Here is a 72089-nt window from a genome sequence, read left to right as displayed (position 1 = left end):
CGTAGTTTAACCAGAGGTATTGAGTTTCACCTAAAATTAGCCATCAGACTCAATTTATTACCTCAATTGAGAGGCTCGAAAAGTGCCTGTAACAGCGCCCCGGCTAACACGGACTAACCTTGGCCAAGCCATATAATGTTGCATTTTAATTCGGCTGCATGACTTGCCAGCGAGGACAAGCCCATTATGAGTTACACCTTTTTTCTACTCCAACCCGGAGTGACAGAGTGTGCTGGAATATTAAACGCGTACAAGAGTGTTGGACAAACATTAAAATCCAAGATAATTTTATTGAAGCAAGAAAACTGCTTTCCCCTGTCAGCCATATGACTGTTTAAACCTATTTTAGGGGGAGCCTGGTGTTGTGAAAGAGGGGACACAAGGCACACATGCACAGATGAACTGGAATCTTTACAACCACAAGCACACATACAGACTTGAAAACTGCAGTAACACTAAGCAGTGTGACAGTTTTCCAAGTTTTTGACACAACCCTCTGTAATGCAAGGATCAAATTAGTTTTTGAACATCCAGACAGACAGAAACACAGTAACTCAGGGAGAAGCCTGTTAAATGTCAACAGCTCCCCAATGGTATTGACCACAACAGCCTGACAGAGTGCCACAAATGTGTTACAACTATGTGTCTAGAGGAATGTAAGGAGTTCATCAAAGCTGCTGGATTGCGATGGAGCTTACACAGTCTGTGTGTACGCGTAAGTGTTCTGATAATCTGTGAATAGTTGGTCATAGATGTGTTTTCTTTTTTTGAATTTGAATTTGTTCTGCTTTTGAAATTAAAACTTTTACATAACACATTTGGAAACTGACAGATATGACTGAAAACTGATTTTTACCAAGTATGACGATAAGAGATGGGCTTTTGTTGCCACATGCAAAGAAAAAACAGCTGTTCTTACACAGAGATTCAAACTATTGAATGTGTGATTTTATGGTAAAGTAGCCAACAACAATAAAAACAATTGCAACAGCCAAAACATTTTCGAGTTGTATAAATGGAAAGTCATTTCTGAAACAATGCCAATTCCATGACAAAAGCAAAACTAAAAAGATAAAAGTAACTTAAATAAGCTGACAGTTAAACGTCTGAAAACCAAACAAGAGTCTGAAGCTCATGTTTGAGCAATCTCTGTTTGCCCCATGGGAGCAAGAACAGGTGCTACATTCAATGAATTTATTGTTTATCAGATCACAATGGATTCATGAAAAGCTTTGAAACAAGATAGATGCTAACAGATTTGAGTGTTCATAGTGCTGAGCCTCACCAACTGAAATACTGCTTTATAAGGAATAAGCATCCCTTATATATACCTGGGGAAATGTTTTTTGAGAATGTTCAGAAGGTTTTTTGATGGACGGAAAGCTTTACTAAAATGCTGCATTAAGCTACTAGCTCATTTGGTTGTGGAGCTAACTGTGCAAGAGCTGGTCATGGAGTGCTGAGCAGGGGAATGCTAGTAATGACACCTCAAAATATAACAGCGGTTAAGCACTACCACACAGTTATCAGGCCCTGTGCATGGGGACTGATAGCACTCAGCTATCAGAGAACATGAACAAAGGACCCTGGAATTATATTCTCCATACCACATTTTCCACCAGAATCCACTTTCAAAGACAGGATATGTTTCAGAGTGTCCTGTCCCACTTGTTTTCTTCATTTGTATGTTATACCTTTGCTACATTTATTTATTCACATTATATTAATCTTAATTTGTAGTATGCTTTATAACTGCTATAAAGTTGTATTTGTTTCATCATCATCATCATCATCATCATCATCATAGAAAATGTATCTTAAGGTGATGCTAGGGAAAAAGTCATAGATACCCCCTCCAGAGTCCCCTGGTGGCCTGCACTCACATTGCTCCACTACAAACCTGTGCATACAGCATCACATCTCGATACAACACATGCATGGCTTTAGGTCACCATGTTATGTCCTTAGTTTACAAAAGCAAAGTTTTGAGAAGAGAGCTCGTGTGGGTTTAGTCCAGCTGATTCTAAATACCATGTCTGCCCATACTTCAGATAATCACTCAACTTATACATCACACCAATCCACATTGCATAACCGTGCTTGTGCTTTTGCAGGAGCAACTGTAGCTTGCTTAAGCTTAAACTGTGCCAGGGCCAAGGAAGTGTACTATCCTTGGGCATGATATGTAGCACTCCTGCGATGCTTGGGCAAGGTAAGTGAAGAAATGTCATTAAAGACAAACACTTAGTTAAGAAACACCATATAGGGTCTCAGTATATACCTCGTCTAAAGTCTCTTTTTTACTGTAAATGTCCATGTTGGCTTTTAATGCAAACAGTTAGGCTTCATTATTTTCTGCATTTCATGCTTATACTTTACAATGTCAGCAACATTTGGAGTGCTCTCTCCCTGCTTCAACATGTCACACGGTGTCTGTGGAGTGATGCTGTTTCCACCTCAAGCAGCAGCTGCTGCAGCTAGAGTTGCAGTTCTAGTTAATTTTCCATGTTTGCTGCAGCACCTGTGCAGGACTGATGCATGATGGTGTATTTTTGATGACTTTCATTGTTTTTTCAGCTCATTTGTTTAAAAATTACATTTAGATTCAAAGTGATTTTAATATGGTCAGAGTATTCTCCCTGAAGAAGTAATGAGCCAGCTGTAAGTTATGTTTACTGAAGGTGTTGATTTTATTACCCTCACACATAGCTTTTCTCCTCTTCCCCTCCCTCACTTTCTTTTTCTTCTCTTCCTTTGACTCCAGACTCCCTCTACTTCTCCTATCTATATCCAAGGACTTCGCTCTCTCTCCAGCCTATTCTTAGCTTAAGCTGTGGCTGCTCCAGTAATATTTTTAAAGATTATTATAGTATTCACTAACCCTTTTTTCCCCCTAGGCGCCCTTCCAGAGTTTCTTTTTCTCCCTCCTTCCCCACCATCCCTGCCTCCTTTGCAACTCTTTCTTTTTCCTCCTCTTCTACCTTTCTCTCGACACCGATCTTTGGTTGTAAAATAATAGAGCATCAGCCAGCAATAATTTGCAGTCCAAACAGAGCCGACGCTGGATGACGTTTATTGAAACCTCATCCCCCCTCGAGCCGGTTTCCCTTTCCCTCCCCTCTCCGTCACTGCATGTTTGTACAGACAGGGCCTGAGTCGTGGCCACTGCTTTTAATAATGAGGTCTACGGCCGGCCTTTGCTTTGGCTGGGCAGGGGGAGAACTGGAGGGTAGTGGAGGAGGAGGGGGGCTGCTTTCATTGGCTCTCATTAATCCTGAATAGCAGGCAGTGGTGGAGGAGACACTGTCAGACAGTCACGTGGACCACAGACAGACAGACAGACAAGAACAGGTAATGTGGTTTTGAGCTGGATCTATCTGGAAAGAGGGAGATGTCTGGAGGGTTGTTTGGCTAACCCTCCAAACAGCCAATACAAATAGATGCTAACATTACAAAGTCAGACAACGCGGCCATGAGAGGAAACAATCAATTACACAGAGCACAATAACATAAAACACAATGAAAATACATGACGCTCATGTGGTTAAAATTGGAACTTTGGTATCAAATAATGATGAAGTCTGTGGTTGACAGAGAATTGCATGCTTCTAATATGAACCAATGATTTCTGTTCATTTAGAAAATCCTGATGTTAAACACAGAGCAGGCTGAGCATGTCCCAGCACCCAGAACTCAAACAATGAAGAGAGGAACCAAAGGCACAAAAATGAATACATGTCACTGAAATCAGGGCTTCTGACAGGTAGTGTATGCCTGCTAATAACATGAAATCTATGTCTGTCTTTATGTCTATATGTATCTATGTATATGTCTGTCTTTGGTTTGGAAAAATGCAAGTCAGTAGTTGTAAAGTGTACATGTTTAATTGTATCTAAGTTTAGTTGCAAGTTGTACTTTGTACCAGTGGCTCCTAAAGTGGGGGTGAGTTACACTGATGTGAGGTTATAAGATGCCTTACAAAGAAAAAAGCTAGAATTTGTAGTGATAAATCAAATATTTTATCTGTTTTGTAAAATGATATACAAAAGCAGTACTTACATTTTAAATAAATACATGCAAATTAAAAAAAAAATGTAAACAGTTTTCTGCTTTTCTTTGTTGCCACATGAGCCCTGAGGTGATCATGACAGATTAAAAAAAAGCATCTGTCACAGCAGATTAATTTGTACTTGTGCACGTTGGCTTTTGTGCCTTAATATGAAAAGGATAGGACAATGTATAGAGCAGGAAACTGGAGAGAGAATGGGAGTGACATCTGAGAAAGGGGGTGCAGGTTGGAGGCCTGCTTGATAACTATCGGCTCTGTATAATGGGGCATGTGACTTAGGCACTAGTCCAAGCTGGAGCCCCAATAAATTGCACTGTTGTTCAAGTGATGTTTGAATAAGTTTAGAATACAATAAGGGAAAAATGCAGGGGAAAATATCAGACTGAAAACTACCGAATCCCTCACTTCAAAGGGGGTGATGCTTTTGTTGTGTGGAAGTACTATGACATAGGGACCGATTATATCAGAGATAAAATTATTCTGGTTTCTCCCGTGCACATACAGGTGAAGTTACTGAGTTCTCTTCTGATTCTTGTGGATAAAAAGATCTCCAGACACAAATCATTAATATCAAATGTCAACAGCATCTGATTGTTAACTATGCAAGAAAATCCTGTTACAAAGCGCAAGAGTATAACCAGCTAGTTGTATTTAAGGCTCTGAAAGATCCCCAACTGTGAGACAGGTAGAGAAACAAGAGAAGGAAAAGTAAATGTTGGTAGACAGACAGGTGGTTCACTGTGAAATTAAACACTAATCTTCTCCTCAGAGTCTAAAGCCCCACTTACTGGAACTCCTGCAGATTCCTCTGGTCAGCGGTCAGCTAAGACAAACTAATCATCACTTTCTATGGACTGAGGTCTGACCACAATGCTGCCCAAGACAAGGCCTTGCAGACTGAAAACACAGAGCCACGGTTCATTTTCCACCTTCGTCACCATTGTTAACAGCGGCCAAAATCATCTGAAAGCATTATGATACACTAACAATAATTCATGTTGAGCAGAAATTTACATTTACTCTACTTGTCACAAAGCTGTTGCAACTGCATCCTTTAAGGTGTAGCTTTAATTAAATAAATGTTTGGCATTCTGAGCCGCTTTAACCGCAGACATGGAAATAAATCCATACATTTCAGCAGACACAAAGTGGTAGAGAGGTGGGCTTGTGTTTCCTTCTACAGGGCTTCTGTGGCCAAAAACAATCTTGAGGAGCACAGCTGAATGTTTTCATTGTGTTTTCTTCTGCTGAATTGGGCACACGTGTGGGTTTCTGCTGCTCAGCGCCGGCAGAGGTTGGTTCTCTAACTCACACCCACACACTTGATATATAAAAAGATGATACACATAACCAGGCCCCAACCTGCCCGGTGCTACATGCCAGTATAAATTGTTTTCAGTGGATAAATCAATAGTGGTCACCTGCCATACTGGCTACTGACTTTTTCAGTTGGAAAGATCTGCTCACTTTAAAGGCAGCAGTTTTACCTGGTCTCTGCACACTCAAATCAAAGAAAGACGGTATCTTGTATCTGCCGTGCCTGACAGTTTAATGCCACTGTTGTACAGCTGACCCATTTCTGAGTCTTCATGAATCGCTGTACATGGGCCGTACATTTCATTTTCTCTGACATCTCCTCTCTATTCTTTCATGTTATAATTGCTGCATGATAAACGGCAATATGTATCGGTTCCAAACACAACACACTCGGAATCTCTGTGAAAAAGCAAGCAGAGACCGTAGCAGGACCAGAAACAAGCAAACCAATGCTGACACATTTCAGTGAAGCACTGCCGAGTGACATGAACACATCAACTCACAAGTATGTAGTTTCTCAGGTCAGCATCAGCCACTGCTGCGTAGGGTCAACACAGAAGTATAAACCAGGCTATAATGTCTACCACTGGTGTGATTGCAAAGTACCAATAAATTATCCCTAGAAGCCTTAGGACATGTACTTGGTATGTGAACCCTCTTTTTTTGTTTTTCATATTGATTGCCAGTTCTCTCCAGGGGCATCACAGGGCAGCATGTCTGCTGCCACATTAAAGTGATCTTGGGATGTCCTCCTGTCCTTAGGATAAGACGGGATGGATGGAGAGGAACGATGAGAACAGAAAACAAGTGAGGAGCCTTTGACTGGTTATGAAACAGTCTGACATTAACAGAAATGTCTTTTCATGACCTACAAAAGCAAGTGAGACCATTAACAACGAGATTGAACATTTCAATATTTTCATTTTCAGTGGCTGTAGCTATAGTGGTTTAAAAGTGCATGCATTTGTTTGGGTAACCATTTTTTGTACAGGACTTGCATGATGCAGAAATTTAAATTCTAATTACATAACTAAAGGTACTTCAAATCCAAGGTCTTATTTCAGACTGGAAGATGGGAGCACACTACACACACACTTCATGCTTTGCTGGTCATATACTGAAACACTTGTTTACCTCCAAACATCCTTTTGAAAAGTTTACATTACAGTAAAGGTTGGTTTCAGTATCGATGAAACATCATCAGTACATCATCATGTGATATGGTCAAAGTGGAACCTCATGGCTCCACAAGGTCACAGACTGGTTAAAGCATGGGTATGTTTTCATTGATGTCAACCAAAAGGCATTCTGAAGCCCAACACTGGTAGTCCACATATTGGAAATGCTGACTGAACCTGGCTTTTGGTCAACCTAGACACTGGCGAAGAGTTGGAGCTGAGGCAGTCTGCAATGCAAGCACTTGTCAATCAACTCAGCTGTGCCCCTAATTATGCAAATGTATGTATGACTTCAAGCCTTTACAATATCTAAATGGATGCCTCATTAAACCATAATAGGAAAAAAGAAATGTGCTACACAGACCAACATAGTTTTCTGTGATTAAGTTTATTTCTACTGTCAACTTGTGAATTCTAACATTGGACTTAACAGGGAATTCTTAGTTTTGCAGCAAGCAGCAACCTCTCGTCTTCAGAAACAAAGTGCTTACAACTGCAGTTCTACAGATGCCCACTAACTGCTTGTTTTTATTTATTTCATCACGTTGTTTTATTTATTGTGTTTTAATCTGTCTGTAAAGTGACCTTGAGTGCTTTGAAAGGCGCTTCTAAATAAAATGTATTATTATTATTATTATTATTATTATTATTATTATTATTACTTGAGGCTGGCTGCAAAAACCCAAGGAGCTTCATAGACAGGCATTCTAAAAAGCTATTCGTACACCAAGATATTTGACATGATTAAATAGGGCCATGGCTTAATTGACTGGCAGATACACTGTAGTTGATAGCAAGCAGGTTTAAGGCCCGCCTCAGCTCCACCTCTTTGCCTCTTGGTTAAGTCAGCATTTCCAATATGGCGACCGCCATTGATATGCTTGAAAGGTCTGCTGCAAAAACCAATGGGTGACGACACTTAGGGCCCAATCTACTAAATGTTTGCGTGTATAAAAACACGTGCAAACTTGATAGCGCGCGCAAAGCTGATGTACTAACCGGGAGCACCGAGGATTGTGTCTGTCAAATGAGCAAAATAGCACTCGCTATCCATTTAGTGTGTTTGCCTTCATGAATATGCAGAATACATGTAGATCATCAGAACGCGCAAAATACTGGGAGGAGGAGATGCAAATGTAATCATTTAGCACACGCAATGTGATCTATGAAACCTGAAGCAGATAGCGTGCGCTGTATTTGCGTCTATTTTTTGCACATTTGAAAGGCAGGTGCAAACTGGCACAGCGTTACGCACACATGGCTGCGGCCACTGTAACGCTCATCATAACATCGCTTTACAACATGGCCGCAAAAGCTGGGCTTACAAGCATTACTACATTTTTTAGTCAATCAAACCAAGAGAACAAAATAATAATAATAATAATAATAATAATAATAATAATAATAATACAAAAACACAATTTCAAAGCAGTTCAGCACCACAGATAGCGACCGCATCATTCTGACACCCACTTTAACTTTTTCATATAATGAGAGCACCGTAGGTCACTGTATCAACAGCTATAAAGTTTAGAAAAATTGGCACAGTGGCCCACATGTTCACATACAAACAAAAAAACAATATGAAGGACTCGGCCTACTCACCACTATTTGGACGAGCCTTAAGCTCCATGGACTTGTCCACGATGCACTGTATGTCCATGTCCTATTGTGCTCATCAAGGGGTTTTTGGTTAGTTTTAACTTGGAGAATGAGCGCTCACTGAGCTGAGCTAGGCAGCTCTGCGTAACTCCTCATCTTGTGCTTGCAGCAGTGTGTTGGGGTGAATTGCCTTAAACATGTTCCCGGTTCCATTTAACCTGGTGAATCTCTGGGACAGTTGCTGGATGATGATATCAGGTATTAAAAACGTTCACCCGAAAGTTGCTCCCTGGGACAGTGAGGCGACTGTCTTCATCCAAGTGACGCCTAACTTTTCTAGAGCAAGAGTGGCAGACTAAGCCTCATCAAATCGCTCTCTAAACTCCATCAAAACACTGATTGCGTTTTGGAGTAGAGTAGATGCATTTATTTCATCGGCAGATCTTCTGTTTTTTCTCTCACATCATTCACCTTTTCACAGATGGCCTCCCAAATTGCGTTTCTAACGCTGAGATGTCTCTGCTGGAGTTCACCGATGTGTTTATTTCCCTCCTCCACAAACACCTTCAACTCCATGTCTTCAAACTTCATTTATCGCTTAAGGCCACTCTGTTCTCTCAAACTCTACATGGTGACAGCCGATAGCACACGCAAAATCCTTGTAAAATAGGGCGGTCCACACCACTTTTGCACTCGTTATCATTTGCGTACAGTCTTAGTAGATCACCCGCAACACGCCCAGAAATAACACGCAAATTAGCGCTCGTTATTTGGGTTCTTAGTAGATCAGGCCCTTAGACTATTGCCATGTTTTATACGGTCTATGGTTTGCAGACTGCCTCAAGTGGGCACTCAAGGAATTGCATAGTTTTTTACTATATCATGGCTTCAATTTCAACACTGGACTTTGCCGCTTCACCAGAAAAACACTGAAAAGCTTTAAGGTTTGTTTTTTCAGGTCGAATGTCAAAACTTGTTGTTGGCAGTTGAACCAGCAAATCATTTCCATTAGTGGTGTTGACACATGCCCTTTTCCTCTTAATGCTAAATAAATGGTTCAGATGGCAACATTGCAGTGAGAGGTGTAATTTGATTACAGTTTTTAAGTATCCCTTCACAATGTTATTGAAGCCTGCACTTGATTCACAAACAGTTATAAGCAAACAAGCTATATAATCATAACAGCAGTCACCAATTTTCTTAGCCATAAATAACGTTACCAAGAAATATGTAACAAGAATACCTGCTGCAGTCCAACTGGACTACTGCTTAAAGATTCTGAAGAATTGATTAAGCACACAAAAATGAGCTTATGGACATTTTCTTGATTTTCAAGATTACATAAATTGATTTGGTCAGAGTGACTGAAACAGAAGAAACAATATTGATTTAGCTGAAAGAGGGAACACTGACACAAAGTAAAGGGGGCTTTGAAACAGAAAAGGGAAGTTAAAGTGGGAGGGGGCTCAGACAGAGAGAAAGAGAGAGAGAGAGAGATGGATGAACCCAATTATCCCCCTATTTTCCTTCACGGCGCTGAGCCTCAGTCAAAGCAGAGAGCAAAGAGGAGAGAAAATAATAGAAATGTGTCGAATGATGGAGGGAGATAATTAAAAAGGCCTGCATTTCTACACCCGTCAATTGTGGTGTAATTAACCCATTACAGTTCCCCCTCTAATTTTTTCTCCCTGTAATGATTACAATAAGTGTGAGGGTGAGGGCTCTGGCAGGGGAGCGTTTACATGCACACTCCATTTGGTTCACTCAGACATGTCACAGCGATCATTAATCATGGGCTGTTTTTTAACTTCCACACCGTGGGCACTGCAGGGTGAGTTTTTGGCTTGTTAGCAGAAAGTAATAAAGAATGACCCAACATTTAATGGTCACTTTTTGTAGGAGACGTATAACAGTTTGAGAAATGTCTCTAACCCCTTGGGGTATCTTGCCATAAGAATAGCTTAGTACTGGTTTTAACTCCCCCCCACCAAGATTTCTTTTTCAATCAGAAATAATGTTACAAGTAGAAATGGGTTTATTAGACTCCAAAAAACAAACTAATAGTTTGAATTCATCAACATTTTCTTCTTTATAAGGTCTGAGTGACTCAGCTGAGTCTGAGTGAGACAACACCTGTGCAAATAAAAACACAACTAGCCGCAGAGTACATAAGACATTATGTTTGTAAATGAGGTAAACTGACTTAAGATGGAAGCTTAAAATGGAGATAACGTACAGTAAAGCTATCTGCTCATATCAAAGTGGTTTGTTATAAAGTCTTTATATTACCGTGCCAACCTGTGTGCACAGTCTGAAAATTGTCATGGTTTGCAAATTCACATGCATGGCTTAGAAATCTGTCCCCCAGATTGCACATAGGTAACCATGGATTTTTGTATCCATGCACATGAATTGCAAATCTATTCCCACAAATTATAAACTGTGCACATGTATTTCAAATCCAATCCTTGCACAAAGATTTGCACATCTCTTTCTTATTTCTTGACCTGGCACCCAAGGGGCCCTTGTACTACGTGAATGTTTGTTATTACAATTATTATTTAGCAAACTGTTTCACAAAAATATACATTTTGCATGATTCTTTAATCTTCAGAGAGGAAAAAGGAAAGCTTTGATTTATTTTTTTAAGCCAACACAATGAGACAGCACTGGGAATGAGGCTTTTTGGATTGAGTTCCAAACATTGATTATAGCTATTCAAACATAAACCATACACACCAGATGTACATCAAAAAGGGTTTATTTCCCACTCTGTTTATGTGCAGCACTTTTTTTTTACTGTAATATAATACGTATTGTTTATGAATATGCCACGTGGCCTATTCTTAATTACTGACAGAAGCTCTGAGCCAATCACACTGGTCTCATTTGTTTATTTCCATCAACTATAATTAGTAGGATTACTTGAATAAGTGTAATGAAATAACAATTTGACTACTTTTTGACTTTTAACTCCAGAAAATGAACGAAGTGTCATAGTGATCCAACAGGACAGGTCATGGCTTTGAAAGTGTGGACGTGAGTCATCAGCAGTGCATTGAATACTCAAGGCTGTAGCAGCAATAAGACCAGGGGTCTCATTTATAAAAGAATGCGTAGAATCCCTACTAAAAGAGTACGTACTCCGAAAACCCGGAAATTGTGTGCGGCAAAAAACAATTCTGATTTATAAAACCGTTCGCACACAAACTTTACGCAATGTGCCGTTTATAAATCACAAACCACCTTGAGATATGCGCACGTTGTTCAGACTCGTAATCCCCCCTCTTCACGCCCACATTCAACCATATACGGTCAACGCAAAGCACTTTATGAATGAACATGCATCCAAATGAGCCAGAAGATCAAAGGTTCTCATGGTGAACCACGGCAACAACAGGGATCAAGAAGGAGAGAATAAAGTTTCTGACAAACAAACTGTGGTCCTTGTGAATGAAGCGGAGGTCAGAGAGCACTTACTGTTGGTTTCTTACAGCAGAAGGGCCACAAAAGAAATACAAATAAAAATATTGAGTTACTCCATGTCGCGGCAGCATTCATGTATCCATCAGCAGTGCCAGAGCATCCATCATTTATCATTACGCACAGATCTCACTGCAGTGTTTCATGTTTACAGGACACAGACTTTTTATTTAAAATTACAGAGAGCTCACGTCAATCAGTGATCTCCCTCCCTGATATTATCTGACAGAGGTTAGATCCGTGAATTTAAGTTTGATGTGACTGACTATGATGATATGTAAGATAGTAACTGTGAGAACCGGGCATGGCTTTGCTCCACACTTTTCTCATTAACCCTGTAAATATCTGCAGGTGATAAAGATGTGATGAGTGTGAGGCAGTCATTAATGTGACTCTGCGCTCAGTGTGCTCTGTACAGCAATCTTTATTAAAAGTATAACTACACGTAGTGACTCTGCACAGCGTTAGAAACATTGAAAACATGACTATCACTTAGCTCCGCGGCTGATTCACGTCTTCTGATGTTACTTTGGTTTAACCTCCGGACGAACACGTTAGGACACGAACCGTTTTGTTCCTCTACACTTTGGAGAATGTGGCGGTGAGACAAAGCTGATTAAATATTTGATACACTTTAATACAAGCTTTTATTTTTTAATGACAGCTTATTGGAAACGACTCACCACAGACACACATTCAAATAGAATATGTAGATTATAGTGATGATGGTGACGCGGGTCTGTTAATGTTGTTATTCAATAAAATAAAATGTGTGAAATGCATTAAAATATAATCTGACTTCAGTTCTCCCTCTCACCAACTGCGTTGCCAGTTTCCCCCTGCCTCTAAAATGTACGTACGCATAGGTCAGAGTATGCTTACCGGTAGTCACATTTTCATGTCAAGTTTGTTTTTATAAATCACAAACTTGGCGTGAAAACTGGCATACGCCAGTTTCGGGCCCCAGTTGTGCGTAAGCAGCGTTTATAAATGAGACCCCAGTTCTTTAGCATTTAAAACACAATACAATCACTTTGAGGGTGGATAAGTGAATTATTTGAATAGTGCTTGGGGTTTGGTTGCACGGATAAAAAGTCAGTGTTTTGGTTAAAACCTCTAAAATGCCTTACTGGTTATTGAATGTGTTGTCACAAAAGTCATGTAAACATTTAGAATCCCAAGAAGACGACTCTAAATGACTGAATTTTCTTATTGCAATACACAAGTTTCATATTTGAGGTTTTTATTAAAATATCCCAACAACTATGAGATGTTAATGTCCAAGCATGCAATGATAAGATAGATGTGTACCTAAAACGTTCATTCTTCAAGGTTGTTGTAGTATTTTAAAGTAGAAAAGTTTAGACCATTGTTACAAAACCCAAGTTAGCTATATAGCATACATACAATAGTATTCATTTGAACCCTAAAAATCGGGGTTGCACTGTTACACATTAGGAAACATGCAAAAATGAGTATTCAAACAGCAAATTTCAATAAAGCGCACAACAAATCTAAACACTCTATAGCTCCATTAACTTTGACTGTTGGTAAAAACTGAGGAATGTGAGGTTTGTGTAACGGGTATTGCGTTGCATATTCTCCCACTTGCTTTAGTGTGTAATAGTTTGATACATGTACTTGTGGCTCTAGAGCACCGTGTACATTTATAATTAAGCTAACAAGCTAGTAGCTAACCTTGTCATTGTTCTTTGTAGTGTGGTGTATGAAACACCGAACGAGCCACTGTGCAACTGACCAGCATATGTTATGTCCTTCTCTGTTCAGATATAAAGTGTTGGTCTGGATACTCTTTCAAGCCTCCTTCATCCTTTAAATACACAACGCAGAGTTTATTGAACCATCCAGCTGCAGTAAAGTGCAGTTGACCGTGGTTACATTTGCAATTTAATAAAAAGATTGAGTCAGTCATCATTGTGCTTAGGCTTGCTCAGAGAAACTAGCTTTAAAAAAAAAATCCTTGTGTGAAATCACAGAAACTAAAGCCCAACACTAAAGGAAGATTGCACTTAGCTCAAACAAAAGAGCAGTCCAAAAATGTGCTTCCACAGCATGATATTTGTGCACACAAATTGGTACTCTGACTGCTTTTGAGATGTGGTTACAAACTGACATTCATCTGATTAGCTGCACCTGTTTGCTGAGATCACAGGTGGTTCTTAAACTTGAAGTACTTTGGTGATGTTTTAGTTCCATTTGGCACAAAGTGTATATCACTTTTGACTTGTCAACTCTGCCATCTGGGAGTTTTTAAAGTGAAATGTGCCATTTACAAACACAGTGGTGTCATTATGGCAGAGGCTACTAAGCCCATCAGTATTAACTAATCCCATTCACACACTAATGGCACAGCTGGCAGGGGAAGTTTGAAGTTAAGTGTCTTGCCAAGGACACTTCAGCAAGTGGACAGCTGGACTTGGATCGATCCCACCAACCTTCTGATTGAGAGAGGACCAACTCAGAGCAACAGCCACCCCACAATGTGTAATGTGGTATCTAGATTATATAATTTGAAGTGAAGGCCACAGACCAGGCTGCTGTTTCTGGTTGGTTGGGGATGATAACATGTTGAACACAGCCTCAAACATGGCTGCAGACCGTCAGTGAAATATTTATTTCAGTTCAAACAGACTTGATTCCATTACTTCTTTACTTAAAGCTCCTGTGAGGAACCTTTGGTGCGTGTTAATTGTGGCGCCCCCTGTGGATGCTGCAGTGATTTTTTACATGTACGTCTGTCATACTTGTTTTTTGACAGAATCACATCCTGCCCTCTCTTAACAGACAAACCTATCTCAGCAAGAATCTTTGCCACGCAAAGAAGGCTGTATTAGCAGTGGCAGTTTATCATTTGGTCTAAAACCCACCCACCACAGACACTAAGAATAACTTAAAGTAGTAGTCAAGGTTCTTGGTCATGGTCTTGTTTGCTTTTTTAGGTCATCAGTCGTTGATTTTTAGATATCAGTATTCATTTGTGTGTTTCATAACCAGCTTAATAAAACCTTATAGGAGCTAACTTACTTGCCTATTCATAAAATGTCCATAAGGTACAGGTACTACCTTTTCATGCATCTAAATGAATGAATGATGAACTAACCTTGTGTACAGTCATTTAAGTGTTGCCACTAAAATGCCTCACATATTCAAGGGTTATGTCTTGATCTTGAGATAAATTTGATGCCGTTTAAAGAAAATCTTGTCAATGCCAAGTGCCTTTGTTTGGTTACCATTTATCTCTGCCATTTGTCAGACCACTGCACAGTAAGAGCTTCTTATTTTCATATGATAACATTATTTGTCTTTATTTAATGAGCTGTAGTTGTCCCTGTAACCCAACACCACCCTTTCACCCTCAATCACCTCTCAGTCACTAACAAATGAAGACTTTCCTCTGGCTCTGGAGACTAGAATTCAAACAGCCCGCTGACATGAACAAGCACAGTGTGATTTATTTCTGCCATTATAAACCTTTGCTGATCTTCTCCCCACCTCCATGTCTGCAGAGAATGTTATCATTCCACCATCAATTTATTTTCTTTCATTTTCCCTCCTTCTGCCTTTGTCACGACGGCCAATTGTTCTTGGATTGAGGGATTCAAACTACTCAGGGGTAGAGACGGCAAGGTGGGAGACTTCACTTATTATATAACCAAAGCCTTTTTTCTGGAAATGGTATGGTTGAAATGTCTCATTAGGTCAAGAGAAGAGGCATGAATTAAAGACACAGCTGTAACATCTGGGATAATTTGACAGGTTGATGAGTATTCAGAATACTTTCAGTGTTGGTCCAGAAGACAGGAGATAAAAGACAAGGACAGGAGAAAACTCTAAAAAGAAGAGAAGCAAAAGAGGGATACAAGACGAGGACAGAGAATGGGACTCTGGGGAGAAGCCAGAGGAAGGTCACAGACACCATACAGACGTGGTGTTACAGCCAACAGAGGTAGGAAGTATCACTGAGGGAAGAAGACTAAAACACATTAGATACTCCTGTTTTTCTCCTCCTGCAGTCTAAGCTGTTTCACAGACCTCAGAAAACACATGACAAAATGAAGAGAGTGGATGAGATCATGGAGCCAAACACAGGAAAGCCATATTTCATACTACATATTTTTACTCAGTACAAGATGAGAATTTAAATGATGACAGGTGGATTGATAGTGTTTATCGTTTTGATGTCCTCATTTTACTTGTCAATGGGGAGTGTTTTACCCACAGGGAATCCAGGTCAACACTGCCCCTTATGGAGAAACCGGGAAGTGAACCGGTATGGAAGCTATGCTATCAACTGCTGCACACAGGGTCAACTCTACCATGCAGGTTACCAAATGTTGAAAACTCCTACTGAAACATTTAAGTTAGTGTAAGTTTACACTTTATTAATACTTTTTTTTGTGCTTTACTTTTTCAGAAAGCCCATACGTTTTTGCAATATGCAGACAAAAATATAACAAATATACAACAAGACTAAAGCTAAGTCCATACGCAGCTCACATATGGCTTCAGAATTTATCAAACCAGAGTTGCCTGCCTTACTGAATCACTTTTCTTCAGTTTTCAGAAGTTTAAGAAGAAAAGCTGAATGGAAGTGTATTTTCAAAGTAAGATTCTTGTTCTCATTGTCTTTTTACTGCATTATGACACAACCCGTGGTCAGCACTATGTTTACCTTAGTAAAAAACACGGTTTTAACCAGCAAATGTTAAGACTGAGCTGAAATATTGAACTCTTCAGCTGCCACTGTGTCAGTCAGAGCTGAAAAATGTCATGGTTATACTGTGAATGTTTTGCAGCCAGGTGTAAATTTGATTTGTATTGGAGTTACATCTTTTTCAAATACAGTTAAATGATTTGCACAGCTTATAGATTTGAGAAATCTTATTTTCTTGACATGTAATTGGCATAACTCAAACTTTAACATGTCAAAACTGGTCCATTGTACACAGATATTTTGGGTCAACTTACACATAGTGGATTTTAACACAAACAAAACCAAAATAAATGATCACTTATACTTTTTGAATAACGAATTGCCCTTTTAAGAAACAGTTTAACCCAATTGCAGCAGCTTACACAATAAAGTCTCTACCCAATAAGAGCATCAGTGTGTGAGTGAGACAGCCTGTCCCACTGAACCATTTTAACACTTGTTATTGAGGGAGACAACTTCCCCAGGACAACAGTCACAAGTGATTCTGCTGATCAAACCTGGCCTCAAGAGCTGCTGTCGCCATTAGCTGGACAGCTGTGATTAATGCCTGTGAACCTGCGACCTCGACCCTGAGGTGTTTGCTTTATGACCTGTTCCCAGCCTTTATCACTCACTCTTGGGTTTGAATCCTACAGTACGCACTGAAACACTTTTGTACTTTGTTTTTCTGATTTCAGATGCTCAAACAAATAAATAAGTTAAAAAAAGCTTCCTGAGCTTACCAGGCTGGTAAATTGCCATCAGAATCGTAGTAAAATTCCACTTTCAGAGTCCATAACTACATCAGTTATTTAACCAACAATGTGATGAAAAAATAGAGGAAATTACTTTTAATAATGTCCCTTCTCAGAATTAGGGGGATTTATCATGCTTTTCTGTCATTTAACTTGAATGGAAACATAAATAGTTTTCTTTATGAAGTTAGGGTTACACTTTGGTTAACATTGAATTGAACCAATTTTATACAATTGTTTTAGAGGACATTTAGCCTAGCTTAGCATTAATAATATAAACAAGGGGAAACAGAAAGTGGATTTGTTGCAACAACTGAATTTATTTATTGAATAAAACAACAACAACAATAGAAAAATAGTCAGAATTAAGTGACCTCTCAAGATTTCGTTTTAGCTTTGCTCTTTGTGCTAAGCTAAGTTAACTGACTCCAAACCAATACCTACTACATGATGGTATCCATCATCACACCTAAAAATCAGGAAGAAAAATTGTATTTAATTGTAGTTACATGTCTTTCTTTTTAAAAATATATTAGGAAAATTATTACTTTGAGCTTTTTAGCTGATTGTAATCTTTTTTTTTTATATGTGGTTTACTCTTTGCCATTTTTTGAATTCAACTTTTCAGCTCAGTTTGAAATGGCTTTAAAGTGATTACAAATCTCCAGTTATTTTCTATATCTTAAGCGATGTTTCACAATTTCATACACATCTCCCCCTCTCTCCCTCCTTGTCTCCATCTCTAATGGGCTTTTTCTTGTCCAAGGTGGGATTCTTCCGATGGCGTGTGTGCCCCTAAACCAAGCTGTTTATTTTGCCCCGAGTCAGCCTGCTTGGGAAAATATTTTCCCCCCAATCTCCAAAATGGTATCTGCGTTGCCATGGACTGGAGGCAGAGACCTGGCAGAGTAAACATCAACACCCTGAGCTGTAGGCCTCGGCTGTTTGGCTAAAGCAAGCTTTTCTGGGAGCTGAGAGCGAGGGGGAACCTGCAGGAGCCCTGCAGAGTGACGAGCAAACACAGGTAAACACTGACCCCTTCCTCAGGCCGGCCCCAGGGACTCAGTCAAGTGTCCGTTAGGCTAAGTGAAGGTGAAGCACGTCACAGTTAGTTCAGCTCAATCATTGCCTTGTTTGGGGAGTTGCTGGAGCCCCATGGTTCACAAGTTCATTAGCCTGTTAACAGCTGAGTGCGGGACTCAAGCTTAAGCTTGGTCTGAGGGCTTGTTGATACACTACTTAGGATTGACCTGACCTCCTTTCTATCTTAACCTTTTCATTCATGCTTTTTTCCTTTGCTCTGTCCATCTGGTGCCCTTGTTCCTTTATCCCATCACATAGGCACCTTTAACTTGACCTTGACCTGTTACCTCTTTCGTTCGATGAAATGGTCCATAAGGGTGACCAAGTCCCAAAAAGCTGAATGTGGGACAAAGAGTTTGTTGTGTGGTACAATGTGACATATTACCACATTGTCAAGAGGTAGTTTAGATTTCAATATCATTTCCATCTTACCCTAAAAATATAAACATATCTATCAAAATGATTAACTCATAAATATTAACAACAATGTTTCACGACAGGTATTTAGTCCCACACACTGTACAGGTTGTGAATTGGGCTTTTATTTTGCATAAAGAGGACTTAATACATCTTTTTCTGTTTGAATACATTATTTCAACCTCTTCAGCAAAACATGCATTTATCAAACAAAGCTGAAGTGTCACATTGCGTATGGCATGGTTTTCTTGTTTGCATCTACAGTATTAAAGTAAAGCACTTATTCTCATCAACACTCAAACTGTACAACTAAAGCAAACCAACAAGTACTGACTCTCCACAGAGGTAGATGCTAGCACATATGTAGCTATGGCTGCTGCTTTTGCACTTCCATTTGAGATTTTTTGTTTTGTCTTTGCCAATCTCTTTGTTCAAGAAAATTGACCACAGCTAGTTTACCACCACAGCCTACTGACCTATTTGATTGCAAGTGCCGCACTGAGTAGTAAATGTTTGTTATTTCATCTGCTGTTACCGGATCTGTTTGGCATCCTCTTTTGGCTTCGGTGTTTCATATGAGACTTGCATGTAGGTTATCACTTCTAGTCATATTCTTCTACAAGTGCCACCAGAATTGCCCCCCTCCAGCTTCACAAAGGGTACATCATTTCCCAGACATTGTCATAAATGCATCTCTTTTTTTTCGTAGGTTGCATCATAGTCCCCCGGAAAGTACAGCCTCATAGCTTGTGCCTATGTTTTGTGCCAGTGGGGTGTAATGTAGGAAGTGAGGATGTTGACAGATTTGAGGGCCACTGACTCCACGTGTGCTGATTGATTGACATCTTGCTTTCTACACAGCTGCTGAATAATTGTCAGGTTTTAGGAAGGCGACGGTCCTTTTTGGAAAACAAGGGCTAATAAAATGCGGGACATTGTCTCAATTTGCAGGACGCATTACAAGTGATAAAAATACAGTGCACAAAGCCGGACACCTTGCCACCCTAGCCCACACTCTTATCTTACTCTTTTTTTTTTCTGCCTGCTTAAATGATACAGAGTGGGAGCTAAAAAAAGTGGCTTTTTACAACATCCAGTGGCATGGCTCTTCAGTTAAACATTCAACACAAAAGGGTTGTGTAGCATGACATACTTCACTGGTCAACACTTGAATGTACAAAACTACTGTCTGGTTCATTTAATTGAACCATAGCACTCTGCAGTGCTCATCCTAAACAGTTTAATCATGCTTCTAAATAGATTCACTTTTGTTTTGCCCTCACTTTTACGCAAAGTTTTGGGGCCTTTTAATCTTTATTTGAACTAATGGTAAACAGATAGTTCAGTTTTTTTTAAGTAGGCTTATATGAGGTACTTGTCAATAGTAGCCTTGCCAGAGACCCAAACAGCTGATCAGTATGCTGCAGGCAGAGGAACACTTTGTTTTGAGTCAGTGAATAGTACTAAAATAAATGGGCTATCTGCCAGAAAAGCAAAGCAATGAACATTTTCTAAATAGAGTGCACATTCACACAAACATTAGAATTTGGGTTGCAGTCTTTTACTGAATTACATGGTAGGATTGACCCTGTGTGTTGCAGATGATAGCCTAGGTTCTGTGCTGGTACTTTGGACAGTTTTTCAGCAAAGGGGTCGAGCTGACCAGGATCCCCTGTGAGTAATGCACTTACTATTGACAATGAATCAAACCCCATTTAAAAAAGGAGAGGAAAAAAAACTATTCTTGCAAAGCAAATTTGTAGATAAAACTCTGATCAAACATATTTTTTGCAACAATCCTTGTAGGTGAGAGATTACCATCCGTAAAAGAGAGGGATATAAATACAGCATGCAAAGCAAGAAGCACACTGGATGACAAAAATAAATCACTATCATTAATTAAGAGTTGTCTCTGGCCTCCCCTCTTACCTTCATGCTACACTATCACAAGGACACATAGACATCCACGGGCTCACACACTCTGGCACAAACATATAATATGGCATCCCAAGGGCACAGACAGACTGGCACGGTGCCCAGAAAGACCCTCAAAAGTCCCTTTATAGAACTGTTTGGCATCTTACACCAAGATCAACAGTCCTGCTTTTCACCATAGCTGCACAGCACACACACACACACACACACACACACACACACACACACACAGATGCACACGGAGTGTAATTCGGGAGTCAGCCGGGAGCCAAGGTTGAAAAAGCTGCTTTTCTGAGGGAGAGGTAATATCAAAACCTTTGCGTGCAATAAAAGTTTTCCTAGTTTGTTTAATTTCCAGGCATATTATTGTTTTTCTGTGGATGTTGATGGTATCCACCTTGGGGCAGTGAGGGATTGAAATAACACACACTGTTTTAATGGATGTATTTCAGGGCTACCTGGGCTCTTGGCATCTGTATTCCGGACAAAATAAATATGGTTACACATTAAACTGGTTTTAGGCTACTGTACAAAGTCCTTTTTGGAGGGCATCCTTTTAACTTATTCCCACTTCTGCTTTGTTAATTCTTTGCATAATGACTTTCTTTATGTAAGTACTGCCAAGGTTTTGATTATGAGGACCGCAAGGCCATCACTCTGTTAGTTCTGAATGCACATGATCTGCACTTCAATTGCTCTTAAATCAGTTTTCGCTGACCTCAACTTTTTCTCTTGAGCCTACTTCAGAATGGCCTGCTTTTTATCAATGGGCTTTCCTCGACTGGACTTGTGAATAGGAGTTGCTGTGCAGCTCACTGGCACTCACTGTGAATTTTAAAGGGTTTCAGTCAAAAACACTTCGTATTCATGTCAAAAGAAGGATTGCTATCTGAAAGTCATCAACAAATATTTTAAGTTATGGCTTTAACATTGAAAAATAAAACTATTCTGTGAGCTTAAGTCCTCAGATAATGAATAATCTTGAGTGATAACAAGATCTTCATCCCTCTGACAGGGTGGCCAGGGTAAGCAAAACACAACATAAAAGACTGACTAAGGCCTCGGTCTGTGGATATCAACAGAAACAGATGTGGATGGAAGTCAAGTGATGCAATCTCAGAGGGAGATGCTAATGTTATTTTAACCCAGGTTTAGTACAAATATTTACATGTAAATATGTGGTTAATTGATTAATAGTTTATAAATTAATTGAATGAATGTCAGTGTGTACAGCTCCCGATACGCACCAGCCAATCACAGCTCATCAGCTGCTGACAATCACAGATCATCCGCTGTGTTGATGGAGCTGCTGCAGATGTCCGCCTGCCTGTTACACATTTTCAGTGGCATTGAATCCATGAACACAGTTTGAACAGGTAGTGGTGAGCCATGTTGGATACCTTTTTTAGTTGTTGTGAGCGTGTTAGCTTTGATGTATCATTACTTTACCCAGCTGCTTATTTAGAATAGTAGATAGCAATCATCAAACAGCTTGTAACTTTAGTAATAGGTCATTTTGCTTTACAGAGGGATTACGTTTACAAACTACAGTAAACTACCCAGATCAAGAAAAGTGTTCTTAAAATATATTGAATCTGTCAGATCGTATTTGAACTTAAATAAACTGTATTTTAATTATTAGTTATTTTTATGAACAACATTTTCAAATCCAATTTCCGTCCCCGTGTTTAACTGAGGGCTGTTGTTTGATTCTCCTTCTCAGGTCAAACTAACAGAATCTCCTGATTGTACAATGTCTGGTGTAGCAAACAAAGCTAAAGATGTGTTACATTACACATACAGATGCAGCAATATTACAACATTTATTTGGAGAAACATGGCTTGGAAACAGACTTTTTTCTGTACCTTTTTTGTATGCTTTTGCATGCATAGATTTAAATGGCCTAACTCCACTTATAAACAAACTGTAGCCATTCAATTTGAATATATTTTACAGTATTTATATTATATTTTCAAGTAACAGTGCACCAAAAAGCATCAATATTTTGAAACAAAATGCTTTAGTAGACTTGGCTTTTCTTAACAATTTCACTTCATTGTTTACAGCCGTCTTAGTCCTGCTGCTGAATTGTAGTCAGTCAATTTGAGCTTATTTTTAAATACAAAAATATTATTCTAATTTTATGTAAGTAGGACATGACTCCATACTAACTAAAAAAGGACGTTCAATTTTGGGGCCACATCAAAATATATATATTCAGATAGAAGTCCGCCCATGTATAGCATGCCAAGCACGACCTAATTACAATGTTTTTCTTCTATAGTTCTTTCCATCTGTTGTGCATGATGAATATGGATTACTTGTATTCCACTGTATGGTGTACAATATACTAATAAGTGACTGTGGAAACCATAGACCATATTAAAATAGACACCAAAAGTGTTCACACAGTGTTAACAGTCTCCTCAAAGGCATGATGGGAAATGTAGTTAATGATGAGCTTGATTCAACAAAGCAAGTTCAAACATAGTGAGTTACCAGAGGAAAAAAATGAAAACCTCTCTTCTATAGTTGTGGGAAAAAACAGAGCCGTTCAGCTGCTGTGAGTATTGCAGCGGAGGATCCATGATTGCAGACAGAGCACTCCCTGAGTTCCTGTATGATGGCCTGCCAACATCAACTCCATTACGTCTCCCTGAACAGTGGCTCGAGGTTCATGAAGAGGACTCGAGCACGCAGGGAAACACAACCACACTGCTCAACATCTATGAGTGTGTGTTTTGGAAGGAGAGATAGATTTTCCCTCCAATATGAATTACTGGACAGTTTAAACAAGTGATGATTATTGTAACAAATTGATTGCAGTCCCAGTAATTAACAGCTGAGTAGAGTTTTGTGTATGTGTGTGGTTATAAGTTTACTTTGATTGTGATAGAGCAAAGTCAATAGTACAGTACATGCAGCACTATGCTAATTCTTGTTGAGGTGTGTGTGTGTGTGTGTGTGTGTGTGTGTGTGTGTGTGTGTGTGTGTGTGTGTGTGTGTTTTACCTGACATATGACAAAATGAACATTGAACAATGAACTAATGATTCCCTTACATACATTAGTACATCTTATTAAACAGACAGTTCAGGCTGTTTACTGAAAAACTGTTTTGTAGGATCTGAGTTCAAAATGTCAGAAAGTATTCTGTCCCATTACTTGAGAGAGAGGAGCTGTTGAGTTCTCAGGAGGTACTGGAAACAGCCTCTTTCAGCACAAGAAACTTGTAATGATTTCATTGAGCCTGGGCTTGTTGTGCCATATGAGGGCGAAACCCTGTTTGGTCTGTTGTCACGGAGACATGGAGACAGGAAGAAGGGATGTGGGAGCCAGAGTGAGGTGAGTTATAGCAGGTGATCCTACTTGTCCCTCTTCATATCCCACCTTCTACTTCGCTTTAATGGATGAAAGCTATTCTCAACAGTCACTAGAAAGCACTTGGATGTGTGTGCGTGTGTGTGTGTATTGCAAGGTTAGATTACTGCCTTTGAGAACTTTTTATTTCAACTGAGTAACAAGTCACAAGTGCTATTAAAATGATTACTTTTTGAAATCATAATTAAACCCAGGATTTCAAAAGTTAATCACGATTAATCACACCTTTTATCCAATTAAAAAAATCCCATTATTATGCATTTTAAAACAGTTATTAAGTTAAGTTATTAACTTAATAACAATGTACAGCTATTCTTACCAGTGTCTTGATTTGGGAAATCTAATGAATGCAATGAAATATAACTCATGATCTTGACTTTGAGATTTACTATTCAAATAAGTTCTTCACTGCTACACCGGTATGGCCTGAAACCATGACTTAGAGGATACAGCTTCAAAGTTCTCAGTATGTGATATACAGTGTTTATTTCTGTCATCACTTTTTAAAGGATAACACTGTTTCACATTCAGAAATATGCAGGACTGCATGTACGAAATATCCAACCAGCATCAATATGGTGTGCAGTTGTTCAGAGATCATTTTGATTTCTCAGTGACATCCAGTGATCCTCTATTAATATGCCAACACAGGAGTTTCCCTTCTCTGTGTCAGACCAGAATTGTAAGCATGAAACTGTTGTTCCCTGCAACGGTAAGGCATATGACTAGTGTGACAGCCCTTTTTTGTTTGTATATTCTATACTAATTTGCATATGTTTCCACAAGGTGCCAGGAGGCAGCTGATTGGCTACATCCTGTTTGATTTGAACCTGGGCCTGCTGCTCCTTCCACCTCTGATTAAAGGCTGGCTTTCCTGCTAACTCGCTCTCTCTTTGCGTGCCCCATGCCAGATTAACTTGCACCATTGCTTTAGTTAAACTTTTTGGTTAGTGCAGTCGTCAACACCTCCCATTACACCATACTCACACACCCACATGCACACTGCTGATGTTACAGATTCGGCATTCCCCATATTCATAATTATTCCTTGTTTATCTCATTTACTTTCATAATAAACCACTTAGTTTTTTTACTCCTCCCGTCGTTTTGTCATAGCCCACGAGCCGGGTCAGTTCCAGCATGTTTCAGTGTACTTGTGCCCTGATAAGGATGAGCACTCCAAGAAAAACACTAAAAAGCACTAAAGAAACTTTCCAATACACCCCTGATAAGTTTCATAACCTGCCACATAGCTCCTCATCTCCACAGCCCGAGATAGATGAGGACAGATGGTCAGGTTGCCAGGTTTGACGGAGCCAGACTCAATGCTTGCAATCACCTGGTAGTGACAACACTGATGCAACACACCCTACCACATGGTTCTTAATGCCCCCCACCACCCAAAGAACGAAAAAGATGAGAGTCTGTAGTGAGATGTAAGAAAGAAAACAGGTAAGGCAGATTCCGGACGAAGTTTTGAGGTTATCCATTAAACATTGTAAAATTAACATTTAACAGCAACATTTTTCTGCAGCAGGTCAAGTAGAGGCAGTGCAGGAGGAAACCAGAAAACCTTCAACAAATCATTCACACCTGCTGCCACCCTCTCTTCAGCTCCGCACAATATCTTGTCATCCCCCCAAATTGCTCTGGCTTGTCTCAAATTCCCCTTTCCACTGATCCTTCCAATTACAGCGTGTGTCTGCGCACAGTGCAGCGACCGCACCGTACATCTCGCCGCTCTAACTATGTTTATACAGAGACCAGAGGCAGACGTTGAGGTATTTGGGTTATTCTTTTGGTTAGATCAGCAGCGCAACTGAAAATCCCACAAAATCGAATGCTAATCGAGCGTCAGATTTAGTCGGATGGTTTGGAGGGGGTCTACACCGAAGTCTGTGACCCTTTCCTCTCAGTGTCAATGTAGCGTGAAGGCATACTTTACACACTCAACAGGAGAGTTTGGAGGGAGAACATCAGTCTTTCTATTCATATGAAAATAATACCCCAAATTTATTAGGATGCATAAAGTGAAAGAGAAGAAAATCATAAAGTAAATTCAATAATGAGGTTACAAAAAAGGGCTAAGTTGTTGTGTAGAGGGACTATTTGACTATTACTGGGTTTGATTGCCCCCAACACGCTCTCATTATATAAACTTTGTCGTCTTTACCCACAACCTCATATTCCCTGCATTTCTTCGAGGTGTTTATGGAAAGCCTCTGGCCATTTTGACATGAAAAAGTACAAGAAAAAAACCCGAATGTAGAGTTTGTTCTAATCAGATGCGAGCAGCCAAAACGCTTAAACTGCACTGTTATTCTTTGTGGTTTTGAGGGCAGCAGGCTTGTCGTTCTTGCTGTGTTTATATTTCAGATTTTAAGCAATACATATATAACAAATTATGCACATCACCTTCTCGTATTAGACGGAGTCTGGACGTTGGCATGTAGCTTTAGTGGGTAAAGGTCTGCCAAGGCCAAAAACCACTGGAAAAAGTGTGTGGGCTGAGCCGTGGATTCAGTCAGGTCTTTGTAAAATGTGCAGGAGGTTTTTCTAGAACATGGCTTCAAGAATGCAGCTGAATTAAGTAGATTTACCAAAAGAGGAGCCTTTACCTGTCCAACGAGTATTAATAAAGCTAGGAAAGAAATTAAATCAACAATAACAACTTGTCACATTAAATTCTGCTCCATGGAAGGGCTTTCCTCTCCTAAAATATAAAAGTGTGAGTTTGAAAGAAAGCAGAAGCACATTCAAGTAAGGAAGCATTCAAGAACAGCCCTGCTACAGTGATTATGGAGGAATGATAAAGTTTAGCTCTTAATATATCTCTCATTTTATTTTCTGCTTGATGAGCATTTATTTACCATTTATAAGCATGCCACTTCAAATCTGATCAAACTGTGGATAAATCCCCTCCCAATGTCATAACAGAGGTCATCTGTACAGTTCCGATTGGAAAGCAAAAACACTGGCAGCCAAACACAGCGAAGGCATCAGTAAGAGCTTTGTGTGTTTCAATTTATGGTGGAGCTAAGAAGGTATCAGTTGTTGGTTAGAATTAAGACATTGATAAAAGCTTATTTTTATCCATTAATAGGGGATAACTTTGGCTCACACACACTGATGGTTCAAGGTGAAATATTTATGTCCCTGACTCATCTGCAATGTGTAATTCTCTGAGATGGAGTGGTAGGGCCAAACTGCCCCTCTGATCTGCTGTCAGAGATAGTATCAAGACTGTGGGGCTGAGCAGCGTTGAGTTAATAATACATACATTTAAAAGAAAGACACATTATCCCAAGCATGCACTGTATTTTGAAATCAGCGCCTTAAATGTTCACTGAGTATGAAGCGAAATAATTTAGACCCCCCCCCCCCCCGCTGACTGTCTGCAGTATAGATCATAAACCACGCCTCCTCCATGTTCACATATGGAACATAGGTCAAACTGTAAAATTTAAACACACATAAAATACATTTTTCTCAAACGTTTTCTGTCATAGTTCTTATGCGGATTTATGTCCATGTCTCAAAAGACAATTGACTGTCAGCTCTGTTGGCAATGGGGATCCTGCAGCATTCTGTACCAAATAAGCAGAGTGGAGAGGAAACGATGAGAGAAAACGTAACTAACACTAAGACAAGAGTCATTGAATGTTTAATAGCCATAAGTGTCTGTTTAAAATCAACATAATAATCTGTTCTGCTTTGGACTGCCACCTGAGGGATCTGTAATGTTTTAAGTGGAAAAGGTGATGAAGGCCTTCGTCTCTACCAGCCAGGTCGCTTCTGAGCATGCCTTTGGTGCATCAGGGCAGTATGTCAGTGCACACTGAGGTGGTCTTTTGGCTTCATATCTCACAGTGGGCAGAAATGAAGACATGCTGTCCATCCTTTACAGTCAATGATCCCGAGCGATCAAGAAACCCTGCTTCTTTAAACTGTAAATGAAGTATAAGAAGAAGAAGCTGACACTGTGTCCAGTCTAAGCGGATTGACAGATTTTTTATGTATGCTCATTTATCTTACATCCATAACTGCAGTTGTTTCATTTTGACACATAGGCCTATTTACAGTTCTAAGTTCAAATGACAAAGACCAGAGGAAACAAGTCAACACAATTCCAGGGTTATTTAATTTACAATGGATTTATTTCAAAGTAACTTCTTGAAGATAAACAGTGTGTGATGGAAAGGTTTGGAAATCAACATACAGGTCTGACATGCATGAGATAGAATATAAAAGTGTGTCATCCTCCTCGTCCAAATAGTAACCTACTTTTTATGTTCCTCAGTGTCCTTGAAAGACACTCTAACCAGGACGGTTAGGTGAGGTAATAGTGACATAGCCGTTGAGTACAGTGGTAGTCTTTGTGTCAGTTGTAACCCATATTTTTCCCCAGTGGGATTTAAAAGCATCTTCAGAATTACATTAAAGCTTCTTCCAAGAAAACATTTTAAATCATGGGACTGCAGAGTGATGATCTTTTTTCTTTTTTGTCCATTGACAGCACCACAACTCAAATTGTTGTCACAAATGTCATTAAAATAAATGTCCCAGACTGGTCGCCAACCTTTTTGACGCAAGTCCCAAGAAGCATCATAAGTTGTGTGTGTAACTGCCTCTCATGTAAGTCTTAGTGTAACTTTTTGGTTGTCCATATATTTATTTTGGCTCCCATCTAGATGCATTGAAGCAGAACTAATGATGACTAATGAGTGTTCCACTTGGCGTGTAAGCAGAACGCACCTTAGAAGAAGCGCCAGAGAAGATAGTTGACAGAGCTAGGTTCATTTAAAACAAGCCAGTTTGATTAAGTCTGTGAGTTGTGTTAACTGCTTTGAGATCTTGCTCTACATGCTGAAAACTACAACTGACTGTGGGACATACATTATGAGCATCGATATCGAACTTTAAAAGCTGTTTCAGATGCTGAATGGGCTCTCCTGTGGTGGTTAAAAGTGTAAAGTAGTAGTATAAAGTTTGTCTGTATGCAAAACACACTTGACAGCCTTAAACTGCAACACTGAAAAAAAACCAACCAATATTTTCCTTTCTGACCTTCATTCAATATTTGCATAATTGGCTAATTCCCTCAAAAAATATTGTCATTTTTCTCACAAGCATGCTAGGAAACGCTCTATGATTCTATGGAAGCTGTTACTTATTTTCCTTTATTGATCTTGTTGACAAATTCAAACCTCAATAAATGTGATCATGAGGATTACTAGCTTTCCCTTTAACTGCCTCACCGCAGACATGCAAGGTGTCAGTGTTAGTTTGGAGGCTTGACGTATGTATAGAGATTGATGGCAAAAGTGTTTCATTTATGTATTTTAGTCTTATTATGGTCGTCTATTCAGCAGGGGCGGTAAGGTTGGAAAAATCTGCTCAATCGCACATGCACAACCAGCAGAGAAAAAAAAAAAACTACAAGGCTGAAGTGACGTTTGTGAACAGCAAGAGAAACCACATCTAGTTCCAGGTTTGTATGGGCTACTTGGTAATTTCTTAAAATGAGTTTTTCTTCTAGCAGCCCAGCCTGTCTGTTGAGTGTCTGCTGATGGAAATGTTAAAAAAGCTGCGTCAACGTCAATGGACAATGAGGGGAATAAATATTATGCCTACTGTTTGATTGGAGTGCATGCAAGACCAGTGTGAGGTCCTACACTGTGACTTGCTTTTCTCTTTTTTGACCAGTAATTGTATGGCAGACACACATCCAGGACTACTTTTCTCAGAGCAGGCCTACGTCAGTGGCACAGCTCCCGGCCAGAATTCTCATGAGAGTTCATTTACTCCACGTTAAGTATTCATCTGTATTTTAGAAACATTTACCGCCTGGCAACTCTGTTTAGTGAGTAAACTGCAGGCTAAACAAACCCGACCACAAAACATGATGCTCCTCAGTGAGGCTGGAGTTGCACAGAGGAGCAAAGGCCTGTTCTAAAATCTATGCTAAACTTCTGTCAAGCATCATCATCATCATCATCGAGTTTTACTCCAGAGCTCAGTATAACACTAAATCTCACAGAAAGAGTTAAGAAGGAGCTTCACTTTTAAGATAATAAACTCACAACCTCCATCTCTCCTTTATCTATTCATTAGCCATGTATTTATTTACTTACATTATTACTTACCTGTTTTTAGGGATAGATAAAACAGAAGAAGACGAACTGAAAGCAGCAATCCAGTGCAGGTATCATCATAGTTATTTTGCAAGTTCTACTGCAATTGCAACACCCCCAAAAAATACAATATTGTCCCCTAATAACTAAGCACTTGTTATCTTTATGCTGCGACTATTTTAATACTGAAGAGAGACTCCAGTTATTAAGTTTCACACATGTAAACTGTTTATAAGCTCAGAATTTATTTATCAAATTTGAAGTATTTAAGTTGATGATTAACTACATTTTAAACCCACAAATGGGTAAAGCTTTGAAAATTACAGACACACACCATAGTACAAACTGTTAGCAACTTAAAGACCCTATAAAGGACACCCTATAGACATATATCTTTCATATCTTTCACCTCCATTTCAGAATAAGTGCATTATTAAAGTTCTATTTTTGGGCATTATTTCCTTTATATAATAGGTCAGCTGAAGAGAGACAAGAAATGTGGGGAGAAGAGTGTGGGGGAAGACATGCAGCAAATGGTCGAGGCCAGGAGTCGAACCAGCGTCCGCTGCAACAAGGACTATAGCCTCTGCATATGGGGCACGCTTAAACTGCTAGGCCAACGGCACCCCATATAGTTGTAAAAGAAGGCCTGCTTTAACAACAAGCAGTATCTTATCTTGTGATTTGCCATTTCCTCCTTTTTTATCATAGAAATCTTACACATTTGTTTACTTGAGTTTGGATTTGTTCGTGTACTTTTGCTTCTTTGAGTATTTTTTTTAAGTACTTTTATGTAAGTATTTTGTGTGTTGCTAAGTTCTGTACTTCTCTACATTTTACATAACATCTATTACTGCTGAGTAAAAACTGTGTATTAAGGATACAATCTTTTCATCAACTGCATGACTGCCAGATGATTGGCTAATATCTACCACCTGACCGTCAGGTAAAATAACATGTAGCTGAGGTCAGTAACATTTATGCTCATGGTGAAACCACAACAAGATATACTTCTGTACAGCTGGATATTTACAGATTCAGCCTTTTCAGTTAAGTTACTCTAAGTGAAACATTGCTTTTATACTTTTACACTATGATAACTTTTATAGTGAGGAATCTTGAGCCACAACCAGATTTTTATCAGAACAAGCCGTCCTCTGAGCTGGACAATTTAAAGTGAACTCTTCTCTCATCAGGCAATGATGACGCAGGGGGAGCAAGGGCAAAACTGAAAAAAAATGTTAATTAACTTCAGCCTGGATATGTGTCGTATCAATCTCTTCAACATTAATGGTCTCCCATTAGGTATAATTCAGCAATAAGCTTAGCAAAATATGGTACATAGAATATTTTGGTACTCTTTCCACTCCTTTATTTAAAATCATTTGTTTATTGTTAAGGGTTCTTCTTGACATTGGTATTGTTTAGGCTATAGTTCATTGCAGCAAATGCTAAGGCTTGCTAATTACCCACCCTATCCTTATTTTCCCTCTCACACCACACACAGCCTCTCCCCATCCATCTTTCTTTCTCCACCAGAAACCTTCCCTCCTCCTCCTCCTCCTCCTCCTCCTCCTCCTCTCCTGTCCCATCCCAAACGTTGCTGAGTTTGTTGCCCCATACTCACACCAGCTCAACCCACCGACCCCACCCAGCTCAATGCTCCCCACCTCATTTGGCTCCTCGCCTTGAATTTCAGTCCACTGCCACATTATTCCTCCCGTCTGTGCTACACTGGACCCAACCCTTACCTTACACTGCCCGTGGCTGCAGTTTAGCTGGGCCTGTTGCCCAGTGGTGCCCAGTGATAAATGGGGCTTTCAGTCTCAGGGTTTGTCCTGGCTGCCATGTTTGTGGTGATTAGTTGGATCTGCAGAAGTCCTGATGAGTATTTGCAGAGTTTCAGCCACCTCAGATGATGATGATGATGATTTTTTCCTTTTCTTTTTAGGGTGTTGAAATATTTTGAGGCAAAAATGGATATCATTAGTATTAACCAGGATGTCAACATTGTTCAACTGTGTGAAGTCTTCAAATATGATATAATCAACTGATTATGTGGATCAGCAGACCAGAGCAAAATTAGGGCAAAGGTAAAAGGGTGGTTTCTGAAGTGTCTGACCATTCTGGGTCTAAAATAAATACAGGACTTTTGACATAACTGCCAAAAAACAAACTAAAAGGGTTTATGGTGCTAAATGGAGTAAATATAATATAATATGATAAATCTTTATTGTCCATCAAGGTGGAGATTTGCCTTTGGCTCTCCAGGTAATGTCATGTCATGGTTTAGATCTCATTGATCATTTTTTAAGTTGAGGATGTTTATTACACTTGGGATAATTGACTTCTTAAACACAATTTTAGTTGCCAGAGAGACTCTATGAAAACGGATGAGGATGGGACTCATCTGCTATAATAATCTGCGCTGTCTTCCTCGCCCTATCAGTGAATAGTTGATACAGAAGGTTTTGTCATTTGCCTACTATTTTGCAAGCCATTGATACAATCTTAGAGAGTTTATTCTACAGTTCAAGTGACCGTACCAGGTAGAAAGGTGGAAAGTTAAGACCCATTCGACAATAGATTAGTACACTAGCTCTTAACTTTGCTGGCTGACACCGAGGCCTCTGAGTTTTTTTGTTTGTTTGTTTGTTTTATTTTTTTAAGATATATTTTTGGGGCTTTTTTCATCTTTATTGGACAGGACAGCCGAAGAGAGACAGGTAATGTGGGGAGCAGAGAGTGGCGGAAGGCATGTATTAAATGGTTGACCGGCCAGGAGTCGAACCGGTGACCTATGCGACGAGGGCTATAGCCTCTATACGTGGGGCGCCTAGACCGCTAGGCCACCAGCGCCCTGCCTCTGAGTTTTCCAAGGAGATAAAGTTGCTGAGAGCATTTCTTGAAAAGATACTTTTAATTTTTAAAAAAGCTTAGCTTGCAGTCCAGAACTGTGCCAAGGTATTTGAAGGCTGGCTCTATTTGAAGATCGTGTTTGCTGCAGACAATTAATTATTTTGTCTTGGCATCAGGATTAAGGCAAACAACTCATCCACACATCCACCCTCTTCTACTAGCTTATGAAATATCTCACTTTACTCTATAACTGTTAACCACACAGTGACCCAATCGAATTTTCCAAGGATTTTCAGATTCAGAAGGATGTTTTGTGTTGATTTTTAAATGAGACAGGTGACAGTGTTGCGGATGTTTGGAGGGAGAGAGTTCCAAAGAGTTGGGGCAGGGATGGGAAGGGATCCGTCCACCAAGGTGAGGTGCTTGGCCTTGGTGCCTTGGTGTAGGGGGATTACCCTCTCTATCTAATGGTGGGGGGGTCTGAGTCGTGCAATGTTGCAGAGGTGGAAAGAAGATGTTTTGGTGATGTTTTTGATATGTGGTTTGAAGGAGAGAGTGGGGTCAAGGATGATGCAAAGGTTATGGACTCATGCAGAGGGTGTGACAGTGTGGTCATCAATGCTGTGTTAAAAGACTTGATGATGATATAAGGATGAAAAGAAAAAAGGAGAAAGGACTAAATTAATTCATTGCAGAAAGTTGTAGGAGGAAAAGAATAAGTGGAGAAGTACAAAAGCAGTAAAAAAGACAAAGTAGGGGGGAATAAACTACGGTGGTGAAAGGTGATCAAGCATGGAGAATGATTGCATTACAAGGAGACTTCTCGAAGCAGAACAGGATGGATGTAGAAAGTGGATATTGACACTGGAGTGAAAACAGAATAAAGAGAAAAAACCTGAGGAGGATGAAAAAAAATGTAGACAGAGGAAATGAGAGAACAGGAACCAGCCAATTGAGTTTTATGTCGCCTAGCTGTGTGTCTGGTCCATTTGTGGTTCTGTTCAGCATTCCTCAGCAGACCACTACAGGCCACATGAAGCGCAGCAGATCCAAGTCACTACAGGGAGCAGGTGTGTGTGTGTGTGTGTGTGTGTGTGTGTGTGTGTGTGTGTGTGTGTGTGTTTCAACAGACCATGTTTACAGACCAGACTCTTTTCTGTACTTCCACACTCTCACTGTGGCAGCGTGAACTGGATTTATGGATGCTCCCTGAGCTTTTTTACATGACTTGTTCACTTCAGCAGCCTTTCTTTTCCAACCACCCATTTCAACTCAGCTGCAGATTCAAGGCACATCTGGTTCGGAGGGCGGTTAAAGCGGTCAAAGAAGACTGCAGGGATACAGGCGGAGGAAAACCAAAGGAAAACTGTCCTGAAGAAGCTCACAGCCAGGAAACACAGGAAAATAACCTTCATGGTGTAACAACAGTGTGTTGTTTTCTTTCTACACATGGGAAAAGATGTGTTTGATTGTGTGTGGCTTCATGACTGGGCCTACTGGTCTGTTATTCTTGCCTTCGGGTCTAATAGACATGATATCCGACTAACCAATCATCCCATGGTGCCAGTGTGGATGTATATTTGTGTGTTTTCTAGCAGAAGCAGCAGCGCCGCTTTTTAATCCATAACCGCTGTGCAACCACCTAAACATCTCTCTGGAGACAGCTGGCAGTAATACATGCTATAATACAAACACTGAGGTTGTAATCAGGCAGGCAGACTTGTAAAGAATCATATAGGAGGACGACATGTTCTATAATGTAATGAGTACAAGAGCGTACATCTGCAGGCCATCCAAGAACCCTGGATATAGATGGCTGTACGTCTGGTCGTGATGGGAAACCATAGCTTTCCACCACTGAAGTGGCCAAGCTTCCATAAGCTGAAGAGAAAAATGGGTTTGTGTGGGTAATGTGGCATCACACAGGAAACACTCCATGACTCCATCGTTCATGGCAATTCAGCAGAGGCTGGCAACAACGATTAATTAATTATGTAATGATGACAATAATCGGAGTATGTTGAGATTCAATCATTATAACTGCCTCAGCGTGAGTCTCTGCGATGTAATAACACAAGTCGACTGATGTCATGTGGAGAAGGGATGGAATATGTTTACATGTCTTCTCACGCCTCAAAGTGTAAGACGGTTTCGTTTGCTTTAAAGTTTTCATTGTCAGTTCTGTCTGCTTGTTTGTGCATTCACATTTTTTAAGTCAAATTCAAATTAAATTGTTCTATGGCTGATGTTTTCATATTTTTTTTTTTGACAAGACCTAAGCATCTCTTGACATATCAACCCAGGCCACTAAGAGATATATTTAATTTGGACTTATATAACCTGAACAGAGCGTATTTTCACACCATTACAACTTTTTTTTTTGCAAAATAATTATAGGATATACAGTATATTAAATCAACAGAAAGTTCCAACCTTCAGTTATGAACCTGAGTTTGAGTCATGGATACAAACAGCCTAAACGTTTTTCCTTCACAGCATGGCTTGGCTCATCCTTAAGGTCAGTGGGATCAGCTTAAAGCCTGATTTATAACTTCTGTGTCAAATCGATGCCAAAGCACACAACAGATTTGTGTAGCCCTCGACTTATGCAGAAGACTACTTGAGTTACCTGATGTGCACCTCCTTAAAAGTGTAACTATGCATTGAAACAATGCAGACTGTAAACCCTGTGATTGATCCTCTGGGTAGAAAGTATTTCTGAATTTGCAACATTTCCAGTATCGCTGCCATTGTCCTCTGCCTGCACTGATTCAGCAGCTGTACATTCCATCACCTCCAATGTCTCCTCTCTTTTCTTCTTTGCAGTATGTTAAACTGCTGTCCAATATGTATAAACTCCAACTCCAACTTAATATGATCAGATTCAGTTTTGCACAAATAAGCAGAGAATGCAGCGCATCAGAAACTGGTGATATGACTAGCATAAAATATGTACTGTCAACTAGAATTGAGGCGGAGTATTTCAGAACAACGCAGACAATCCAACGCACAAGTGCTCATGACAGTGTAGGTCACAATAGTGTAGCTAGCTGTGATGTGGAGTCAACGCAGAAGTATAAATCCAATGAATGGCTGGAATTTGAAACTAACCTATACTATCTTTCTGATATCTAAATCTGGATTAGGAGCAACTTGAATCAATATATAACAGATTATCCATGTCGGTGCTGGGGAAATAGTGAAATATCAAGCTCCATGAACAATACTGTGCAGATGTTTGACCAGTAATCTATTATCAGTGTCTTTCTTATATCATCCCTCTTTTGGATTGCTGGTGTCTCCCACCACCTAAAACTGTGGCCTTACTGAGAAGGATCCTTTGCAACAGGATTGCAATGTTTTGCTTCACTGATAGAAAGAAACAGTCAGGGTGATTCCCTGGGTTCTGCTGGAGTCTTAAGGGTACTTCCAACTTTGGGGAGATATAGAGGTCTTCCTTGAATACTGAATTCGTCTTAACTAAGAAGCCAGGAAGAAGTGGAGAACTTAGTTGTAAATGGATGTCAGGGCTACCTATTATTAGTCTGCAGCCACCAATACACAGACGAGAGACAAAAAATGTACACATGGTTATTTAGATTAGTTTAAATTTTTTCCCCTGTTATATTTCATACCTCATCCACCTCTCTTAGTGCTCTCTTGTTGGTGTAGTATCAAAGTATTATAATACTAGGTCAATGTTAAGGTCTATATCGGTTCACATTTTCACTTGGTGGTCATCTTTTTTTGTTGCCAAATCAATAAGGATGTATGTCTAAGCAGGTTGAGCCTGGTAAACAAAAACGAGAGGGCAAATGAGGAAAGCAAGGGAAATGCAACAAAAGTTGTCTTGTGGAGCAGTGAGAAAGTCCTTTGTTGGGAATGTGATGGACAATCAATCATAAACACAGGCTGGGAATATTCTTGGTTTGGTTTTCCCTTTGATTCTAAAAAACATAAATAAAATATTTTATTTATATATAGTTAATTCAACCAAAACAAACAAAAAATAAACAATGAAGTGCAATTTAACTCTTCACTTAACCCCGATTCCCATTTTTTACAGATCTCTGTGGTTTATTATGTAAGTTACAGTTGTTTTCAGCTTGACTTATTCACCACTTTTATTTCTCTGCTCATGTTTCTCCTGTCCAGAATGGAAAGTTCTTCCTCTCCTCTCTCATCCGTCATGCTTTCTTGTCCTGACCCTAACACCTCCTGTTCCGTTCCTTCTCCCTGCTGCTCTTCACATCCGACATTTAACCTCCCTGAGTCTCAGTTTGAACCGTGGGGCCATCATCACCCAGTTATTTTGGGAGAGCCAGTGAAACACTGGCCGAGAAAGTCAATGAAAGAGGCCTTGTCTTGGATGAAGATTAATGAAAGTGGACAATGGGCTGTGCCCCCCCCCCTCCTTTGCCACCATTCATGAGCAGAGTCACAGGTCGCCTTTAGATGTGTCGCTCTGCAGAGTTAAATGGCTGCACAGCAAAGACTTAAGTGTGGGCAGAAATTCCAATTCTCATAAATCAGTGTTTTGGAGGAGTCAGGATGAAGGTGATTCATTCTTTTACAAATGACTCTCTTATTGGCAATCTCTCTCATGCCCATCACTTCATTATGTTGTTTTCTCATTCAAATGAACTGCAAATCATTTTTACAATGTGTAGTGCATTCAGATAAACATATTCACAAGACATTATTTTAAATCTGAAAAGTGTTTTTTATGGGATTTATTCATGCATTTTTTAAAAATGTTTCACAATGTTGCAGAGTTATTGAATGCATGTGCAAACCAGCTAAGATAAGTTCCTGTCCTGTTGTATTTAGCTACTTTCTTTTCCTCTGTCTTTGCAGGACTCTTATTTGACACTGCATTTTACCCTTTTGAGGATCACCACTCAAGCAACTTTGCCTACTAAAATTATTCTGACACAGAGTTTCAGTTTGTAAGCATGATTTGTTGATTTCACAATCACATTCAGTGATGGTTTCTATTAAAGTCCCCACACTCAGTTACAGCTACTGAACCCATTGACTGTTGCATGCAATGTGTCTAACTGTGAGCATACAGTTTGAGCTAAAGCACTATAAATCTAAATGCAAGCAGATGCTCTGTGAAAGATTATATTTTAGAGTCACAAAATCTGAATATTATACAACTAAGTACTTATACTTCAATGGATAGAGAAGGGGGCAAGCAAAAACATAGTATTGCTATAATGCAACACTTTGTAAAGAGAGTATTGGGCCACTTCTGTTTGTATCTTCTTGCTGTAACAGCAAAACTGAAACATCTTTTCACAATAGGCTTATTCTATGTAAACATAATGGAATAGAAATATAGCGATGAGCCTGTAAGGCTAAGAGAGATAAGGACTACCAACTAGCAAAATTAAGGCTTTGTCTGTTACCACTATCCAGAGAGAAATACATAGAGAGAGTGTATGAAACACAACACACCGTAGTTAGCACAATTTCCAAATCCAGACTTTATTTAAAACATATTCAAACTCACCACTTAAGTGACAACTCAGGTCCCCACCTCAGATGTAAATGAAAAATTGCTCCTTTTTTTCACTGGAATGACTGGATCCTCAAGTAAATTGATCAATAAAACAATTACCAAACTATAAGGCAGCTCTCAGTAACAGATGACATGATGTGCATTACAGTGTAGCTTGACAACCACTGATCTCTGGACAATGACATACAGTACTTTGAATACCATTGTAGATACTGAAGGACAGATCTACCATTGAACCCAGGTCAGTGTAAGGTGTACAGCGCAACACTACACTACACAAGTGGAGGTGCTGTTGGACCAGGTTAGTGCAGCGAGCAAAAGTAAATGAATATGGAACGAGTTGGATTATTTTGATCTGTAATTTTCTTGGATACTCCAAGCTGTTAAGATATTTGCCAGGGCTGTAGCCCAACCAAGCCCTACGCTGTCTGGTATCCAAATTGGACCAAAGTGGCTTCTTAAAGTTTGAGGTTTAAGGATGGGATTGGGCCATTTTGTATAATCCGGTAGGGGTTCAGTTATTTTCAACAAATCTGCAAGGATATTGTTCCACGTTGACTGAAAGAAGCAAAAATTAGATCTTGAGTGCATCTGTTCTCATCACAGTACTTCCAAAGTGGCCCTTTCTCAGAGGATTACCATGTAAAAAAAGTGTCTGCTGTTCAGTCATTTGCAGCTAATTAGACTGCATTTGACTGATTCAGGCCTGTTGTAAACACTTTGCATCTGACTCCCATTACAAAGCAGAAAAAATGAAATAAGCAGGGGCCTGAGTGGGAACCAGCAGTAGCAGAAACACCGGTCGCACAGACTCTCAACGCTTCGTTACAACGCAGCGCCGATGTGCCGCGCTACATCATGAAGTACTTTACAACCGCTAATTAACACACACGGGCACTTTGGTTTCTGCCTCAGAAAATATACAAATTAGAAAAACATTTCCACTTGTGCTGAGGCAAGACTCTCCTGATGGGAGCAACCTCACAATTCACTTGTTGGGCTGCGAGCGATGACTTTTCATCCAGAGCTGTGCCTGCTATGGACCCGGAAATCATGCACAGATACACTGATGCATACACCCCATACATGTTTCTAAATCCTTTGGTAAGACAAAAAAAAACAGATGGTGAGCGAACACTGTCTTGTGCTGTTATAAAACAATGAAAACAACCATTCCAACGACAACGCCATCTAAAGCTAATATAAAAGAAACAAAGCAGAACCCCCCCCCCCCCTGCTCTTTTTCACAGCTCAAGTTGCTCCAGTCTCCAGCACACCATTTATATCTTTCTCTCAAGCTAACCACTGAGCAGATGTTATGAGTAACGCTACATAGCACTGAGCTCCTGGCATAAAGAACCCGACCACCGATTCACTGAATGAACAGATGACTAATTAAAAACACAGTAAAGAGTGTGTAATTAATGAGTCCATTAAGTCTAGGTAATCTCAGGGATCCAGTGTTAACAAACTGTGCGAGGGCTGGGTGCTGGTGATTAACAGTGTGGCCACATTGGCTCTAATTAGCTACACAACCACAGTCACAACCAGAGTCAGTGGGTATATGTCAGTGTTTGGAGGTGTGTGTGGTAGATTTAGATGCAACTGCAACACAATGTTTATGGACAGGCTTTTTTAAGCCCATGGATTGTCTTAAGATCAAATGGAAGTCCTAACAGGGACCAAAGTAGGATGTAACATACATGTCAGCTGTTGCTCGACTGAAACATGTTGCATACTCAAGTGCTGAACAACTAATTTTAAGAAATTCAATAACTGCATTCCTTAAATCAAACTCTCACGTTATGGATCACAGTACAAACTCTAGAAAAGTTTGTCCCTGTAAACAGCTCCAGACCCATCAACATGTGCTCCTGCATTCATTCCCAGTGGAGGTGGTTTTATCTTATCACAACCATCTGCTAGGTCTGCTCCTGTTTTGTCAGTAGAGATTGGAAAGAAGATAACTGGCCAAAAACACTTCACAGTGTAAAGGAGTCTGCCTCCTGCTGCCTGGAGAGCTGCTTTCATCTCTGCAGCTCATTATACAGCACGTCGCTGGCTCAGGACCCAGGTATGATGCAAAGACCGTGGGTAGGAGCCTTAATAAATTCCTTCAGTTTACCTTACGTCAGTGAGTGTGTGAGTGTGTGTGCGTGCATTTGCTTGATGCGCAGTGTCACACAAACTGAAAATCTTATTTTTGTCTTAACTTTAAAAATCCTGTGAGGAGATTTTAGCTGAATATGAAACAGACTGAAATAAATAATGCTGCCTTTATGTGAAAACCAAAAGCAAACAATACCCTGCTGGACAAGATGGACAGTTTCTATCAGTCATTGTCAATGCCTGTAACAATTTGCAGACGAGGTGTTTGACAGCAGGCTGTCAAAACAACATTAGTTTACAATTTCTAAAACAAAGATCCAAAGTAAAAATTGCCATAACGGACAGAACCAGAAAAATAAAACGTAGTAGTAGTACTGGATTATCTCTAAGATGGACAAAGTTTCAGCTGGTTAGAAAATATAATTTTGTTTCATGATGTTTCAAATGTTTTCAACTTGATTGCAAACAGGCCAGTTTTGCACCCCGGCTCCTCTACTATGGAGCCATGCTGTCGTAATTTGTGCAGAATGTGGTTCTGCATTGTCTTGCAAGGTCTTCTCTGAAAAAAGGATTGTCTAGGTGGCAACATGTGTGTCTCCAAAATCTGTAAACACTGCTCAGCATCAATGGTGCCTTAGATGTATAAACTAGCCACTTGTGCATTCTCATACCATCACGGATGCTGGCTTTTGAACAGTGCGCTGATAATAAATGTCAAATATTGATTTGTCACACCATAACACAGTTTTCCACTTTGCCTCAGTCAATTTTTGTTGGTCCTGGGCCCAGAGCAGTCATCAGTGTTCCTGGATCATATTTCTATAAGATTTCCTTTTTTGCATGGTTTGGTTTTGACCTGCATTTGTTGATGCAGTGACGAACTGTGTTCACAGATAATGGACTTGTGAAGTGATTTTGAGCACATGCAGCGATTTCCCCACCATTTGATTTTAAGAATGGGAATTGTGCTGTTTCTGTTTTGAGTCCAAGTATTGACTAATTAAGTATCAGCAGGCTTTGGTGTATGCAGTAGAAACTGACTTTGTATGCAGAGCAAAACAGGCTGAAAGCAGTAATGAAATCCCAGCTCCAATCTGCAGTAATCTGACAATGATGTATCTATTTAAACAGATATATACATGCATGTGCAGCCAATTTACCCATCATTTATTGTATCAACCAATGTGTAAACAGTGGGATAACCATTTTAGGAGATGAAAATCTTTGGAAGCATACACACTGTTGTTAAATGTTGTTTGTTAGTAACACAGGTCACATTTTTTTGTATTTTTTTATGCATATTGTGTATAATATATCATTAAAAAACCTTAAACATAGAACATAGGAGAGAATTTTGATTATGTTTATGCAGCTTACATGTCATGAACTTTCATCCTTTGATCGATCATTAAGGTATCACTTTTATAGACATTGTGTCAACATATCCTCATACATTTCCAGACAATGCAAGTGTGTGTGTGTGTGTGTGTGTGTGTGTGTGTGTGTGTGTGTGTGTGTGTGTGTGTGTGTGTGTGTGCGTGTGCGTGTGCGTGTGCGTGTGTGCCTGCTGTCTCTGCTATTCACTCCCATCTGAGTTGGAACAAAGTTTTTATAACTGGGACATCTGAGCTGCTTTATATACACTGGCTCAAAATAACAAAGCACACTGGCATTGTCTGGGTGAGATTCTGATTTTGGTTTAATTTAGAGTCTCTGGTGCATAATCAGCAGCTCATCTGCATTTTTTATTACCCGCTTCTCATGTCAGAATTTTCTCTCCATCACAGGAAGCATATGCTTGGCAGAATTTTTCCCCATGAGGGCTTTGTTTATTCTCTCGGTGTCAAACGTCCTCTTGGAGCTGAAATCCCAACTTTCTAAGACTTTCTGAAGAAAAGGGGAAAGGCAGTTTAAACAATCGTTTTTTTTTTACAAAAGCCTTAGTTTTATTTTGAAAAAACCCGGGTACACTAAGTTTATGCAGAGGTGTAGTAAAGAACTACAGTATCATATACGGGATACTTTCATGTAAGAGAATTCACAGACCTCCATGTGCTGGGCCGAGTACCTATGTGTTCATATACACGTCCATGTGCGCACATGCCTGTCATCTACCCATTTCCCCCATGGGACAGACACAGAGTGTCAGTCTACGAGGCTGTCAGTGCCTGCTCACAGACAGCCTATAAGTTCCCCGGGTTCCCTGTTGGAATAACAACAAGGTCCTTATTGAATAACCTCTGTTTCACCTTACCCCTCAGTGAGCCCCTCGTCTCCCTCCAAAAAACAAAATCTAAGCTTCATATGAGCTTGGATCGCCCCGTTATTGATAAATCCACGTTCCTTACCCCAGCCGCTACAAATTACCATATTATGGGGCTTACAGGTATTAGTTTTAGGAGGCCCTGACCCAAATCGTACAAGGGGTACCTGCATTGGTTTTGTCTGTCTGGGCAGGCAGTGATGGAGACCCTGGCTGGAGTCAAGTAAGAAGATATGGGGGAGACCAAACATATAGAGAGAGGGGGAGGTGGCGTCATTTGCAGTCACAACTGATCAATCTCAAAAACCTGCTAAAGGACTTCAGGCCAGACTGACTGCTGTTCACAGTTCACCACTCATACATGTGATAATAATATGCTGTTTTTCAAAGGTGTTCCTCTGCCTTTGCATACAGTACATCCCATAACAATGCAGTTGAAGATTACTCCAAAGGAGCAGGAGACAGAGACAAGTCTTAGCTGGCTTTAGGTGCCTTTGACAAAGAAACTCTCTAACAAAACGCTTTCATGATTCATAATATACACTCCACTACGTTTTCGTACAACCAGTTTGAGAATTCCTGATTGCAGAGTGTGTTTCTACCTTAAATACATGCTCGTATAACTCAATCATAGGATACGGCCTGGCTGCAGCTTCATCACCTAAGGCTGAACACTGAGGTTGGAGTGATGAGTTTGCCAAAATAAAATCAGTAGAAGTTCCACTTCTCGACTATCAACACCTCTGTCTCCCACAGAGGAATGGCAGGCTGAGGGGAAGTGAATGGTAAATACTTGGAGGAGATAGGAGACAGATGGTCGGACTACTGTGGAGCAGGACATACTGATAAGCTCACCGTGGTCTCCTCAGCACTGTTGAAAAGACAGTTTAATTTTCCCCTGATTTCATGACACTTTGCATGACATGCATCAGCATAATGTTACTCTGAATCAGTTAAGCTTAGTGGTAGACTGGTAAATACAAATTGAATTTAACAATGTTTTCAACATTTGAATTTTACAAGTTGGGAAGTACGCTTGTAAAGATTAGATGAAACCACTTTAGTGGCTGAATTATTGGGGAAATGGAAATGGGAGAAATTAAGTTTTGTTTCTGTAAGCGCCTACAGACTGGAAGAAGAAGAAGAAGAAGAAGAAGAAGAAGAAGAAGAAGAAGAAGAAGAAGAAGAAGAAGAAGAAGAAGAAGAAGAAGAAGAAGAAGAAGAAGAAGAAGAAGAAGAAGAAGAAGAAGAAGAAGAAGAAGAAGCTACAAGCCAAGGTCAATGAATAATGTACACCTCCAAGAATCTGGAGATTTTTATTCAGTTGTTGCAAAAATCTGGACCTTATCTGGAGAATATATTGATGTGTTTTGACATGATATACTGAGCAGAATTGTCCTCCTTTAATACAATGTGTCCAGATATGTCAAATGCTGCTTATGTATTTACCAGATCTGTGGATTTTCATCAGTCTTTGTCATTGAACCATAAACATACTGACCTGACATTAGCAGGGCTAAGTGTGTGGCATCCATAGTACCGCAACTTCATGGTCTGATAATCTCAAAGGGTTCATTCCAGAGATAAGACATGCTCAAGATATGCAATTTTACAGTGCTGTAGTCGGAAAATATTCAGTACGGATTTCATCATATATAGGTCATTCTTTAAAATGTCAGAGCATAAAACATTTCCAGATTCTGAGGCGGCACAGGTGAAAATTGAGTTTCAGTTTTGGATGGTTAAAAGTGGAAAGATGCAAAAGGTTTCATCTTGGAGAAATTTTTTAAAAACATATGTTATTTGCAGATATAGGCTGACTTTTTCATCCTACACCTAGTAATGCGCTGGGATGCTCCAATAACCACTTTAGCAATAACAAGTCTACAGAACTTTAAGTTTCAACAGGAAAGTAACATTTCTAAAAATCCTGATCTTTGATTTAACATACATCATATGTATTAATGCACTAAATGACGCAACCAGATTCAATAAAGGAAACAATTTTGCTGTTATGAATTTGTGATTTGAAACAGTTTTATCCATCAGACTCTTCAAATGCTTCTCTCATCTTAGATTTGCTGTGACAGCGTCAGTTTCTGACTTAGATAACATGTGCAGACACGAGTTGTTACCATGCAGATTAAATGAAACATCCAAACGTGTCAACTTTCATTATTTTACCAATAAAAAGATCCAATGATAGATTAGCAAGGCTGGAGGAATGTTAAACTGGAACAAATGAAAGATATGGACAGGGAAAAGTGAATTGAATATTATAGGATAAATTAAAATGACAAAAGCATTGATGAGAAGGAAAGGAAAGTAGAGGCAGTAAAACTTTCATTGAAATCTTCAACACTGTATCATCTAAAGCTCCAACAGTTCCTCAGAGCTCAAATGCCAAACATCCACTCGGTTATCAGAGAATGATCTTGACAGTGTTGACAATTTAAAGCTTGTTTTAACCCCAAAATATGTTAGTCCTCTCTGCTTCAGAGACATATGCCGACCGTCCAGACAGCATGTCGCAGGTCAGAGGGCAACAGGTAGGAATGCAGCACCATGGGAGTGAATATAATGAAGTCATCACACTCAGCAGTTGTAGAATAATGGGGTCATCACTGCAGTCATCTGGCCTACTTGGACGGAATTCACTGTCAAGTTCAATAATGTCTGTTGCATGTTTTGGACGAGTTCAGTTGTGGTTTGCAACTATTTCAGCATTTATTTGCACGATTGAAACAAAATAATCTTTCTTTCCATGCTCATCCAAAAATGTTTCAGATTTAGGGTACAAGCACATCTATCTAACTTGTGTAGATACAGTTACAGTTCCTAGCTTGAAGCTGACCACTACTCGAAAAATATCTGGCCTTAAATAAACCATATGATCTTATAGTTACGTTAGCTTGTTGAGCTGTTGCTAAGTACAGAAGTACATGAAAAAAACTAAGGGATTCTTTCGCAAATCAACATTAGCTCATCCACAACGAATATTCAAAAACCAAGTCAGCAACTTTCACCAAGCTCCATCACTTCTTCATCAGGGAAACTTATTTTGCTTCTCCACTGGCTATGTAACCGGGTCATTGTGGCCTACACGCTTTCAGAACAATACACGGTGATTCACAAAAATCACACATTCCAAATACAGTGACATGTATAATGATGGTCAGAGGGTCGGCGTCAGCCTCTCCACTGCTGCCCAAATGTCCGTAGACAGTTATGGAGCAGCCGTTTCCTTTGCGGTGACGTCGCACTGACTCAGGCCTCCGATGACTCAGCATTCAATGTGAAGGTCTCATTAATTTAGGCCACTTAAGGTGATTTTCCAGTTAGATTTGTTTTCTAATGAGGCAGGGCAGGGCAATTAGGTGATTAGGGTTATGGCAGCACTCTGCTTTTTTAGGCATACAGTAGTGGGCAAAATCTAGCCCACTGTCTAAACTGTGAAAGAGTCATTAGATAAATAGATGACAACAAACCGAACACAGTCAAGAGCTCTGAGCTTAAAGAGACAGTTAATGTTTATTTCTATGTACTGTTTTACTAAATGTGTGGCCACAATCATCATTAATGATTCTTTAAGCTCATAAGGTGCCCTTAAAACCTGTCAAACCTGAACTGATGCCTGACTGAAACTGTCAAAAAGGTAGTGAATGCTGTGCAAGGAACTCCAGCGGGTTCCAAAATGGAAGGGAAAAAAAAGAGACTTGTGAAAGAATAGAGTAGCAGCAGTAGGTTTCCTCTCAGTGTCTTAGCAACCTGTATTTGTTAGTCTCCCTGTGTAAACCTTGTTTCTGTGGTCAGTACGACCAATCACCTTCCAATCCACTCTTACTTTTCAGCACTTTGCACGTATGTCTGGACCCAGAAGGTGTTAGCAATGGGTTTGGTGAGTGTGGGTGAGTGTGGGTGAGTGTGTGCCTCTAGCCAATGATTCATCTTGCCATTATTGTACCACATGGAAACAGTGCTGAAAGGCACTGGCTGGGTATCAGTTGACAGGTTGACTTTGGGGTGGTGCACTGAGTCTGACCCTGCAGCCCCTTGGATGAATTATCAGGGGAAATGCAATATGGATCAAGTCCACATAATGTAGGCACATTATTTTTCTTCATACTCATCAACACAATCAAAAACAACTGCTAAATGATTATCCTCCCCAAAATTGCACAAACATTCAGACACACAATGAGTTATGCAATGAGTTAGGTGCGTTATCGATGGTCATTGCTCTATGTCTCCCTGTCTGTGTGATGGTTCTGTCTCTTCTTCTATCCCACTTTTCTTGTCTAAAAAGATGGACAGCACAACCAACAGTGAAGCAAAAACTTTTGGAATTGGTGACTGGCTGCAGTGTAGGTCAGAAAACCTGGATTTCATTACATTAGCAGTGTTGTTTTCGTTAACGAAAATTATGACGACAAATGTTCGTCAACTACTTTTTTTCCCATGATGAAGACGAGACAATGACAAGATTAAATACATCACTTATAATGAGATCTCAAAAAATGGTTTTTCTGACTTGAAAATCATGACAAAAGGTCAAATTTAGCTTCTGATGTGGACATTTAAAAAAAAAAAGGGAACATTTTGCATCTCACATGAAAGGAGTAAAAACATTGCTTCTGACGTGAAAATCGTAAGGAGTTCTGCACTAATCATGGAAAAAAGTTAAAATTTTGCTTTTGACGTGGAAATCGTAAAAGGGCCAACTTTTTTGCTTTTGGCGTATAATCGTGAAAAGAGTGAAAATCTTAATTGAAAATCATAAAAAAGGTTAGATTATACATATATTTGACATCAAAATTAATAAAAAAGATACATTTTATTTTCCAGAATTTGGATCAAATCTGTCAAAATACAAGAAATACATTCCTGTGACAGGCTGAGTTAATTAAGGGGTGCAGTGTTACTTTCGTCACTTACCTGAAACAAGTGTGCTGCAGGTACAAATTTTACCTCCCTCCATGCATCTTTGTCATTTTCATTGATAATTAATTTCTCTAAGTGTGTGTCAGTGACAAAGCCACAACCAGCTACTGGGTAACACCAGTTTGATTGCTCTTAAAAGAGGGGATGTGATGCCATGGTTGCCAGATCTGTGGACAAATGTAAGCCCCTGCACTCTATACTGTATTAGCAGAGTAAAATAACAAAAACTAATGCAAGAGTCATTAAACAAACTTCCCATAACTCTCAGTGTCTGCATCAAGCTAACACAAGAATTAGTTTTTCTGTAGAGTGTACCAACCTGAGGAATTGTGGCGTATGTCAGCACCCAAAGCAGTGGTATTTTGGCTTCATTATTTTACAGTGGAAGGAGACGGAGGCTCGTCATACATATTTACATACAAGCAATTATAAATAGTATCAAAAAGAATAAGGTTTACATCTACTCTACGTGCAAAGAGTCAGCAAGATGACTGTGTTTGATTTGGAACTGAAAATTATTTTTAGAAAGATCAAATGTTTGATTTGCTTTGCTAAGTGACAGATGTAAAACTTGAAAGGAAATTACATCAAAGCATGTCAAACTAAACTGAAATAGTTGATTAAGTACTTAAAAGACTACAGCCAATAATCAGCTGATGACCGGAGCAAGAACAGACAAAGGAGGAGAGACAAAGAGCGACATGAATTACTGATGATTATTTTGAATGAAGGAATGATTGAATGGGTGCAAAACAGTCTTCCTGCCTGAACTTGAGCTGAGTTTCATTATCACATATCATTTAACTTTTCAAATTGCCTTACAGCATGAAACTGAATCAACAAGCCTTTACTGTGAGGATTAATTCTAAAATTCATCAAGTATGCATAATAATAAGTACATTATATATTTTCAAAGTTGTGTAAGTATTTTCTGGGCCCTAGTTTGAGTTGGCTTGGTAAATGCAGTTGCAGTAAAACACCAAAACACTGTCCTGCTCCTGATAGCCCTGATGGAGTCATTTTGTCTCACTGTTACCGTCACAGAAAATTCAGGTAAGGGATTTACTTAACATAATAGTGTCTGAAAAAGAGTCTGAAAAAAAGAGAAAAAGGTGAAAGAAACATTACAAGACCTCTCCCTGTGTTTACCTTTGCAATTTTGTCCAATTTGTCTAAATTGCTTAGCTGACCTCTTCGAAAAAAGCATATGCTTAATGTCAAAAAGCAGCAAAATATGACTGATCACCTTCATTTTGTCCGTTTGGCTCCTTGGCGCAGGACTCTAAATTGTGTATTCTTTCCATGGCGCCAAACCACCCGCCCTGCATTTAATTAATTTCCTCTTATTTATATGGCTCAAACTTCGCAGCAGTTTTTCTGCAGGTAACGTAGACTTTCCTGTCTTTGGGAGAACCAGACTGTTGAAGCTTTTCATCATTTATGGTCACTTAAATTATCTCATTTTGTCTGTGTCAGTTTGTGACACTGCTGAATGGAGGGCTTTTTTTTTGGCATAAAAATGGCGCAGAATTTAATTTGCCAGGATCAGATTGTTGGAAGACGAAATTACTCCCATCAGGACCAATCGAGGAGTTATGTTGGTGAACGCTCCTTATGGCAGGGTAATGAGCAAAATGGCTTTTATTCCGCATTTGGGAGGGCAAAGATCTAGCCCAATTTCCCTGTTGATTTGGCTTCTAATGGATCATTGCTTAGCATGCCTACTGGAGGAAATTTAAGGGAGGATAGAGAAAAAAAAATGTCCCCTCTATCAAGGATTTAAGGAGTTTCTAAAAGCTAGCATTTAGGATTGAAGCACTTTGACAAATGTTTAAGGTGCAGATACAATCTTAATGTAATCGCCTAATTTGGAAAAGCAATTAGGACACAAGTAACAAAGTCACATTTACTTTATTTAGAGATGAGAGCTGACCTGAGTGAAACTCCTGAACACGTATTTCTTATAAGCCAGCTTGTCAGCTTCAGCTTTTAACGCATACAGCATAAACCACATTCCTGTCTCCCTTTCCCTGCATTACAGCCAAAAGGTAGGACATGTTTTCTTTCTCTCCTTCATATTTAATACAGCCCTGCGCTTGTTTACCTGAAGGCCCCTGCCTTTCCCCTAAGTGAACCGTCAATCCATCATCTCCATGGTGGGTAACCAGACCAGGCCTGTTTCCACTGGGGTGAGAGCCTTGGACCTGGGTGGGCATGGAGAGCAGAGGCTCAGGGGTTGAGAGTGGGGTAGTGATGCTCGGGGAAGGAGTACTGAGCTGGCCATGTGATGAGGTAACAAGGTCCTTTAAGAGACATGATTGATGAATGATACCTTGCATTACCATACTGAGCAAATGAAAAGACCTGATGATCTGACAAAACAACTTCTGGCAGCAGGTTGTTTAAAGCTCATCCTTAAGGCTGATTTATACTTATGCGTTGAATCAGCGATGTACCCTACGCCGGGGGTCCGCGTAGCTCCCGTACCTGCGCCGAGGCCTATGCACGTAGCTGAGGTGCACCTCCTCCAAAATGTAACTCCCCGTAGAGCCGACGCGGACCGCAAGCTCTGTGATTGGTCCGCTCTACGGCATTGTCTTTCCCGCATTTACAGCACTTCCGGGATCCCGGACATCGGCCGCACATAGGCCGTGTATTTCATCTCCTCCTCTCTATTCTTCATGTAATCATGTCTGTATGATAAACAGCAACATGTATCAGCTGTAGAGTAACATAACACGCTCTGAATCGCTGTGGAAAAGTAAACAGAGATCGTAGCGGGGCCAGAAGCAGGCGATCGACTATCAGAGAGACCGCACTGCCCTCAAGCGTTTCGGCGGAGAATTGCTGCACGACACAGACACACCGACGCACAAGTATGTGGTGCTCATGTCCGCGTCAGCCCCTGCTGCATAGGGGAGACGTTGAGTTGTAAATCAGCCTTTAGTCTGTTCCTAACATTCACATAGCATAACTTTTTATATTATATAAGTGGCTTCCAGTTTCATTATCCCAATCCTTTGACTATACTGACTTTGCATATGTTCTGATGATGGTCTTAGCTTCAGGTTTGCTTAATGGAACTTCAAGATCTACATATTCTGGTTAAGCAGTTGTTAGCCAAATGGAGGAGGATTAGGTGTAAAAAGGTTGTCATTATTTACAAACTCAAGATGAGCATGCATGTAAAAGTTTATTCCCTCTTGAAAACAGGGAACCGGCTCCTCAGTATGTTAATCACATTCTCCTCAGAGCTGATAATGCTGCATATTTATTTAGTTTTGATACAAAAATGCTGAAAATAATAGCATGTAGTGAAATAAAAAAAATAAGAATATTCTGGTTGAAACAGAAAAAAAATCAAAGAAAGTTTTTGATAAGTAACTATTCATCTGTTTTTACCTACAAATATAAATCTTGCATTTGACTTCATCGGTAATCTTGGTAAAATAAAATAAAATAAACTGATCCCTGATCATTTTTAAAACATTTGCAGAACTCTGTTTTTATATCTTCATATTGTACATCATTAAGATGTTATGTTTGCAGTGACACTCCTCTTTGTTTTTGCAGATTTACTGCAGTTTATCTTGGCATGTAACCCCAACATACAGATCATTTTAATCCTCCTGTTATGTTCATTTCTTAGGGACAGCAATAATGTTCCTGGGTCAACTTGACCCAGGGCATATTTAATGATTCAGAAGTGTCAGAAGATAGTTCAAAGAGGACAATTCAGTCATTTTTATAAAAATGAATGTTAAAACAATTATGTACATTGGAAAGTGGTTGGGGTGAAATGTTTCACAGTTGCAGAGAAACATCTAGTATTTGACACTTCTGACCCCTTTTAGCCTCCACTTTGACTGAAGGTTAAAATTGACCCACGAACAGTATCCATGTAATATAAACATGCACAGGGGAGGTTGCAAATGTGTGAAATGAACCATTTTCATTGTATATGTTGTTCACGCTAATTAAATCAAGCAGATGAAGTCTTATACCGAAAAAAATACTTTTAACCATTTTTTTAAATGGGTCAATTTGACCCGCAACATAACAGGAGGGTTAACAGAGGGTCACAACCGGTCTGATTTTGCATTGTAGATGTAAGCCATTGTACAAACAGGGAATGAAAATCAGATCTGTAGTACTTCTAACCAAATCTTGGTTGTCCAGTTATGTTTAATTGAAAATGTTCACTGTTCGTTTTTATTAACTTAAAATGTGGATGTTAATTTGAAAAACAACAATCCAAATCTTTATCAGCCATTACACTCAGATTTCTCTTTAGCTTTGTCATTTTAGTGTCACCTGACAGTTATTTGATAAGAAAGTTATCACACTGTTGACACATCTGTATCATGTAAGGTCGGCCATGAAGAGGAGAGAATCTGTGGAAGCTGTTCTTGCCGGTATGTGGCACCAGTGTGCTACTGACTGACTTGCAATGTGCCTCGGTACTGGGTTTTCCCAGAGCTGTTGAATAGGATTCAATGGTGCTGCCCACAGTCAATTTGTTTACCTGAGAAGGAAGGAGGATCCAAACCCTGCTCTTAAAATGTGAGATGGATCTCAGACAACATTAAAAGAGCATATGGCCTCTGTAGTTTTGATGTAATCCCTGGATCTCTTATAATGTGTTTGGATTTCAAAGTTTACATTTTATTGGATCTAATTAATTGTGTTTTTAATGTTTTTTGTTTTTTTAAGCTCTTTATAGCTTTTTTATTGATCTTGCATTTTAAGCTTGTACAGAACTTAACTCAACTGTGGTATTACAATGTGTTATATAAATAAACCTTGATTGGACTTGATAGAGCAAGGACTCTCTCTGTTGCAACAGGACATGGGCAGACCATCTGACTTTCAATGGGTTTTAACATTAACCTCCATCAATTTTGATTAATTATTATTGAAGATAATATCTTTGTTAATGGAATAATGGTTAACCTAGTATCATTTTTGTTTAACTGCCCACCTCTTCTAAAAGCCATCTAAAACATACTCAGACCATTAACCTTTTATTTTCATGGGTGACTGAACAAATCCACGTCGTCAGTCCTTTACATCCTCGTAGAGTATAAACATACAAAGTGAATGACAGAGAAAAAAGTAATTGACATCAGTCCAGCACAGCTTTAATAGTGGCGTCTCACTGTGTTTTACCTGTCTGTGTGTCCGTCTGTGTGTGACAGGAGTCAGAAACAAGCTCAGCCCCACACGCAAGGGAACATGTGATCACTGGTCCAGCTGTGCCTCCAGCCCTGTATTATTCCAGTGACCCAACCTGAAATAGCAACTGCTGTGGCAGTTCATTTATTATAGTCAGACCTCCTGTTTCTGTGTGAGTTTGTGTGTGTGAGTTTGACACACACACACACGTAGGAGAAGGTGTTTCCCCCGTCCTTTAAATACAAGCCTCAGGATTCCCTGTTCTATTTCTGTCTGTGCTCTGACCTGTACTCCTCTGTGCTCAGACTCTCTTTCTGTTTTACGTTTTTTTGTTTTTGTTTCAGTTTTGTTTTGACCAGCAGACAGTCCCCTCATGAGCCTCAGATACCTAGTGATTAAAAAAGATATAGGCATTTTCTAGGAGCATGCCATCATCTGTAGTTATGGTAGTGTTTTAGTAGGAGACGTAATGTCCAATCACTCTCTCCAACAACATGAACCATACAACTTTCTCTGAGATTTCAGGGCAAGGTAGTGGAGAGCTTTCACACACGTCCTTTATTTGGTGAGGATGGTTTGGTCCTGAAGCCGACACTTTTCATACGGAGCTAAGCTAACCTTTTGCTGGCTTCATTGTACAGAATTGAATCAATTTGACTAAGAGCATGTAAGCATGTCTCCCTCATATCTCCCCAACATTTATGCTCTACCTTTAAGCATATCCTTTCATACAGCCCCAAATGTCCCCAAACAACCAACCAATGCATGAAGATAGATGGGGATAGATGGGCAGCAAGAGCCAGCACATAACCGAGATTAACATGTGCATCTCCCTTCACCGATGTTAGGCCCATGACATATTGTGGAGGCTGAAAAGTCCTGGAACCACCCCCTACCATACTAGCTCCATACCTCCCGCTTCATCCACATACCAAAATAAAGAAGAAAGAGAAAAACAGAGAAAAGTATTTAGAGGAATGTTAGAAGGTGGACAGGGGAGCCTGTTTATGCTGTAGAGCTCACCCCTGCTGGGTTAGGGTGCACACTCTAACTGCCCCTGTTTGCATGAGGGGGAGAGAAAAGAGAGAGAAGAGTAAGTTTAGAGATGCTATAAATGTGAGATTTAAGGTGTGGAGAGACAGGTACTCACAAACTCAAACCCACACAAACTTACTTGCACATACCAAAACCCACTCACACAAAAACCGAACAATCCCCTTTAGGTTAACTCCTAACTTATCTGAACCGCAGAGGCAGTAAAAGTGAGGAGTTAAAAACAGTCTCTCAAGCATTTTCAGTTGAAAAGTAACCCAAAATGTTAACAATTATCAAAACAATCTAGAGAAAAATGAGGGCTGTACACTAATAGTGTCTATATTCGTGAGTAGTTGCAGAATTTCAATAGCTAATCCTATTACATTGCATTTTTATTTGCATGTTTAAAATTCCACTATTTTACAGTTCAAATCATTCTTTTAGCAATACATAACAAACAGAGAATGTCCCTTAGACTCCAGTCTTCCACAATCTTGACTGGTTTTCTGATTCTAACCCTCCTAAATAGTGCTCTGCCAGCTTTTGGGATCTTGCAGACCTCAGTCTAATAAGCTGCACCTGAATGCATAGCATGTAGGTGATAGCTCAAGCTGGAAGTACTTACATGATACTTTACTTAGAAGACACTAAGTGCATATTATTTTTGACTTGCCATCTGAGCAGTGTTGGTGTTTTTAAAGTGAGATGTTCCATTCAAAAGTGCAGCAATGTTATTTTCCATTACAGCAGCAGCAGGAACCAGAAAGATGCTGCAGCAGCTCAACTAAAGTGTGCTTTAAAGGTACAAAAATGCATTCATTTTGCACCTTAATTCCATTGTAATTAACATATAACACCAACAGCCCTAATAAATACCAATCAAAAACAAATTTAAAATGTTCTATTTATAGATCAGAGCTTCCCGGTAAATGCCCATATGTGTATACAATGTGGAAACAAAGAATGTTACACAACCCAGCCTTTCTCTCTCTCTCTCTCTCTCTCTCTCTCTCTCTCTCTCTCTCTCTCTCTCTCTCTCTCTCTCTCTCTCTCTCAGTCTCTCTGGGAGTCCCTGCAGGCTCGTGGCTGAAGCGTTCCAGTGATTTGTTTAATGAAGTGCCAAAGTGCAGTGGGTCATGCTTCCCCTCAGCACAGATACGCACTGACACACAGGATATGCATGGGTTCATCTCAGGAAGGCCTGGACTGTGTGGAACAACCACGGGAATAACAACCTGATTCCCAGCAAAAATATTTACAACGAAACAGCACTGAGTTCGCAGAAAGCGTAATTATCCATATTGATGATGGCTTGGCGGCGTGATGCATCATCCGAGGAGCAACAGGTTTGTGTAACATCCGAGGCGAAAAAGAAAATATCCAAATGTACATTTGTTTGCTTTTCTGGCAAGTAGATATTGATGGTCATGCAAGCAGGCTACACTACACAGGACAGCTTGTAAAAGTTTGTCCCTGTTGATTTGATTTTAACTGGTGTTCTTTTATGACTCCCGTATTGTGTGATAAATGAAAGCATCAGAGTGGGGACAGTTTCATGATCTCATTCACGCTACATTTCCAACTCCTAGCCAGTTTTTGATTAGGGCTGTAAATCTCTTTCACCTTCCTCTGTCTACCACTCTCACACACAATGTCACACACACACACACATAATGTCACATACACACGCAGGTAAATGTTCATCAAGGTAGAGGCTTAACATTGCTTTGTTGATTTCGAAGAAGTGAGACCGTGTTGTTTGCTCATTATTTTACAACATTATGTCAACAGCAAGACTACAATTGAATCATAACTGAAGCTTCTGTGTCAACAAGTTTCAAAAACAGAAGAGTACAAGTAGGTATTCTGTTCTTTTTATTTCTTAAATCGGGCCTACAGGTCTTGTGTCAAATGTTCTGATGGCATTATCAGACTACCTGACAAAATCTGAGAAGATTAAGGCGATTGAATAAAAAAGTTGTTCCATGGGTGTGTTTGTCTTAATATGTTCAAGTGCAAAGGTGGCACGTTGCTATCTTGAGGATGCTGAAAGTGTCTGCAACTTGGACCAACTATAACCTGGCCTAACAGTCAGTGCAGGCGCAGTACTTTCCTGATACTTAAAGGGTGAATTAGTGAGATAGTAAGATGTGCTTAGAGTTCACAATGCCTGTTCATCTGCTTGTAACATCAGTATGCAGCAGTGCCTACTCATAATAATATATTGACTGACCTGGTACCCCAATTAAAAAGATCACAACTGTCCATTAAACATACCACACGAAATACAGCCATGTGATCCAACACCAAAAACAAGTAAATAACATCAAATTTTGGTTGTCATCATTAGATACTGTCTGATACTCTCAGGGGTCTAAATTTTTAAATAACCAGTAAAGTTACACTGCTTTGCCTCGTTCCTAAATGTACATGTCTGTTAATTTAAAATGTCCCAAATAATTTCTGCTGTACAAACGTCAATCCATGCAACAATGTAACTGTCATAGCATTGGTTTTTTTTCTGTGATTTCTAGAGGTGCAGTGTAAGAAGAGAAGTTCAATATATGGGCTTGAGTCTGATCTATTGACGCAGAAAAAAAGTAGGAAGGCTGAAATCCCTTGTGCCTGCCTGGCTTGTGCACTATGCTGGCGTGACATGAATCAAACACATTGATTAATTTGATTCATGTCACGCCCAAAACAGACCTTTGAATTATCAAAGTTCTTAATCCAACCTCCTTGCACCCTGCACCCCACTTATTGCCCAGATTGTGCGCCGCTAAACAAGCAAAATGTGGTTAGACACGCCCAAATTCACTTTGCGCCATTCGCTTTAGACCATATGTTTTAGATAATTTAAATATTGCTTATTGTAACAACATAAGAACTTGGATGTTTACCAGCTGTAGATTAATGCCAGCTAGGGTACCAGACCGACATGCATGTAAGCTTGGGTTAATTTCTCGGGCAGGCACTCCTTGTCCCCACTGACAAAATCTCACCAACCAAATCCTCTTGGAAAAAAAGAAAGAAAGAAATAAATGTAAGAATCTGTTCTTCTGGAAAGGACAACATTGAATCAATATTCAAGCCATTGTTTTCTTTTCTTGGTTGCCACTAACCACTCAAACCAAAATACATCACAACCAACAGCCAAATCTGATCGCTTAGGTCACCTCTTGGAGATGGAGTTTTGTATACAAGAGTAACAGACAGAAAAATTAGATTACGTTTCTGACAAAACTTCATGGTTTTCTTCCAAACTGGAGCCATGAAGTCTGTAAACACAGTGGTTTTACAACCATGTTATTATTTCCACACTTAGCCTACTTTTTGGCGGTGGATTGGCAGGAAGTTTTATTGGTCCAAAACAAAGTAAGGGGTTGACACGGTGGTGTTAGTGGATACAGTGCTAAGAAATTATTCAATCAATACACTCTCAAAGAGTTTGCAGTTTTTGCCATGTCAGAAGAATCAGGGACAAAGTGGAGTAAATTAATATATATTCTTCATAAGACAGAGGTATTAGACCAAGATGTATGGACGTATGAATTACCACAATTAACACTGACCAAATCATGGCCCCAGGCATAGAACATATTTTTTTCTAGTTGCTTTGAGGTTCATTAAAAGTTTCCCAATGTCACGAAAAGTGGCTGTGAGACTTATAATTCACTTAATTATGGTTATGCCTCCATATTACCCCTGCCCTGTTTTCTCCCTCTCTCATTACTCTTACAATAACACATAAATCAGAAAAGTATACACTGTACCCCTGCAACACAATGCACTGGGGGATACCCCTTAACTATCCTAACACGTCTCAAATTCAAATTTCTACTGACATTCCAGTCCCCCAATCCTCAGCTCGGGTGTCAGAAAATAACAGTAAGGAACTCTGGCCCTGCTATCCCCTGCATTATTCCCAGTTTAAAAGGTAAACAGAGCAAGGAGCAGGTGGTTGTGGGGATTTTTGTAGAGACTCCGATGTAATGTCTGGTGGCAATTAGGTGTAATACAGGATGTCAAAGCCTCCAGCCGCTAGCCTTAGATATCTGCTGCCTAATGTTAGCTTTACAGATTCACTCTGGCATATGGCTTTGACTGCGCAGCCCAGGGCCAAATTAGTGAACGCTATTACCTCCTTTCCCTCTGTGGCAAAGGGCAAAGACAGAGAAAAAAAGGTAAAGCATAGAGAGGAAAAGCCTTGCACAACTCCAAGAACTCAAAACACAGTCTGAATTCAATTTAAAGCTGGAAATAAATTGTTTTTGCTACATCAAGAGTTTTTTCGTCATACCTCAAATGCATATCTAGGATTTAGTCAGTCTTGTGAACAAAAATATACCTTCATGCATCGTGGATTTGAATATCTCTCAAGGCGTTATCTTAACTGAGTGAGGCCTCACAAGACAGCATGTAGATCTTCAACCAAGGGAGTGGCATTGCTTGTTCAGTAACAGGATCTGCGATATCCTAAGGAAGGGCACAATAGTTTGGACTTGCTGAATGCAACACAGATGGAGAAGGGTGGATTACACATTTTGACTGTCCTTGAGAATTGCAGAGGTGGGCAACAAAGTGCTGAATAGGAATATGAGAATAAACTGTTGGGATATTGTATAGTGAGAGTTAATCAAAATAAGCTTTGAAAGTATATTCTGCTGACAGCTCAGATTAGGAATTAGACAGACTGGATCAGTTCTGAACTATAATGCAACAATACATCAAACAATCAAGCACCGTCAATTGTGATCTGTCTGAATATGTATTTTCTAATCCTGTTTTTACGAGCTAGCACATTATAATGTAGGTAGTATGCAAGCTTTTATTTACCTAAAGATAGAACTCACATCAGCTGATTTCCATTGATTATTCCCTGTTAGTGATGTGTCAACCCCTTGACAATGGTTATTAACTTTCACTAACATTAAAAACACCAGAAGTAAACTGATCACACATTATATTAAATCAATCAGTGGAAAAAGTTTTTTGCACATTTTGCTTCTGCCTGTTGACTTTTTCCGTTTGCATCAAAACCACGTGGCTAAAACACTAGTTTCAGTTAGCATGCTAAATCGGCAGGCTAAACGACATTTTTGTCCTGGATCCTGTCCAGCAATATTAGTAACAGCAGCGGGTAGGTGAGTGAAACTTTAGGTTACCGTTTGCTACAAAGAAACTTAAACCATGAGCGGTGGTGATGATAGCAGCAGGGTTCAAAGTTGTGACATATGCCTCATCTATTTTTAAAGTTGTATGAACGTCAGAGCTAAGAGAAGAAGGAGAGCTGAATGAGGACAGTTTTATGTTAAATCGACCGCAACAGGCAGATAAGAATCCATCACCATTGAACGCTAACTAACGTGGAATCACTGGGACTATTTCTTAAAAACTGTAAACATAAATCATTGTAGATCAATAAAATAATATTTTAATCAATGTGTTCTGCCAACTGTATTTTAAGTTAGTAGCCAGTTAATAAGCGGGATAATGATTAGCAGGTAGTTATGGGGAAATAGAACCCCTTCAGGGTGGAAAAGACCTACTAACCATACATTATCCCTTACGTAACCCTACGTAAACTGTTTCTGTAATAAATTAAATGTACGTTAAGAGGGTGAGAGGAAAAGTCTTGTTTTGCTTGCGTCATAGATTTCTCCATGAGTCAACTGGATTGTCTTTACATATTTTGATAAACAATGAATAATAGCATTGATTCATGGGTAGTTTAAGAAACTCAGACACGCAATGTACCTTCAAATGTATGTTTAAAGCATGAAATCATTATTTTTGTCTTTCTTTGTTTGAATGGGTTATTTTACCTTGCACGGCCAGTTCTCCGCTGACAACATACATTTTGTGAAAGTAATTTAGAACAGTCAAGAATACAGGTCTTCTTAAACGTTTAACCTCTAAATTAAAGAAACATTGGAAAAGTCCAGCTTCAGCATGAAGATCTGCATGAGTCACACTGTAACAGAACATGCACACTCACATAACCTTTCCTCAGTAAATGAATGGTTTTAAGAAAATTCATATGCAAGCAATGAATCATCAATTCCCGTCTATTCCCTCTGTGTACAATCTATTATTTTGTGATCTAAAAATAGATTGACCACCGTTTTCATCTATTTCCATGGATCCAAAACCACGGCTCAGAAGAAAATAGTCAATCATAGAGACTTCAGTCTAACAGAAAAATCACTCCAACCTGTGTTCCATGTATCTATCAAACCTCCTCTTTCACAGGCACAAGGATAAACAATCAATATTTATTATCCATTTAGATGCATATTAACTTTGTAATGTAACACTGTGCCCTCATCATCTCTCCAAATACTATTTTATTTACTTTACAAGACAAAAGACTTTGCAGTAATATGACTCTACACTTTGTGTGTTCCACTGAAGGGTGTTAGTATTTAATGGCTATCATTTTAAACCTTGCAATGGAAGGAAAAAGAGGGACATTTTCACAAAGTTGTCACTGAGCCAACTGCACTTTTAATGTTAGCAGTATAGAGATACTTTTTTATTCTGTCATGAATGCATTAACATGAAAATTGCAAGGACTTTACCTCTTCATCCAGCCCATCATATACTGTATGTGGATACAATTTGGCACTTATAAGAGCACACACGGCTCTGCATCCAGCTCATCTCTGTCACAATCAAACACAGACTGAAGCAAACAACACAGAGCTGTAGGACTTTTGGGGGGGTTTGGGCGTAAATACGATTAGCGCCATTTGCTTTGTGAATTGGAATTTGTGACAGAGCAGATAGTGGGGCCAAATTATGCACAATTCATGGTTACAATGTTACAATGTCATTTAGCAGACGCTTTTATCCAAAGTGACATACATACGAGAACAAGAACAACACAAGCAAAGATCTAGACAAGAGGAAACAAGATCAGTACGGGTAACAATACCTCAAGTCCATTTAAGACTTTCCGTTATCATCATCAACAATTAACATCACCACAATAATGGCCAAAGTACCAAGTGCAGGGTCACTCAAGAGCTGAACACAGATTCCCAGAGTAGAGCAGGAAAGTGCGAGTCAATTGTAGCTGGACAACATGGTCTGCCACTGGGGACAACAGTGGAGAATAGTCTAGCTAAGTGCATAGTGCTTCCTAAAGAGCTGGGTCTTTAGCTGTCTTTTGAAAGTAGAGAGGGACTCTGCAGATCGAATGGAGTTGACCAATTCATTCCATGGTGCTATTAGCTTATTCTTAGTTAATCACCCCCAAAGTATTTTTTAATTCTAAGTAGGATATACAAGTATGAGTATTCAAAACTTACGAGTAATGACAGCCTCTACTTTAAAAAATCAATTGGCAGCACTGATGTATACTGAATACTGCGTGAGTTCATGAACCAAAGTACTTTCATACCATCTCTATGAATTTTGTTGTGTTTCCACTTGCTCACGATTGGCCTATATATTGAACATGAGAAATATTTCTAATACCGTCATATTAACATTACACACAGACATGACTTCAACACAGATCCACACTGTCTCCATCTCCTGCTTGAGCTTACAGAGGCTCCATAGCTCCAGACAGATGGCAATCTGATCTCAAATAAACACTTCTGTAAATCCATTCAGAATCCAGCCAAATGGCCAACAGCAGCACAACCTGCTTCCTGAACCCTAACCTCCAGGAGTTACAGCCCAAATCAACCAAAACATTTGTGTGGCACTGAAAGGTAATGGAAAGATGTTTGGGGAGCCGCCCAAACCACACGAGGAAGTTGCATGTCGATGTTCTTCCATGCATGAAAACGCCGGAGCATATGCCAGGTGTCAACACCAATCCATGTGAATGCTGCTGAGCATGGCTGGATGGATTTGGCATGATCTACCTCTACCATGGACCTGCTGCTCAAAAGTGATGTGTCACATCAGCAGGTTTGATAGGAAGACTTTATCGCAGAATAACGTCAGCTGCTTTCTGCTCAGTTTTCTTCATGGCCCTCTGTATGAGCTTCATCGTGCGATAACAGATCACCTGCTCTCTGTTGCATACCAGCATGTGGTATTTACTCCATACAGGCACAGCTCATTATTGTAAACACATGCACTACAGAGGTGTAAGGTATGTGCGTAATTACGGAGCTTTTAAAGTCCGTAAAGTTAAAACAGATGGAGATGAAAGGATGGAGATGTTTGTGCACCGGATCGATTTTCTGTCTCCATGCAGCTAACAGCAACATGTTTCCTCCATCACTGAGCACAAAGAAGCCATAACCTCAACATTCACTTTTAATAAGAGTGAGTAAATATAAATAACATGGACAGGAGAGAATGACGACAGAAGGACAAACATCTAATGTTACCTTTTTCCTCTTACGCTTGACCGAAATAACTTTAAATATACTGTCTGATGCAATGTTAATTTTGGCGGCTATTTTAGATTAAGTCTTAGTCTTAGTCTTAAAATGAAAATGCCTGTTAGTTTTAGTCACATTTTAGTCTTTTCAGCCCTTTATAGTTGTAGTCGGCGGATTCATGTAGTCGATCAGATATTGGTAACAGGGTTGTACCAAGTGTTAAAATCGTCAACATTTCACTCCTTTAACACTGTTGCTTGTGTAATATCTTAAGTTAAATAATTCAGCCTCTCCCTGCGAAAAAGTCAATCGAAAACATTCTTTATGTGACCAATGTGACTGTGTTTTGATTCTCTTGATTCACAGAAAAATGCCATGAAAGGGCTGTATTTCACATTTACGACGGTCCTTGAATGTACCTGCAGTGACAGAGGCACTGGACAGTCAGTTCACGGCACTCTGAAATGAATCTGCATCTTTGATGACAAGGATTTGTTTAAAACTTACTAAATGTGTCTGTATCACCAAACTGGAATAAATCAAACTGTATACGTGGAGCTTTTTACAGTGAGAGGGGCAAAAACGGCAAACATTAAATTTTAAACAGACGTCCCACGGTTGTGTCTTGGCATGGAGGTGGGGAGAGCTGGTTCACACAGCACTCCTGCTGCAGGTCGAGACCAAGCTAACACTGCACCCCTCAGATAATAACTCAGCCTTTCACAGGAACGCATCACTTTTATCTTTAAAGATTAGATGCACAGCGGGGGAAACATGGATTCATAATGTCCGACGGTCCGCCACTAAAGTTTTCGTCTCGTCAACAAAATCAAAACACATTTTCGTCAAGTTTTTATTATCGGTGATGCACTTTAGCTCGTCAGAGTCTCGTTTTCGTCATGAAAAAATAAGACGTTGACAAACATTTATCGTTATAATTATGTTGAAGAAATTAACTCTGGTCTGATGGTATCTTTGTTGTATTCATTTTTGTATGAGTTAACATTACGTTTGTTTATTTATGCCTCCTTTTTTAGCATAGAGGACTAAGACAGGCACAACCCACCTGTACGGTTGTTGGACACAAGGGGGTGGTTTGATGTTTGTGGACACAGCTTGGGAGGTGTGAACATTTTGGGCAGTACCCAACCTATCTTCCAAAGCTATGTGAGAATGCCATCACATATGGCTGTGTGTATGAAGCACAGAGCCCCAGTTTTGCTGAGTGCTCCAAGGACATTCGGCTTTTGAGGCAGTAGACACCAAGACAACATGTTTAAATTTTAAAAAACGACTTTGATTTTGAAACAAGAAATATTGGGACATTTTAAAGTATACTCTCGTCATTTGCTTATTGAAAAAGCAAGCTTATTTATCTTCTGCAAGTAAACCAAGGCTACTTTTGCCATGTAGTTTAGTATAAGACAAGCATCAAGTTGAAAATAAACATAAGCCAAATGAAGAAGTCTGGAAGTAGAACAAATTGGTAAGAGTAAAACAGCTTTTATGTACGCAGTTACAAACTAGCTGTCAGGTTGGATTGGACTGGTGTGAAAATATGAAAAGTGTGTGGAATTCACTTTCAAAAAGGCTCATAAAATGGTCCTCATCACATATGAAACTATAACACAATATAGTTAACCTTCAAGGAGAGCCTATAGCTAGCAGTTACTCTAATTACATTTTCCATGTTTACTTGTTTATTCCAAGCTAATGCCTCACAGGTCCTGCTTAATACTATCCAGCAATACATTGCTCTTCTCAGCTATTGAATTGGCAGCAATAAAGTATTGCACAGCTTTCTTAAAACCACTCAATATTTTTGCATTAAAAAGCTTCTAACTCTTACAAAATGTTGTCAGTAGGGGTTTTGTTTAAATGTTTAAGTGCAGTTGTGATGATGTTAGTCTTTATTTGAGTTGTTCCAAACCCCTGTCAAGCCAAACAATCCCCAACTCTGGACCATCCACCCAAACTTCAGCATGCGTGCACTGGGGTACAGATGGTATGAAAACCAACAAGCTGGCCAAGACTCAAGACCAAACCATTTTACTGTAACTCTCAAGCTAAATGGAGACAAATTGTATACGTTAACCTAAAAATGGACTAAAATTGTATGCTTTATCCCCCCCCCCTCTTAAACTCGAGACAAATTGAGTGAAGGCAGAGCAGAGCAGCTTTTACTGCGTTATTTCTTTAAAACATATAGAGGGTACCATTAATTCGAGACCACATTATGAAAATGGATGAATAGAAAAGGGGTTCTATGCCCACTTGCCTGTGTCTGTATTACGAGACCAGACAGAGGGTATTTCAAATAAATACAGGATGCCACAGAAATGTACACTTCCCTCTAGAGGACCAGGGTCCAGGACTGGATCTGCACACCTAAACACTATATTCATTATGCCCCAGCCTCATAAAGTGATTACATTAGAGCTTGATGATTGGGACGAATTTGCTGCCAGGTAGAACTTTCCAAACACAAATGGTTAGCCTTAATGGATCGACCGCTCTCGCTTTCTATTTTATCACTCTCAAACACCCAATTTCATTGTCAGTGTTGCTTTCTCACTAAAACACTCACTTTACATCACTCTCTCTGTCTCCATTAAAAGTGCCAAGGTGCAGCAGTGACGTTTGCCCAGGTGACACATGAAAGGTCAAATAATGCAGTTTAAAGGAAAAATTGCTCTTTGGATGTGATTATAATGTAAGCTTTTGTTAATCTGAGCTGTTTGGTGTGTTCCAACATTAATTTTGTGATGAAGTGTTTTAATTGACCTTTTTGGTGTAGCTTTCCATCAACTTGCTGCTTGTGCTTGTGTTTAACTTTCATACATCTGTGTGAGCGAGCAGCTTTCAGCAGTAAAATGAGTAGGTGGAGGGACTGCAGAGAGTATAATCTGCAGACTGTGGTACTATATCATTCTTGATGGTGTTTTATTTCCAGGCAAGGAAAGTATTTACTGGAATTTAAGGGTTTGCATGAAGCTCCAAGCAATTCAAGGCGCGGTTGGTAAGAATATTACATTAATCAACATTCTTGAATGAAGAACCTGGAACAATAAAAGCATGACAGGTGCATTATGAACGTCCAAAAATTCTGCAATAGATACATCACAATATGGTCAAAAATGATGCATGTTTCAACTGAGAAGTGTATTGGTGGTATTTTTCAAACATTGACATAAGGTCTGACTTCCCCTACTGAACTACAAAACTTGCTGATGTCAGCAAGATTGAGGCTGTAATAGCCGTGATGGACTCACAGCCTCATAGGTAAAGAGGGGGATGGTGTCAAATGCTTTCCTGCCTTGCTTGCTCGAATGATCACTTACTCTTATAAGCAATACTTAAAGGTGCAGTGTGTAGTATTTAGTGGCATTTAGCAGAACAGATTTGTTAGCAATGGCATATATTATTCATTATTATTCATATTATTGTTATGTTTAAATTAGTGTAGAATCACCTAAATGTAAAAATTGTTTTGTTTTTGTTATCTACGAATAAGCCTTTAATATCAGGTCCCCTTCCACAGAGGCCTGCGTCTTGCAGTGCCATGTTTCCACCATAGCGCACGATGGACAAACTAAAAACATACATGTTTAAGTGTTTAGTAAGTGGCTGCCCAAAATAGAAAGTAGAAGAAGACATTGGTTGTTGCTTTACGCCAAATAATTTGTATTCATAGACCTTTTTCGATGGTAAAAATTGCCAAATGGAGGATCAAACGCATCATGCATCAGCAGCTTCTTGTCCATAAAGGCTAACGTTGCTTCACCGGACTGAGCAAGGGAGCATTTCAGTAGGTAATATGACCGTTAGATATTGCTTAATATTCCCATTTGGACAATCTACACCTTTAATATGGCATGCAGCTCTTTGAGAACAGTACATTATCACACAAAACCTTTTTTAAAATCTGACAGCACACTATGCTGACCAGTATTAAGTATTTTAGCAAATAATGACCTTGATGGAAACTTTCAAAATCACAACAACAGGAGAAATAACCAAGTACAGTTCAAACCTCTGCCAATGCTGGATGTGAATATTTCTAAGTTGCAACACATTTTCAAATCTGTTTTTCAATTTAAGAATATAGCACATAAATGTCACTTGATGGTCAATAATGCATTCTGTAAAAAAAAAAAAGAAGAAAACAATGACAAAATTCTACCAAAGTGAGAAACAGTGGATTTTAAAGTTAATCCGAACTTTATCTGTAGTTTAGAACCACACTAAAGCTAAATAAAATTGAATGGGCACATTCTTAAATAGTGATTCAGGAAAACAAAATAAAAGTGATAAACACTGTGGTTGTACTCAGATTTGTCAAAAAGACGGAGATGGATCTGAATAAATAATTTAAACTTATTTTGGTAAAGTTAATATATATCTCTGTGCAGAACCCCCAGAGCTAAAACGTTTGTCCTCTCATAGAAGTAAAGCAGACAGAAGAAACTTTTCATACAAACACACTCCATAGCTATCAGCACACACAGGCACACACACTGCTCACCAACATGCAGCTGTGTGACTACAATCCATGCCCACTATAAAGAGCTTGTTGTGTGGAGGTTAGTGATGGAGAGGGGTGGTGGGGGTTTGGGCCTGATGCTTGCAGTGACAGCTCCTTTGTTTTTTCTTAACACACATCTTTAGATAGGACTGATGAAGAAAGATGCATGAAAATATAAGATAAAAATGAGTTAAAATTTAAATTCTATAAGCTGTTATATTATTTAACAGCTTGGTACCATAAAGATTTATTTGAACCCAAAAGCAGTGTTGGCTTATTTTGTGAGTTTTAAAAAAGATGGGAGATGGCACTTGGTGTCGTCTTGACAACCATTCATCTTGTCTCATGCGTACAGAGCTTGAATACGAGGGCAGAGTGAATACTGTGCAGCTGGGCCTCTGCTGAATGACAGTGCCATCCCACAGCACTGATATAAGGCCTTCTTTGTTTGCCACAGGTGTCTGGCTGCTAAAAATGCATGGAAGGCCATGTCCACACATGCAAGCATGGTGATGTGCATGTTCACACATACTCACAGAAAGCCTCATACAGACACACACACACACACACTGCTGGAACTCCAGTCCGAATACAGAGTGACATTAAGAGTTGTGACTTCACCATCAAGTCAGGAGAGAATAAATTAACACATTTAAGGAGATATTTATGAGTTCTTAAGTTTTTGCTTCAGTTTTTATTTGTGCCGTTAGATTTTGAATCTTGGAAGAAGATAAGTAATATGATTGTAAGCAGGCAACAGGTAGGGGAAAAAAAGTTGCTGACTTGATCATTTCTCTGCACACACCTCCAACAACCTGAAAAAATGTGTATGTGGTTGGAGGAAAAAAAGAAACCTAAAAATGTTTGCTAAAAAGTTTTTTCGTTTCCCTGTTTGTGCTCTCCTCATATCGAGCGTCGTTTTTGTTTTTCTGGAGCCACGAGCCAGACCTGTCGCCACCCGCAGCCTTGAATGGCTTCTTTCATTTTCCAAGGGAGCTGACCAAGGAGGCAGCACTGTGAATTTTACTCCCTTTTTTGATGCACCCTGATTTCTAACGCACCACGCAAGATATATATCAAACATTACAACACTGTAAGTCCAGTTTGAGCGTGACAAGTACTCTACACCTCTATCTTTACTGTTAATCCCTGATATCTCACAGTACTCTGCTAAAATGTGTGCATTTTAATTTCTAGAAACACAATCACACACACACACATACAAACACACACACACACACACACACGCACACACCTTGGCCCCTCAGATGTTCCACCCTCCCCTTCGTTTATCCACCTCAGGTTAGGAGCCACATTTACGGTTCCTGGTCGGCAGCCAGGACTGAAAAGGGCGTAGCATCCCTCTTCTCGGACAGGTTTGGATTTCAAAAGGATGCCAGCATGGCCCTGGTGCGAGGTGGGACCACAGTCGGACCACCAGGGCCCCAGCTAAAAGCCTTCCCTGTTTACCGAAGGAGGTCGGTGTGTGTGCGTATCGTGGGTGGTGCCGCCACTACTTCAGTTTATATTTAATTTGGTCATGATACAGAATGCTATTTCGATCAGGAATGACGACGACGAATGAAGGATGCTCTAGTCTGCTGTGATTTCTTCACGACACCCGGTGTGACACACCGTGCCTGAGCATTGGAGGCTTGCGGTGGGAAATGAAATTCTCCGAGCTGAAAACGAAAAACAAGATGAGTTTTGTTTCGTGATGATTCGTCATGGGAGAGAAGAAGGGGCTGCAGGGGATCGCTGCTCCTAGGTGGCCTGTGGATGGAAGCCGAGTGGTCAGTTGATTTGTTGTCCCAAAAGTTTGTTGAAGTTTGCTGAAGGTGGAAGCGAAATTATTGTAATTTTTCATTAGGAAACACAAGTAATTGCCACTGCTCCTCTGCCAAAGAAGACCAAGGTTTCTTCAGATGCAAAGCTGGTGTAAATATGTCATCTTTGGAGTCCATAATTACGCTAAGTGTAAATCTCTGAAACCACAGTCTGTCTGGGGGCAGCAGTGAAACCAAGGAGTGAACCAGTGATGCACCAAGTAGACACAAGCAGCGAACTACCTCATCTAAAGAGACCACATGTACTCAGGTAGCTTTGTTGTTCCTTTTTCAAACATACAAGTCATCTTATCCATCTGCCTCCATCCTTTTACATGCTGTGAACAAGGCTTTAGATGTTTCAACATCCTAGAGGTTACAACCCCGCTGTTTAAGGGAAGTCTAGTAGGAACAGCAGAAGTTATACCCATACATCTCTGCCTGCTTGCCAGGCCAGGAAGAGTCACAGACCATTTAATCTGGGTATTAATGACCAACAAGAGCATGCTGCCTCTAAAACTAGACTATATGGACCCACAAGAGCTGAGGGCAGGGTGCCAAGGCTAAGAGAAATGAGGTGTAGGAAGGCGAGGGAGAGAAAAACAAAGACTTGAAAACACAGAGTCGAGTAGATAAAGATTGAATGATTTTAAAAGGTGTGTGCTGTACTGTATCATAAACCAAGGAAATAAACAAATGTCAAGAGGTACACTATGCAGAGTTCTGGACACATGGAAATGTTAGGAGAAATACAGTTAGCATGAAAAATACAAACGTATGCAAGGATCATAATTTCACTGCCACTCAGCAAACAGACAACGCAGGATAAAAAGTTACTGCCAAGTTCAACAGAGGCAGTTAATTTCTCTTGGTGTATTATAACAAGCTGGCACCGTGTTCACATCAAGAGGAAACTCAACAAAAGGTGGTTCCTCACATACACGTAATACAAGAGGAAGACTGCAGATGTTGCTGAATTAAATTACAGGCAATTAGAAGAAGTCTGGCATAAAAACCCGAGTTAATCACACCTGTTTCTCACTTCAGTTTTTTATTTAAAAAAAATAAGAAAAAAGTAAATGCTTATTAGCAAGATCAAGTTTTTAGCACTAGAGTCTGATTCTCCATCTCCTCTCTTGGCTCAAAATTTGCTTTGCATTTTCAAACACTGTATACTCAAAAAGCATTTTAGATGTGGATTGTGTAGACAGTTTTTATCATATGGTGATTTAATGGTCTTTCCTTATCCCTCCCTAACTCTCCTTATGACCGGCCTGCATCAAGGGACCAATAATACTATGGCAATTTAGGTAAGCTAATGTGGTAAACAAGCCATCAGAGTACATTTTGTGTTGCGCTACTGTGCCCTCTTAATAACACACGTACCCTGTACTGTGCTGTAATCAGAGCAGCTTAAAGAGGACACAAAGTCAAACAGGTTTTCATATGTCACAATCTTCATTTGAAATGTGATTCAATGCAGTCTTACGTCAAGTTCACAAACTATCACTTAATTTGGGCATTTAGGAACATCAGAATGTTTTGTGTTTACTTACTTAATTTGTGCCACAAGACCATTGCATTTACATGTAATTCACGTATGCATATAATTAATAATAGGGGGATATATGAGGCAGAAAGGAATCTTTGGATAATATTTTACATTTAATTTTAACTTGAATGATTTGCAACACATTAATGCAGTATTGTTTTGCATTTTAATTTATTTTTGAGCAAAGATGACATGACCATAATGTTCTTAACAAAGCTTGAAGAACCATCAAGTCACTTCATGGATATTGAAAGCAAGAAGATATCTTCCATGGTGGCATAGGTCTGTCATGACTTGAAGCACAAAAAAAGAAGGGGAACCCAAAAAGACTAAGCCCAAAAACATCCCCACAAGAAACACTGGAGATCAAAAAGAGGACACCCCAAGACACGGAACAGGGGAAATAGAGAATAATGCACACAGGCTAATCAACACAGGTGTGACAAAAACACAGGTGAAACTAATTAGTGTAATCAAACAGGAGGGAAGCACACAAGGGCAGGATGTAAAACTAAACCAGACACAGAAGGAACAAGTATTCCAATATATAACAGGAAACACTGAGACTGAACTGAGAGGCACAAGTGAAAATACATACACAAGGAAAACAAGAACACAGGAAAAAGGCAACTTAAATATACAACATGAAAAATAGAAAAATAAACGTAATGATGAACAAGACAGCAGGATGAATGATCTACAAAATAAAACAGGACATGACAAATAAACACAAAACTGTAAATACAAAACTAAAGAGAATGAACTCATGGTGAGAACGGCACATGCTAATGCTAATGCTGAAAAGTGCCGTATCAGACCAGCTTACACCCCAAAGTTTGAAAACTAGGGGCAAGACTCGTAAATGCAACAAGTAAATATACTAGCTAACTTCATTAGTAGTTAACTTAGTCAACCTCCCTCTTCTCCACTCCATTCAGCGTCATGTTGCTGCCCTCCACCCTCACTCACTTGAACTTCTCCAGACAGTTGATTGATGAGATTGTGTACATTTCTCTTCATGATTGTTGGTGTTGTTGCTTAATTAGCACCCGCTTATTGTGAGATCACGCAGCATTCTTTTATGTGATCCATTCAGGGGGACGGACAAACAGGCAGGCAGACAGCAGCTGATGAGTCAGAGGAGAAAGTCCTCAGTATAGGATGGAGAAAGAGAGTGAAAATAACTCAACTCAACTTTATTTATAAAGCACTTTAAAAACGACCACAGCCGGAACAAAGTGCTGTACATAAATAGACAAACAACGCAGGCATAAAAACAATTCAAACACAGGATAATAAAACAATAAAAACATTAAAACAATAGAAACAAAAAACAAACCATAAAACACTAAAACAGGAGCAGAGTCTCATGCAGAGTTGAAAGCCAAGGAATGAAAACAAGGAGAAAGAGAGAGAAAAAGAAAGAAAGAGAGAGCATCACATGTGAGCCCTCAAAGTGAGAAGTCTATTGTGAATTAAACTAAGGTGCCCAGAGTGCAAACCCCCCCTTAAAACTAAAGGTTGATTATCCCCCCAAAAAATCCTGGGAAAATAATGGGTTAAAACAATTAGGAAAGTCAAACTTCTGTTGTGAATAGAGTTGATAGTAACACTGAAATGCTTAATATATTGTTTCACTTCTGGGTGATGCAATACAAAAATCATTGACAGTGTCTGTGATCAGTGAATGATCCTATGACAGTGTCAGGTTCTCATCTTTCAGACTCCTCTTGATGTCCAGCTGAGGGGTCAGGATCAGAGAGAGATGAAACCACAGTTTAATCTGCAGCTCACTGCTGGAGTGCTGACATTTGACCTCTGACCTCAAACTGCATGACCCTGCCCTGCAGCAGTTTCACCA

The sequence above is a fragment of the Notolabrus celidotus genome, chromosome 18, assembly GCF_009762535.1.
Source record: "Notolabrus celidotus isolate fNotCel1 chromosome 18, fNotCel1.pri, whole genome shotgun sequence".
Lineage (NCBI taxonomy): Eukaryota > Metazoa > Chordata > Actinopteri > Labriformes > Labridae > Notolabrus > Notolabrus celidotus.
This window is presented reverse-complemented; position numbering follows the sequence as displayed.